Source organism: Bos grunniens, chromosome 29 (genome assembly GCF_055505025.1).
Source record: "Bos grunniens cultivar Pamir isolate PY7600 chromosome 29, Bosgru_T2T1.0, whole genome shotgun sequence".
Lineage (NCBI taxonomy): Eukaryota > Metazoa > Chordata > Mammalia > Artiodactyla > Bovidae > Bos > Bos grunniens.
In genome coordinates this window covers 13,065,405-13,137,493 of record NC_141193.1, presented here as the reverse complement: position 1 = coordinate 13,137,493, position 72,089 = coordinate 13,065,405, and the positions used below count along the sequence as shown (strand labels likewise).

The 72,089-nt window shown below is 42.6% G+C and overlaps 3 pseudogenes; all 3 read right to left on the bottom strand.

Moving 5' to 3' along the window:
- Positions 1-2,556: 2,556 nt before the first annotated feature.
- Positions 2,557-9,347, bottom strand: LOC147342134 (pregnancy-associated glycoprotein 1-like; annotated as a pseudogene).
- Positions 9,348-38,396: 29,049 nt separating this feature from the next.
- Positions 38,397-48,546, bottom strand: LOC147342133 (pregnancy-associated glycoprotein 1-like; annotated as a pseudogene).
- An 11,087-nt stretch (positions 48,547-59,633) lies between these two features.
- Positions 59,634-68,485, bottom strand: LOC147342132 (pregnancy-associated glycoprotein 1-like; annotated as a pseudogene).
- Between the last annotated feature and the right edge of the window lie 3,604 nt (positions 68,486-72,089).

Genomic DNA, 72,089 nt, shown 5'->3' with positions numbered 1-72,089 from the left:
GCTGAGCTGTTTAAAATTCCTAACGAATGAGGCTGTAAATATGCTGTATTCAATATGTCAGCAAATTTGGAAAGCTCATCAGTGGCCACAGTGCTGGAAAAGGTCAGTTTTCATTCCAATGCAAAAGAAAGGCAAAGCCAAATAATGTTCAACCTATCATGCCATTGTGCTCATCTCACTTGCTAGCAAGGTAATGCTCAATATTCTTCAAGCTAAGTTTCAACAGTACATGAACTGAGAACTTCTAGGTATACAAGCTGGTTTGAGAAATCAGAGATCAAATTGCCAACAAACACTGGATCATAGAGAAAGCAAGGGAATCCCAGAAAGAACATTTACATCTGCTTCACTGACTATGCTAAAGCCTTTCACTGTGTGGACCACAACAAACTGTGGAAAATTCTTAAAGAAATGGGAGTACCAGATCACCTTATCTTTCTCCGAACAGGTCTGTATGTAGCTCAAAAAGCAGCAGTTAGAACAGACACGGAACAACGGAAAGATTTAAAATTGGGAAAGGAGCATGACAAGGTATACATTGTCACTCTGATTATTTAACTTATATGTAGGATACTTCATTCAATATGCTGGTCTGGATAAATCCCAAGCTGGAATCAAGATCACTGGGAGAAGTATCAATATCCACATATATGAAAATGACACTACCCTAATAGCAGAAAGCAAAGAAAAACTAATGAGCCTCTCGATGAGGAGAGAAGATGAAAAAACTAGCTTAAACTCAACATTCAAAAAACTATTCACAAAAAGATACTCAATATTCATGGCATCCAGTCCCACCACTTCATGGCATACAGATGATGTAAAAGTGGAAACAGTGACAGATTTTATTTTCTTGGGCTCCAAAATCACTATGGACCTTGACTGCAGCCACAAAATTAAAAGACACTTGCTCCTTGGAAGGAAGAAAGGCTATGAAAAGCCTGCACAGTGTATTAAAAAGCAGAGACTCACTTTGCTGCAGAGCTCTGTAGAGTCAAAGCTATGCTTTTTCCAGTAATCAGGTACGGATGTGCGATCTGGACCATAAGAAATGGTGAATACCAAAGAATTGAGCTTTTAAACTGTGGTGCTTGAGAAGATTCTTGAGAGTCCCTTATACAACAAGGAGATCAAACCAGTCAATCTGAAAGGAAATCAACCTCTGATCCCTGTTGTCTCAGCTGAGGCATGTACTGAGGGCTTCCTGGTGGAAAGAATGGATCCTTCCACTGCAAAAGTGCCTAACCATGGCAGCTCCAAGCAAACAGTTTGTAGCCCCAGCCATGGAGAAACTCAGAAAGGCTGAAAGCTCTGTGTACCCTGGGTCTACCGATACATGCGTTGCATTCTCCCCAGCAGCATTGGAGGCCAAGGAAGGGGCATTGTAGGCCCTGAAGGAGGGGGATGGCTCAGTGATCCACTGGGGCCACCACTTACCAAGTAGGACTGGAAAGGACAGAGCAGGCATATGTGGCAGAGAGCCTGTGACTGGGTGTGAGAACAAAAGGGAACCAGCTCTCCATGAAGTACCTCACCCAAACTCTCCTGGAGGAGAAGCCCAGTGATAAGTTCATCTGAGATGGGATGAAGAGAGTTTATTTCATTACCCCTTATGGCATCACTGACTTGATGGACGTGAGTCTCAGTGAACTCTGGGAGTTGGTGTTGGACAGGGAGGCCTGGAGTGCTGCGATTCATGGGGTCGCAAAGAGTCGGACATGACTGAGCAACTGATCTGATCTGATCTGATCTATAGTTCCTCTGAATGAGGAGGTGGTGGAGTTGGTGGGTCATCACAAACTCTTCCACGGCTTAGACTATCTCTCAGTCGCTCTTTTTGGGGCTGCCTCTCCCCAGCTTCAGTCATGTAATTCTGGAGGAAATTGACAATCATGTGTGCTGCTGGGTCAGGGCCAGAAGACCATGTAAATTCAATCATAGGACCCCATGGCCCTGCCAGAATGGCTGAGTTAGGACTGCACATGAGATCTGAGGTGGGTCATTCAGGGAACACCCTTGAACTTTGATGTCTTCAATCTTTTCTTTCCTTATTGGAAATGCCTTCAGGATATAAAACCCTAGGGCAGGTAGCTTGGACTCCCTCACTAGGTGTAGTGGCCTTAAGGAATAAAGTTGTCATGGTAAGACCATCAAAGAAGAGGAATGAAAGAGTGAGGGTGTAAAATAGAGAACTGATGAATTCTGATTTCTTGGGTCCAGTCACTGAGATGTTTGTATTTGCTCTGAGTCTTGTGTCCTGGATTCCCAGAATCATTTCAGTGAATCTCCCCTTTCCTTGAAGCCAGGTGGAGGTGGGGTCCTCTCAACTGTGATTCAGACTTTGTTCTAGATCCTTTCTGATCATTGTACATCTCCCAGACACAAACAGAGGCACCTGTTTATTTAAGTACCATTATGAGTGAAACACTTTATTCTTTACTTAGAATTGTGTGCAGACCACCAAATACAGTTCACCAGCATCCTGGCAGGAGTACCCAAGTGTGATTTAGTGTTTGCTTGGAGCAGCCTTACTGATTCCTAAACCACTCCAAGCATTTATACTGCCTGTGCCAGGCCAATCCTGTCATTTCCTTTATCAAAGACTGAGAAATACAGCCTCAGGAAGACATTACCCAGGATCCAGGTCTCTCTAGATGTCCTCACTGTGTTCTCCATAAAGGTTGTATAGCAGTGGCCTCTAGAATCCTGGGGGAGTCAGAGACACACACCAGTCAGCCTGAGCCCTTACATGTGACTCCCACAAATATCTAGACCCAGCATAATTCTTGGTTTTATTTCCCTCTTTTGGTAAGTATCAAGGGATTTTCTCATTAGCAGGGGATATGAGAGTTCATCCATAACCAAAAATGGCCAAGATATTAGTTTGCCATGAGGAAGCATGTGGGGGAGCGGAGGACTGGGAGTTGGGGATACAGAGGAATGATAAACATCAAAGTCCTACTGTAGAGCATAAGGAAGTATATTAACTATCCAGTCATAAACCACATGAAAAAGAATAAGAAAAAGAATATATATTTCTGTATGTGTATAACTGAGTCACATTGCTGTGCAGCAGAACTAAACACAATACTGAAGATTAGCCACACTTCAATAAAATTTTTAGAAAAGAAAAAGAGTGTCCATAGTTCTCCTATCTCCGTGTTTCTTTCCTGCTGACTCCTGCTCCTTGTTTTCTCTTCAGAGAATGCTGGTTCTCCTCCTTCGTCCCCACAAATCATATTTTATTAAAAAAAAAACCTTTATTTTGTATTGGAGTATAGCTGATTAACAATATTCTGAGTTTAAGGTGGACAGTAAATGGACTCAACCATATGTATCCATGTATCCTGGTCCCAAAAATATCCCTCCCATCCAGATTGTCATATAATTAAGCCGAGTACCCCTTAAGCTACACAGTAACTAGTTGTTGGTTATCCATCTTAAATAGAGCAGTGCCCACAACACATTCTTGAAGACTTAACTTAGCAATTCTGGGAAGCCTTTTTCGGCTCGTACTACCCTCTTTGGACACTCAAGGCTTGGGTGAGTAACGTACTCTGGTTCCTTATCCCCATAAGTCAGTCTGCAGCCCTCATCAACCCGAGTAAGTCCCCAGGGCCCCAATGCAGAGCACCTCAGGATGCCATTTGCATGGAATCCAGTGCAGTTTTGCCTAGAACCAAGCAACCCTCCATATGGTTCCATGAGTTTACAGTTTTAGAATTCCTGAAATTCCCTCCCTTCCTCAAAGGCTTCTTTGAGCCCATCAGCCAGCTCTGAACTGCCCTAGGGAGCTGACATGAAGCCTCCACCCTGTGCCAGGGCTGAGCAGTCACTGTGCACACTTTATTCACATTAGCATCCAGCCTCCCCACAGAGGGGTCAGGTAGTCTGACTCACAAAGGGGGCACCCGGCCAGAGCAAGGGGAAGATGCATCCGAGAACTAGGCTGACCATGTAATTTATCATCCAAACCAGGAAAACTGTGAGAAGGGAAGGGAGACTATTAATCCCTATGGTGGGACAGCACACTGTGACTGTCCCCAGCCATTCTCTTGTCACATGACTTATTTCAAGGACTGCTAGAGCTGACTTTCTGTGTGCATCCATCTGAGGGTTCAGATTGAACTGAAGCTCTTTGAACACTGAGGACCTGAGTGATCCCCTCTCCTTGTGACTCCCTCATGCCAGCATGGCGTGGTGTCTCCACATATATTTCAGGATGATCAGTGTCCCAGACGGCCCTGTACTCTCAAGTGGTTCATGTTGTGGGAGGCTCTGGCCCAGCCACAGAGCTCAGCAGCATCTGCAATAGTGCAAGATGGCCTGCAGAGGGCGGGATTCTCCCAGCAGCAGGTCAAGGGTTATTTCAAGTTCCTATTTAAGAACCACCCCTCAGGCTTCTCCCCTCACCTTGAGGATGTAGGCTTGAGCTGGGACTGGGTAGTTGATACCATTGATGGTGAAGATGATAGAGGGCAGGGTATTGACGGCAAAACATGAAATTTAGTGCTGTTAGAGACAGAGGGAGAGAGGTTGGCCCTAGAGATCCTTCTTGTGTGTGGAGATTGGGAGTGACCCTGGGGCATGACCCTTCACCTTGGAATCCCATGGCGTGGCGCCGATGAGCTTCTGGATGTTATTGACCAGTCTTCTTGGGCCAAGGATCAGTGATGTCCTAGTGTCCACGAGGGCCTCGCATCCACCAGAACAAGCAATAACCTTTCTTCTCATGGAGAGGCTGAGAGACAGTGTGACAAAGTAGGCATCAAGGTCACTCTGAGTCTCCCCAGAGCTGCCCTCTTCACGACTGTCTCCTAAACAGCGCTTTGTCTCTTGCACTCTTTTCCTTTGCTCCCGACATTGTACCTTCCTTGACATTCTTGAATGCAGTACTTGAATACACCAGGCTCTTTTGAACCTTGACACAAGCTGGTCTTCCTTCTTAGAGGAGCCCCCTCCCCTTTTATTAGCAAATGTCTTCTCATCTTCCAGATTCCAGCTTAATTGTCGTGGTTTCAGGGAAGTCTTTCTCCTGGTGTTTATCAGTCTCCTTCCTTGATAGTCTCTGTAGACACTTCCTCATGTCTAGCATGTACCAAAGTCACAATTCACTATGTGTGTGTCTCGTTTCCTGTGCATCTGCCTTCTTATATGGGAGGGCAAGTTTTACCTCATTGCCTCCTTAAAGTGCCTGGCACACAGTGGATGACCAAGGCTTGTCTGTTTAGTGAGGGAATGAAGACTGTGAGAATAATGAAGGAGAAACACCCAGATAGCTATATCTGGTGGGGAACAAATAAAGGGTCAAATGCAGAATGAAGATGGAGATTCGTGAGGGCAGCAGATTCTCATAGTGGTGGGAGAGAGGGGCTCCTCTGGGAGAGGGTGTCTGCCAGCACTGCTCCTACAACCAGCTCAGACCCTGAAACCCTAGCCAGGAATTACATGACTAGCCCACAGAAACTCCAAAGGACAGGTCAGCTTTTGTCTGAGGGTATCACACAGAATCCTATCAATTATGCCTTTTGTCTTCAGGTCACTCCTGGATCCCACATTCCTGATTCTCTGTTATAGCCCCTGCCCCACTGTGTGCCTATGAACGTGGGATGTCTTTTTTATTATTTGCTTTTATGTCTTAAGACTTCAGCAAATCTCTCTACACTGGTCAGTAGTTGCTCCCTTAGGAAACCAGTATCCCCATTTTCTCAGGACTTCCCCTGCTTTAATAGTGATATTTGTCTGTATTGAGAACTTCCTTGGTCACAGGTAGCCCCGGAGAGTTGGTCATCTTATACCTCTGTTCAGGCTGGAGAAATTCTCCCTAATCCTCTGTTCACCACACTGTAGAGTCCTCTAACCATGCTCCATGCCTCACAGGGCAGTGGGTGCATTCCTCTCCTAGCTGCACAGACCTCTCCGGACCCTTTTAGGACCCTGGTCAGAGCACTGGTCAGAAGGCTTGGGGATTATGAACCCATGGATTGTTTGTGTATCTATGTTCTTATGTGTTTGTTTGTATGTGTGTTTGTATGTGTCTCTGTGAGTGCTTGTGTGTGTCTGACTAGCTATGCATGTTTATATGTGTCTCTGTGTATGTTTATATGTATCTGCTTGTGTGTTTCCATGTGTCTGTGTGTCTTTCTTTGTCATTGTGGGTGGTGTATATGTCTGTGTGACTGGGTGTCTGAGAATGCATTTGTGTGTGTCTGCCTGTATCCATGTACAGTAGCAGGAGCATCACTTGGGCTGACCCTCTGAGGGAGAGGCTTTCCGGTCTATGTGTACATTCCAGTCACACACGTGGATCAATGGTACCCAGAGAACTCCCTGGTAGTAAGATTTATCCACCCCACCAAACATCACCACACTGCCTTTAGCCCTGCATGTGTAGAAAGAAGAGAGGGGGGTTCCTTGGAGGACAGTAACAACAGCACTGTCTGAGAGCTGTGCTTGTCCACCCATCAAGGCGCTATTAAGTTCCCCACCTACAGATGAAGAAATTGAGGCTATGAGCAATTGAGATCTAGACCGAAGTTGGTTACTGGCTTAAGACTGGCACAGAGGAGGTTAGAAGCTGAGTCACCTGACTGGGATCCACCCACTGTATCTTCTGAAGATGCCCTACCTCCTGGGACATGAGTGCTCAGACACACTCAGAGGACAAGATGCTGAAGCATATTGGCTTTCTCCTTGTCTACCTTGTCATTTTTCAGGAAAATAAAGCCTGGGAGTTCTAAGGGTGTGGGTTCAGGTCACCCAGAGTTGGCTCTGCTGGCCTGTGACCTCTACTGTCCAAAGGGCCCCACACTCAGAAGGGACCAATCTCTGTCTTCCCTGTCTTGAAATGCCTAATATTTCTTGAACAAGGAGTCCCACACTTTTGTGTCCCACACTTTCATTTTTCACTGGCTCCTACAAATTGGGTAGCTGGTCCTGGGCTTCCAGTGAAATGCTAATGAGGAAGGAAAGATATCCACCATCCTTCTCCTTCCTTCCTTATCAAATTCATAAGCAAATCCTAATGCCTTTCCCTTCAACTTGTCTCCTGTTGCCTTCCACTAGCCTTCCTCCTCACTCACCCCTCTAGACCAAGCTACTGGTCTTGAGAACAGGATCAAGGTTGTGTTCCAATAAAATTTTATTTATAAAAGCCAGGGGGTGATGTCAGGTAGGGCCCTGGGGTCATAGTTATGGTGGGTTAGATTATCTCTCAGGATACTTCTTTGTCAAGTTTTCTATAATTTTCTTGCAACTAAAAGCATCTTACAGCTAATTTGGAGAAAGAGATTGTCCATCTCAGACTTACTTGCTCAAGTAGAAGGCAAAAACAGGCTCAGAAACGGCACCTTGATTCTTCAGCTTGTCCAAGATGGGGATGGCTCCAGTGAAGGATATGTTAGGGTAGTTCAAGACCAAGATGCCATCAAAAGGCATCTCAAACCAGGATTACATGAAGGTTAGACCGAATGGCTGGTCAGTACTTACAAGGTCCCCAATCTGTGGGAGAGAAGAGTTTCCCACATATAGATATGTGAAGTGGGGCTAGGACTGGGTTGGGGTGCACTGCCTTAAGATCCTCTGAGAAGAATAGAGGCTGGCTCTGACTTCGGTGGCCCACAGACGGTTAGACCAAGCTGGGAGGGGAATTTGGGTTCCATTTGAGAGAGGTTGTGAATTTTAAAACATCTGCCCCTCTGAAAAATTTTCCTTATATTTGCTGTGAAGGATGGGGCTGGATATCATGATATTAGTTTTTTAATATTTAATTTTAAGCTGGTTGAATGTGTCCAAATGTTAGTAGGCAACACCTAATTTGTCACTGTGATAGACTGCTAGGGCACCAACTCACCATTCTGAGCACTGAGAAAGGAAAATAATCATCAACACTTATGCTATTTTTCTTTCTATTATGCATAGGTTATGTAACTACAAACAGTTTTCAGGAAAACAGGCTAGACTGTCCCTTCTGGGGATGATGAAAAAGTGTTGGGGAGAAGCTATAATACAGATGAAACCTCACTCACTGGCCTGCAACTCACCTGCTTCCTCCCAGTTTCTGAAAAAATAAATGGCATTAAAATTGGAAGAGGAACAGTTATTTAGTCTTAAAGGAGAACAACCAAGTGAAACATATGACTACATTCTCTCAATAAACTGTGAGAAGACATCTCCTTTTTGAGAATCAGGGAAATTTGTATGTGGACTGGATATTAGATGTTAATTTTATTGGGAACAAAAGAGCATTTTTTTTACATCCTATCATTTTACCCCAAACACTCATTATGCATATTTTGTGAAATGTTCATCTCATCCCTCAAACACTTAAGGAAAAATGAATAAGGAGTAAAAGAGAGAATGAAATGAGTGTCTGCCTTGATTTAAAAACAGATCTGCATAGCTCCTATGTATTGAATTGTGTCCACCCTTGACTCCCAATGTGATGGTATTAGGAAGTAGTGCTTTTGGGAGGTACGCAAGTTGACATGGGGTTTTGATGGTGGTCCCTCATGATGGGATTATCCTCTTCCTCTTTTTCTATCTTATTCTCCCTCTTTCTCTTTCCTTCCCCCACCACAAATGAGAACATAGTAAGAAGGAAAAGGCCTGATTCAAGTCAAGAATGTCTTCACTGGGAACTCAATTGTCCACCACCTTGATGTTGCATAGTCTCCGGTCTATTACTACCTGTGGGACTAAGAGGTTAGCTTTGTAGTTATTGATGCCAAATGATGAAATATAGGGTTCATGACCCTCTTCTTTCTTATATTGTTATGTTTGAAATCATTTTATAGTAATAAGTTCATAGAATGAAGTTTCTATCTTAGTGATACCCTGAGGGGCCCAAGATAGCAGATTCAGGCAGGTCCCCAATGAGTGAGTGGTTGGAGGACCACATGCTCCTTACTCCAACTCTTCTTTTGTCATCTGAAAACCATCCCCCCCCACCCCCATGCCTGACAACTTTACCTCAAACACTATCTGCATCTCCACTCCCCTGCTAAGCTACTGAATCATGTAGTTGGAGATCTAGATGATTCAGAACAGGGTCTGGAAGGAGAAGGAATGCAGACATTTTTAGAAAGAATGATCTGGGCAGACCCCTCTTTGGTTTTCCCTTCTTTATTGCCATCTGCAGGTGAGGGATAGGGCCTGGATAGAGAGGAAGCCACAAGAGAGACTGCATGGATATTTGAAAGAGAAGGGAAGAGGAATTCAAAACCCAATATCCAGGAGGTGGGCAGCTTGCACAGGACCCAAGAGGGAAGGAAGAAGCACTGGGAAAAAAATAGTGCCTACCTGAGGGCCAGACCTACCTGAGTCTTCCTGTTAAACTTGGAGGTCATGTTCTTCCTGCTTTAATTTCTGCTCCAGATGTGGAGGGGATAGAGCTGTAGTCACTGCTAATGAGTCACAGGGAGAGGGACAGCCTCCCCAAGGAGACCTTGGATTTCACTCTAACTGTGGGTATCATCTCAAGCCAGAGAGCAAACGGCAGGTCATCCAAAAGATGACCTACTTTAAATAGTATTCAAAATACTACAAAATTTGTCTAAGAGTCCTGGCATATCTTGTTCCCAGAGTTTTTTAGAAGAGATGATTTGTTAGCCTAATTGGGTTCTGCTGAGGATTCTACAAGCTTCCCCATTGGTATCTTTTGACTTATAACTACCAGATCTCATCCCACAGAACCAAAATGATGATAAGTTCCAGGGGCAAGGCCTCTAAGGTCACAGGTGTCTCAGCAGCTGTGTGCCAAGTGGTCTACCACTCTCAGTCCTGAGCCAGGACCCATGAACATCACCAGACAGTTACAGCCCCCTGCCCACCAGAGGCAGCCTCAGCTTCCTCAGCAACACCCACCTCTGAGCCACTTGTCCACTGATTGGCAGTGAGCTTCAGTCTGTAGCAAGTGCTCTGGAGCAAGTCCAGTGTCCCTCATCCAAGAGATGGGAAACTGAACCCTGGGGTGTATGACTCACCTTAAGGCTGCAGGTAAGTTAGTGAAGATTTGGGACCCAGGAACTCTGGTTCCCAGTCTAGGAGACTTCCAGGAAGGGAAAGATGAGAGAAAGCTCAATTGCATCCACTGCTGGGTAGCTCTCAGATGTCTGCAAGCACCAGAGTGGAAGTTCCTTTCCCTTTGTCCCTCAAGTCTGGTTCCCATTTTATCAGCAGACCTGCCTCCATGTAGCAGCAGGAAAGCAATATTCAGGGCTGTTTCTTCTGGGTTCCAGGTACAGTGGGGGTGCCCAGGCTGTAGTGACCCCAGGAGGCAGTTGTGCAGGTGGTGACTGACTCACTCCCAACTCAGAATCTCCAGAGCTCCCGCTCCTCATTCACACAACACCGACCTTGGGTGACTGAATAACATACACCTGCATTCAAGTGAGAAGCATTCCTTTCTCAGCCTTCTGGTAATTTAGATAAGTGTCTTATGTTTCCTCAGAGAACCCCTGGTGAGCGAGGCTGGGGTCTGAGACTAGCCTGCATAAAATGTATGTGTTCCCTCTTTGATGCTCAAAATAGACCTTGGAGCTTCAAAGGCCTTGAGAGGGTTACAATCACACTTATTTTTCTTCAGGACTTTGCTTTATGAAACTGGTTGGAGAAAAAGGACAGAAACACAGGACAAGGCTGGACATCTCTGGGTCCCAGCTGATTGTGAGTTGAGTTCCATCCACCAGGCTTCACAGTCAGGTGCTGATGTTAATCACAAGCCACCTTTGAAGAAGGAATAGAGGAAAGAGTTTTTGGACAGAGAGCAGTGTGGTCAAAGGGCCATGGGAATCACATGGGGCAAGATGAAACAAGAGTCATTACTTGTTTCTTTGCTCTATCAGTTCCTTGGAGTTTCTACTCCTGAGAACAAGTACATTGAGATAGTCAGAGGCATTGGTGGTGCCCCTTGCACCTGATGCTCCTGGAGATAACTAGTTTGTGGACACGTCCCTGAGTCCAGAGCATATCCAGCACTGTGATAGCCCCAGGTTCTCCCTTCTTGGGAAGGCTGACATTGCTCATTGCTGCTAACTCACAGCTGAAGCATGGGATGAGGTCATGGTGGTTGACCTGTAGGCCATGTTCCAAGCATGGAAGGAAGGTTAGCAGTGTAAGGGTAGCCATTTATTAAACTTGGTTACCTTGGTCTTTAGCAGGCACTACTTCCCACATCTAGAATGTTTTTCTCCCAGCTTTATGCATGGCCAGGTCCTTCTCAACATTTAGCATCATCTCATACGTGTCTCTCTCAGGCTTGCTTTCCCAGGCCACTCCACTCCCACAAGCACAGACCATGATCCAAAAAGTGCCTATAGACACTTCCCTCCATCAAAACAATAATTATAGTTACCAAAGTGGAAAGGTGGAAGAGGGATAAATTGAGAGTTTGAGATTAATATCTGTATATTATTTTATTTAATAGATAATCAACAAAGACCTACTGTACAGTTCAGGAATTCTGCTCAATAGTCTGTAATAACCTGTATGGGAAAAGAACCTAAGAAAGAGTGGATACATGTGTATGTATAAGGGAATTAATTTTACATACAATTAATATTAATACAATACTGTAAATTAAGTATACTCCTATGTAAATTAAAAGCTGAATTTTGAAAAATGCTTATGTTTATAGACTCATGGAGTTCTTTAGACTCGCAGGATTCCAGATATGATGCTGGAGATGGCAGAGTGGGTGCACAAGTTGAGACATTATCAGAGGTTGCATTTTCCTGAGCTTTGGTTTCTTTTTGGTTCTAGTGTCACCTTTGATTAGTCTTTGGAGAATCTAATACAAAGGCTCCGAGAAACCTGTGCGGTGTTAGTTGAAGAATGAGAGGGAGGTGCTAGTCAGAGAGTGAAATCCCAGCTCCCTAGTCTTGGGTTGGGGCACGTTTGAGGCACAACTTATGTCCCAAGTTCCCTATGAAAATAGGATGTAGCTTCTCTCTCCACGACTTGCATGATATCAGACCCAGACTGTTTCATCCTTTTTCATGCCCTGCTTCCCTTGAGACCTCCCTGATATTTCTATGAGAATATTTTTAATGTAAATTGATTTACTTTAATTGGAGGCTAGTTACTTTATAATATGGTAGTGGTTTTGCCATAAATTTACAGAATCTACTACAGGTGTACATGTGTTTCCCATCCTTAACCACCCCCCTCCCCATCACATCCCTCTGGGTCATCCCAGTACATCATCCCCAAGCACCCTGTCTCATTCATCAAACCTGGACTGGTAATCCATTTCACATATGATAATATACATGTTTCAATGCAATTCTCCAAAATCCTCCCACCCTTGCCCTCTCCCAAAGAGTCCAAAAGACTGTTCTATACATCTGTGTCTCTTTTGCTGTCTTGCATATAGGGTTATCGTTACCATCTGTCCAAATTTCACATACATGTGTTAGTATACTTGCACAGAGTTGGACACGACTGAAGCAACATAGCAGCAGCAGCAGGAGCATACTGCATTGGTGTTTTTCTTTCTGGCTTACTTCACTCTGTATAATAGGCTGCCAGTTTACCCACCTCATTAGAACTGATTCAAATGCATTCTTTTTAATGGCTGAGTAATACTCCATTGTGTATATGTACCAAAGCTTTCTTATCCATTCATCTCCTGAGGAACATCTAGGTTGCTTCCATGTCCTGGCTATTATAAACAGTGCTGCAATGAACATTGGGATACACGTGTCTCTTTCAATTCTGGTTTCCTCAGTGTGTATGCCCAGCGGTGGGATTGCTGGGTCCTATGGCAGTTCTAGTTCCAGTTTTTTAAGGAATCCCCACACTGTTCTCCAGAGTGGCTGTACTAGTGTGAATTCCCACCAACAGTGTAAAAGGGTTCCCTTTTCTCCACACCCTCTCCAGAATGTATTATTTGTAGACTTTTGGATAGCAGCCATTCTGACTGGTGTGAAATGGTACCTCATTGTGGTTTTGATTTGCATTTCTCTAATAATGAGTGATGTTGACCAACTTTTCATGTGTTTGTTAGCCATCTGTATGTCTTCTTTGGAGAAAAGTCTGTTTAGTTCTTTGGCTCATTTTTTGATTGGGTCATTTATTTTTCTGGAATTGAGCTTCAGGAATTGCTTGTATATTTTTGAGATTAATTCTTTGTCAGTTGCTTCATTTGCTATTATTTTCTCCCAATCTGAAGGCTGTCTTTTCACCTTGCTTATAGTTTCCTTCATTGTGCAAAAGCTTTTAAGTTTAATTAGGTCCCATTTGTTTCTTTTTGCTTTTATTTCCAATACTCTGGGAGGTGCGTCATAGATGATCCTGCTGTGATTTATGTTGGAGAGTGTTTTGCCTATGTTTTCCTCTAGGAGTTTTATAGTTTCTGGTCTTACTTTTAGACATTTAACCCATTTTGAGTTTATTTTTGTGTATAGTGTTAGAAAGAGTTCTAGTTTCAATCTTTTACAAGTGGTTGACCAGTTTTCCGAGCTACACTTGTTAAAGAGTTTGTCTTTTCTCCATTGTATATTCTTGTTTCTTTTGCCAAAGATAAGGTGTCCATAGGTGTATGGATTTACCTCTGGGCTTTCTACTTTGTTTTACTGATCTATATTTCTGTCTTTGTGCCAGTACTATACTGTCTTGATGACTGTAGCTTTGTAGTAGAGCTTGAAGTCAGGCATGTTGATTCCTCCAGTTACATTCTTCTTTCTCAAGATTGCTTTGGCTATTCGAGATTTTTTGTATTTCCATACAAATTGTGAAATTATTTGTTCTAGTTTTGTGAAAATTACCATTGGTAGCTTGATAGGGACTGCATTGAATCTATAGATTGCTTTGGATACTATACTCATTTCCACTATATTAATTCTTCTGATCCATGAACATGGTATATTTCTCCATATATTAGTGTCCTCTTTGATTTCTTTCACCAGTGTTTTATAGTTTTCTATATATATAAGTCTTTTGTTTCTCTGGGTAGATATATTCCTATGTATTTTATTCTTTTCATTGCAATGGTGAATGGAATTATTTTCTTAATTTCTTTATATTTTCTCATTATTAGTGTATAGGAATGCAAGGGATTTCTGTGTGTTGATTTTATATCCTGCAACTTTACTATAGTCATTGATTAGCTCTAGTAATTTTCTGGTGGAGTCCTTAGGGTTTTCTATGTAGAGGATCATGTCATCTGCAAACAGTGAGAGTTTTACTTTTTCTTTTCCAAAATGGATTCCTTTTATTTCTTTCTGCTCTGATTGCTGTGGCCAAAACTTCCAAAACTATGTTGAATAGTAATGATGATAGTGGGAACCCTTGTCTTATTCCTGACTTTAGGGGAAATGCTTTCAATGTTTTACCATTGAGGATAATGTTTGCCGTGGTTTTGTCATATATAGCTTTTATTATGTTGAGGTATGTTCCTTCTATTCCTGCTTTCTGGAGGGTTTTATCATAAATAGATGTTGAATTTTTTTAAAAGGCTTTCTCTGTGTCTATTGAGATAATCATATGATTTTTATTTTTCAATCTGTTAATGTAGTGTATTATGTTGATTGATCTGTGGATATTGAAGACTCCTTGCATCCCTGGGATAAAGGCCACTTGGTCATGGTGTATGATCTTTTAAATAAGTTGTTGGATTCTGTTTGCTAGAATTTTGTTAAGGTTTTTCCATCTATGCTTATCAGTGATATTGGCCTATATATGGCATCTTTGTCTGGTTTTGGTATTAGGGCGATGTTGGCCTCGTAGAAAGAGTTTGGCAGTTTGTCTTCACCTGCAATTTTCTGGAAGAGTTTGAGTAGGATAGGTGTTAGCTCTTTTCTAAATTTTTGGTAGAATTCAGCTGTGAAGCAGTCTGGTCCTGGGCTTTTGTTTGCTGGAAGATTTCTGATTACAGTTTCAATTTCTGTGCTTGTGATGGGTCTGTTCAGATTTTCTATTTCTTCCTTCCTGGTTAAGTCTTGGAAAGTTTATTTTTCTAAGAATTTGTCCATTTCTTCCAAGTTGTCCATTTTATTGGCATATAGTTGCTGATAGTAGTCTTTTATGATCCTCTGTATTTCTGTGTTTTTTTTTTGTTGTTGTTGTTGTTGTGATCTCTCCATTTTCATTTCTAATTTTGTTGATTTGATTTTTCTCCCTTTGTTTCTTGATGAGTCTGGCTAATGGTTTGTCAATTTTATTTATCCTCTCAAAGAACCAGTTTTTGGCTTTGTTGATTTTTCTTATGGTCTTCGTTATTTGTTTTGCATTTATTTATGCCCTAATTTTTAAGTTTTCTTTCCTTCTACTAACCCTGGGTTTCTTCATTTCTTCCTTTTCTAGTTGTGTTAGGTGTAAAGTTAGGTTATTTATTTGACTTTTTTCTTATTTCTTGAGGTAAGCCTGTATTGCTTTGAACCTTCCCCTTAACATTGTTTTTACAGTGTCCCATAGTTTTGGGGTTGTTGTGTTTTTATTTTTATTCGTTTCTGGTTTTCTTTGGAAGAGATGATGCTAAAGCTGAAACTCCAGTACTTTGGTCACCTCATGCGAATAGTTGAGTCATTGGAAAAGACTCTGATGATGGGAGGGATTGGGGGCAGGAGGAAAAGGGGATGACAGAGCATGAGATGGCTGGATAGCATCAATAAGGGAAATGTAAAATATAAATATATTCACTAAATCCAACAAAATAATAAGGCTAGATAACATAAAACACATAGTAGTATCAGGAGTAGTTTGGATGCACATTGCAAAAACCTAAAAAAACCATAACTTTAGCAAGATGAAATTCTCCCACTGAAACAAAGCTGATGTGGGCCAGAGACAGCATGGGTGGCATCCATCTCCAATGTTACATGATTGTCCAATACAACTTCAAGATTTCCAGCTATCACAACTAAAATCCAGGGAGCAGTTAGGAAGTAGGTAGGGAAGGAGACTCATCTCTCAGCTAAATCAGCTCCTTGAAAGCAGTCTTCCAAAAAATCCCTCTTACAGGTCTGCTTGCATGTCAGTCACCAGTCATGACCAAGAGCCCGATTGGGTAGGAAATGCAGTCTTTAGTTACTTGGCTCATGGCTATATAACAAACTATTTTCAGTTTTGAAAGAGAAGCAGAGAATAGATCATTTTGTAGGCAGCCAGCAGTATCTGACTTAAAGAACAAACCTTTTCTGAATATATTAGGCTGAACAGCTGGGCACAGTGTGGGAGCCAGGAGGAAGGAGCAGCCATGAGAGACAGCTGGATGGATCTGAACTGTGGTCCAGAGAAAAAAAAGACAGACTGGTCAGTAGAGATATTCTAAGGACTGAAGTGATGATCATACATACCACATGACCCAATTTGTTTTGAAAACTGCTTTTCCAACTCGGATCCCAAATGTCTATCAATTCTTCAGCTTCTAAATACCTTGTCTTTGTTACCTCACATTCTGACCTACCTGTCTCACCTTTCTTACTTCTCTTCACATCACTTCACCATCCAGTCACCAGCATTACAAGATCCAGTACTGAGGAGTTAGCAACACTTTCTAGAAGTGTGTAGAAAAACAATGACTATTTCTACTTTAATATTAGTTTCTCCTGATCTAGGTCTTTTGAAGGACTGATATGGATAGAATTATGGAGATCTCACGTTTCCTCTAAAATCCCAACCAAGAATGTGATTTCCTTGGGCCTGGAGGGGATGCACTCACTTTTGGATTCACAGGTCTTAGCAGGACGGTAAGTCCCCTGTGTATGAACAAGTTACATTTCAAAAGGGTGTTCAAAAATCCCAATTTCTTCATAAGTCCATCAAAGTTACTTAGACAGCCAACTAAGACAAATGGCTATAAGTTACTGCAGTTAATAGCTTTATGATAGTTTTCACACAAATAATACATAAAAAACAAACACAAACAATAAAATAAACATTTTTAATCTTGCAGTACCTGGATAGGGCATGGCAACCCACTCCAGTATTCTTGTCTGCCAAGAGGAGTCTGGCTGACTACAGTCCATGTGTTGCCAAAGTTGAACACAGCTAAGCAACTAAGCACACTCTTAAAAATAGAATAGTAGTACCATCTATATTAACACTGCATTTATGCTTCCTTTCAGAAATCATAGGCTTGAAATAAAAATACTGCACTATTGTACTCCATCAGCTACCCTTGTAGCTCAGTTGGTAAAGAATCTGCCTGCAGTGCAGGAGAACCGGGTTCAATCTTTTGGTTGGAAAGATCCCCTGGAGAAGGAAATGGCAACACACTCCAGTATCCTTTTGGAAAAACCTCATGGACAGTGGAGCCTGGTGGGCTGCAGTCCATGGGGTCGCAAAGAGTCAAGCCCGACTGAGCGACTAACACGTATTGTACTCCATACAGTTCTGTACAGTAAAGTACACAAAAGCACACCCACTTGTCTGGGACGTGCCCAAGACAATGTGTGTCAGATCTGTGAACTACCTGATGTGATTGCACATTAAAATGCACTTTTACATATTTGAAAGTTTTCAACTTGAAGGTTTGTTTGTAACAGACTTGCTACACAGGTGTTCAGTGATTGTATGTAGAGAATGAACAAGAGAGGAGAGTAAGGAGTTGCCCGTTCTTTCCATTCTTGCATGTATTATGGCCGCTCTGAATAGGAATTCCATTGAGCATAATTGCGGCCCTGTGTATGGGAACATCACTGCAAGGGACAGAGGACCAGAATTCCAGGACATGGCACAAGAGCCATGGTTGGTTGAAAAGAGCCAGGAGTGCAAATTAGGAGGAAACAAATTGTCACTGGTTTATGTGAAAGACTCTGCAAATATCATCTGATTTGTTTGTAGTGATTGAGCTGTGGTTTAGAGGAGCAGTCTCTGTTGCTCAGTATGAGCAAAGAGAGGAGAATGAACCATGAAAATCGAACATGTGTCCCAGGTCAAATATATCTAGTATTGAAGAGATGTAAGTCCTGTCAATTTATCTGCTCCTTCCTGGAAAGTTTTAGAGTAGTAAAGGAGGGAAGGTCTGCACTATGCTAGCACCTTCTTCTTCTTCTGTCCAATGAACATTGATTTCTAATGCCATTTCTATATAAACAGAGGATGTACTTCATATGATTGAAGGCTTCTAATTTACTGTTCCATATAAACTTTTGGTGCTGTTCTGTGCCCAGGCACATGGGGCCCTGGAGCCTGGCAGGCTCTGTTTTGGCTGCAGAGTGCGGTGTATGGGGATTTGCTGTCATCTGGGGCCTGGGGTATATCTTCTGTCTGGATTCACATCTGAGGGGTTAACTCTAGTTGGGTTTAATTCTATCATCTTGCCCTTTATCTTCAGTTTGTCCCATGTTCTTTCTTCCCATGTCTCTTTTTATCCCTGATTTCTTTGTGACTGAGTAGATTTTATGATTCCTTTTTATAGACTTTGTCTATTTTTTAACTGTCACTTTTTTAAAGTAGTTTTAATATCCATGGTAAGCATCTTTAACTTTCCAGTCTATCATTATTATGATAATTATTAAATTATATATTTATTTATCATTTCTTTGGCTTTGTTGGGTCTTAGTGTGGCATGCAGGATATTCCTTGTGGTAGGGACTCTCTATTTGAGGAGGGCAAGCTCAGTACTTGCAGTGTGTAAACTCTATTTGAAACATGAAGGCCTAGTTGCTCAGTGGCATGAGGGATTTTAGTTCTCTGGCAAAGAAATAAACCAGAATCCCCTGCATTGCAAAACAGATCCTTAACCACTGGACCACTGGGAAAGTCATTATAATTACCTGTTAATATATACTACATGTTGATCATTTGGGCTACTGTTCATTCCCATTGTAGATCCAGATTTCTCCTTCCTTTTAAATTCCTTCTGACTTGAGACCTTTTATAAAACACTTATTACATTAGTCTATTGGTGGTGATGCAGTCTTGTAGTTGTTGTACATCTGAAAGTATTTTATCTTGTTTTTGATATGTATTTTTCTTGGGTATAGAATTCTGAGCCAATTCTATTTCTCTCAGCACTCTAAGATGTAATGCCAGTGTCCTCTGGTTAACATTGTTTCATATGCCTAATCTGCTGTCATTCCCATTTTTTGTTCTGCTGTGTCTGTTTTTCCTCTGGTTATATTTCTTTGGTTGATTGTTTTAAGCAATGAATTATGATATGCCTTTGTATAGTTGTCATACTTCTTGTCCTTGAGTTAATTGAGCTTCTGTGTGGGTTTAAAGCTTTCATCATATGTGGAAAAATTTCAGCCAGTAATTATGAATTTCTTTTCCTTATTCTCCTGTCTTTAACTTCCTGTTGGATTCCATATACATATATTTTAGTATTCTTAAAGTTGTTTTAAAATTCTGTGATAGACAATTAATTTTTTCCCACATTCTTTCCATTACTATTTTCCATGTCTCTATTTAACATACTCAATACTCTTCAGCTTCATGAATATAAGGATTATTGTTGTAGTAAGCATTTTAATCTCCTTCCCTGCTAATTATGTAATGCATATTTTTAACTGTGTTTTTACTAATTGGTTTTTCCATCATTATGGATATTGTCTTGCTTCTTTGCACATCTGGACATTTTTTAAAAAATTCATATATCTTAATTAGAGGATAATTACTTTACAATATTGTGAAGGAACTAGGACAAAGAATTTCACAATTTATATGGAAATTTTAAATTGGATGTTGAATGTGGTCATTTTTACCCTTTGGATGCTGGATGTTTTTTAATTATTATAAATTATTCCTGGCACTGTTTGCAAACACTGTTAATTTCTTGGAAACAGTTGTTCTTTTTGAAGGCTTGCTGTTCAGTTTTTTAAGCTGAGATGAGACCAGCCTTTAGACCAGACTTTTTATTCCCCACTAACAAGGCAATATTATCTTAAAGGCCCTACTGATGTCATGGGAATTATGATTAATTTCCATTCTGGTGGGTGAGGACACAATTATACTAGGCTCAATTTGAGGCTCAAACGTTGTGCCCTATAATTCTGACCAGTACTATCAACTATCCACTGAAAACTGGAGGGGTATCATCTGTACCTTTCCACAGTTCTATCTGTGTAGCTTTCTCCTGTGAACTCTTAACTATCTAGAGTCACAAATCTCTATTCTTGGGGAGACTGTCTCTGCCTAGATACCCCCTCCATGTATGTACTGGAAACTATTTCTAGAGTTGGGGCAATTGTAGAATTCACCTTGCTTGCTCCCCCTACCCCCAGGAATCCATTCTCTGCTGCCAGATGTTTGATGTGAAAAACTACTCTTTCATTTATCTCGTCTATTTTGGAGTTGTTTGAGACAGGAGGATAAATGTGTCCTTTGCTCCTCTATGTCTACCAAAATGGAAGTCCCCTGCATTCAAAACTCACTGAATGCCTTGTGAATGCTAGGCACTGACTCTGTGCATGGGTGCAGACTTGATTGGGGGTATGTTTGGGGCCTTAGTGAGGCCCAGTCTTGCTGGAAAAACATACCAATTACAAATAATATTTGCTATGGCGTATGTTCAATTCAGTTCAGTCACTCATTCACGTCTGACTCTTTGCAACCCCATGGACTGCTGCACGCCAGGCCTCCCTGTCCTTCAGCAACACCAGAAACTTGCTCAAACTCAGGTCCATCAAGTCAGTGATTGCATCCAACCACCTCATCCTCTGTCATCCTCTTCTCTTCCTGCCTTCAATCTTTCCCAGCAACAGGGTCTTTCCTAATGAGTCTGTTCTTTACATCATTTGACCAAAGTATTGGAGCTTCAGGTTCAGATTCAGTCCTTCCAATGAATATTCAAAATTGATTTCCTTTAGCATTGACTGGTTGGATTTCCTTGCAATCCAAGGGACTCTCAAGCGTCTTGTCCAACACCACAGTTCAAAAGCATCAATTCTGAGAAGAGGAGCCAAGATGGCGGAGGAGTAGGATGGGGAGAACACTTTCTCCCCCACAAATTCATCAAAAGAGCATTTAAACGTCGAGTAAATTCCACAAAACAACTTCTGAATGCCGGCAGAGGACATCAGGCACCCAGAAAAGCAACCCAACTCTTCGAAAGGAGGTAGGAAAAAATATAAAAGACAAAAAAAGAGGCAAAAGAGGGAGGGACGGAGTTCCGTCCTGGGAAGGGAGTCTTAAAAAGAGAGAAGTTACCAAACACCAGGAAACCTTCTCACTGCCGAATCTGTGCCGAGCTTTGGAAGCACAGAGGGCAACATAACAGGGAGAAAAAATAAACAAGTAAAACTCGCGGATTGCAAGCCCTATGGTAACTCCCCCAGCGGAGAAGCAGCGCAGACGCCTGCACACGCCATTAGCAAGTGGGGGCTGGGCAGGGAGGCGCGGCGCCGGCTGCATCGCTTAGAGTAAGAATCTGGCCTGAATACCCTGAGGACTATCTGAGCGAAATAATTTGGGCTAGCAAACCAGACTGTGGGATATCTACCACACAAAAAGCCAGCCCCAACCTAAGACACTGCCAGGCCCGCGCACGGAACAAAGGACTGAACAGAGATAGCCGGCTGCAGACCTTCCCCCTCCGGTGACAGGCAGCGAGAGCAGGAAGAGGGCAATCGCAGCCCCAGAGAGACATTATCTATAAAACTGTAAGCAGGCTTCTTTGCTAACTAAAACTGCTTGCGGGTCTGGATGGTCAACATCTGCCTGAGAAGGTGCGCCGGTTTTACACCCAGATAACCGAGTGGCGGGGAGGCGATAAGTCGCAGCATTGGCGTTCGCCAAACACCTCATCACCTGAGCTGCTCGGACCTGGGAAGAGCACAAAATGCAGGCCCAACTGAGTCTGCGCCTCTGAGGACTACCCGAGTGCCTGAACCTGAGCGGCTTGGACCTGGGAGGTACATGCAGCCCAGGGCTGGCCTCGGATTGTTCTCCGCGGAACAACCTAGAGCCCGAGCAGTGTGGGCAGGGAGGCTACACGCGCCGTGAGTGGGGGCAGACCCAGTGTGGCTGAGGCACTGCGAGCGCACACCAGTGTTATTTGTTTGCAGCATCCCTCCCTCCCTCCCCACAGCGCGACTGAACAAGTGAGCCTAAAAAAAAAAAAAGTTTCCCCCACCGTCCCCTTTGTGTCAGGGCGGAAGCCAGACACTGAAGAGACCAGCAAACAGAAGAAGTTATAACAGAGGGAAACGCCTTGGAAGCTATGGGCAATAGATTAAAACCCCGTGGTTACTACGGACTACATAGGAAGGGGCCTATCGATCTTGAGAAATATAAGTTGGACCAAGGAACTAGCCAAAAATGAACTGAACCCACAATACAACAAAACCAGAGAAAGTCCTAGATATATTTTTACTATTTTTATGATCATTCTTTCTTTCTTTTTTTTAATTAAAAAATTTTTTTAAGTCCTCTATTGTTCCTTTAATTTTCACTTTTATAACCTATTACTTTGCAAAAAAAAAAGACCCTATTTTTTTCTTCTTCAGCAAACTTCATATATATATTTTATAATTTTTTGACCTTTTTTTTTTTTTTTCCTTTTCTTCTTTTCTTTAACATTGTATTTTTGAAATTCCAAACTCTACTCTAGTTTTTTAATTTTAGCTTTTTGGTATATGTTATCAATTTTGTACCTACAGTTTTTTTTTTTATAATTTCTGTGACTTTTTTTTTCTGTTTCATTCTCTTCTTCTTTTATATAACATTGTATATCTGAAATTCCAAACTCTACTCTAGATTTTTAATTTATGCTTTTTTGTATTTGATATCAAATTTGTACCTGTATTTTCTTTATAATTTTTGCGACATTGTTTTTGTTTGTTTGTTTTCTCTTTTTATGTTTCTTCTTCCTTTTTTTAACATTGTATTTTTGAAATTCCAAACTCTACTCTAGATTTTTAATTTTTGCTTTTTGGTATTAGTTATCAATTTTGTACCTGTATTTTCTTTATAATTTTCGTGACCTTGTTTGTTTTTCTTTGTTCGTTTTTTCTCTCTTTCTTTTCCTTCTTCTTTTCTTTAACATCGTATTTTTGAAATTCCAAACTCTACTCTAGATTTTTAATTTTTGCTTTTATGTATTTGTTACCAATTTTGTACCTTTAAGAACCCAATCTTCAGGACCCATTTTTCACTAGGGAGTGAGATTACTGGCTTGACTGCTCTCTCTCCCTTTGGACTCTCCTTTTTCTCCACCAGGTCGCCTGTGTCTCCTCCCTAACCCCTCTCTACTCTACCCAACTCTGTGAGTTTATGTGTGTTCCAGATGGTGGAGAACACTTAGGGAACTGATTACTGGCTGGATCTGTCTCCCTCCTTTTCATTCCCCCCTTTTATCCTTCTGGCCACCTCTGTCTCCTTCCTCCTTCTTCTCTTCTCTGTATAACTCCATGAACATCTCTGAGTGGTCCAGTTGTGGAGTGCACATAAGGAAGTGACTACTGGCTACCCCACTCTCTCCACTATTGATTCCACCTCATCTCATTTGGGTCACCTCTAACTCCCTCATCCCTCTTCTCTTCTCCATGTAACGCTGTGAACCTCTCTGAGTGACCCTCACAGTACAGAAACTTTTCATCTTTAACGTAGATGTTTTATCAATGGTGCTGTATAGAAGGAGAAGTTTTGAAACTACTGTAAAAATAAGACCGATAACTGGAAGCAGGAGGCTTAAGTCAAAACCCTGACTCCAGGGAACTCCTGACTCCAAGGAACATTAATTGAGAGGAGCTCATCAAACGCCTCCATACCGACACTGAAACCAAGCACCACACAAGGGCCAACAAGTTCCAGGGCAAGACATACCAAGCAAATTCTCCAGCAACAAAGGAGCACAGCCCTGAGCTTCAAGATACAAGCTGCCCAAAGTCACCCCCAAACCATAGACATCTCATAACTCATTACTGGACATTTCATTGCACTCCAGAGAGAAGAAATACAGCTCCACCCACCAGAACACCGACACAAGCTTCCCTAACCAGGAAACCTTGACAAGCCACCTGTACAAACCCACACACAGCGAGGAAAAGCCACAATAAAGAGAACTCCACAAACTGCCAGAATATAGAAAGGACACCCCAAAATCAGCAATTTAAACAAGATGAAGAGACAGAGGAATACCCAGCAGATAAAGGAACAGGATAAATGCCCACCAAACCAAACAAAAGAGGAAGAGATAGGGAATCTACCTGATAAAGAATTCCGAATAATGATAGTGAAATTGATCCAAAATCTTGAAATTAAAATGGAATCACAGATAAACAGCCTGGAGACAAGGATTGAGAAGATGCAAGAAAGGTTTAACAAGGACCTAGAAGAAATAAAAAAGAGTCAATATATAATGAATAATGCAATAAATGAAATTAAAAACACTATGGAGGCAACAAATAGTAGAATAACAGAGGCAGAAGATAGGATTAGTGAATTAGAAGATAGAATGGTAGAAATAAATGAATCAGAGAGGATAAAAGAAAAACGAATTAAAAGAAATGAGGACAATCTCAGAGACCTCCAGGACAATATTAAATGCTACAACATTCGAATCATAGGGGTTCCAGAAGAAGAAGACAAAAAGAAAGACCATGAGAAAATACTTGAGGAGATAATAGTTGACAACTTCCCTAAAATGGGGAAGGAAATAATCACCCAAGTCCAAGAAACCCAGAGAGTCCCAAACAGGATAAACCCAAGGCGAAACACCACAAGACACATATTAATCAAATTAACAAAGATCAAACACAAAGAACAAATATTAAAAGCAGCAAGGGAAAAACAACAAATAACACACAAGGGAATTCCCATAAGGATAACAGCTGATCTTTCAATAGAAACTCTTCAAGCCAGGAGGGAATGGCAAGACATACTTAAAATGATGAAAGAAAATAACCTACAGCCCAGATTATTGTACCCAGCAAGGATTTCATTCAAGTATGAAGGAGAAATCAAAAGCTTTTCAGACAAGCAAAAGCTGAGAGAATTCTGCACCACCAAACCAGCTCTCCAACAAATACTAAAGGATATTCTCTGGACAGGAAACACAAAAACGGTGTATAAGTTCGAACCCAAAACAATAAAGTAAATGGCAACGGGATCATACTTATCAGTAATTACCTTAAACGTAAATGGGTTGAATGCCCCAACCAAAAGACAAAGACTGGCTGAATGGATACAAAAACAAGACCCTTACATATGTTGTCTACAAGAGACCCACCTCAAAACAGGGGACACATACAGACTGAAAGTGAAGGGCTGGAAAAAGATTTTCCATGCAAATAGGGACCAAAAGAAAGCAGGAGTAGCAATACTCCTATCAGATAAAACAGACTTTAAAACAAAGGCTGTGAAAAGAGACAAAGAAGATCACTACATAATGATCAAAGGATCGATCCAAGAAGAAGATATAACAATTATAAATATATATGCACCCAACACGGGAGCACCGCAGTATGTAAGACAAATGCTAACAAGTATGAAAGGAGAAATTAACAATAACACAATAATAGTGGGAGACTTTAATACCCCACTCACACCTATGGATAGATCAACTAAACAGAAAATTAACAAGGAAACACAAACTTTAAATGATACAATAGACCAGTTAGACCTAATTGATATCTATAGGGCATTTCATCCCAAAACAATGAATTTCACCTTTTTCTCAAGCACACATGGAACCTTCTCCAGGATAGATCACATCCTGGGCCATAAAGCTAGCCTTGGTAAATTCAGAAAAATAGAAACCATTCCAAGCATCTTTTCTGACCATAATGCAGTAAAATTAGATCTCAATTACAGGAGAAAAACGATTAAAAATTCCAACATATGGAGGCTGAACAACACGCTCCTGAATAACCAACAAATCACAGAAGAAATCAAAAAAGAAATCAAAATTTGCATAGAAACGAATGAAAATGAAAACACAACAACCCAAAAACCTGTGGGACACGGTAAAAGCAGTCCTAAGGGGAAAGTTTACAGCAATACAGGCACACCTCAAGAAACAAGAAAAAAGTCAAATAAATAACCTAACTCTACACCTAAAGCAACTAGAAAAGGAAGAAATGAAGAACCCCAGGGTTAGTAGAAGGAAAGAAATCTTAAAAATTAGAGCAGAAATAAATGCAAAAGAAACAAAAGAGACCATAGCAAAAATCAACAAAACCAAAAGCTGGTTCTTTGAAAGGATAAATAAAATTGACAAACCATTAGCCAGACTCATCAAGAAACAAAGGGAAAAAAATAAAATCAACAAAATTAGAAATGAAACTGGAGAGATCACAACAGACAACACAGAAATACAAAGGATCATAAGAGACTACTATCAACAATTATATGCCAATAAAATGGACAACGTGGAAGAAATGGACAAATTCTTAGAAAAGTACAACTTTCCAAAACTCGACCAGGAAGAAATAGAAAATCTTAACAGATCCATCACAAGCATGGAAATTGAAACTGTAATCAAAAATCTTCCGGCAAACAAAAGCCCAGGTCCAGACGGCTTCACAGCTGAATTCTACCAAAAATTTAGAGAAGAGCTAACACCTATCCTGCTCAAACTCTTCCAGAAAATTGCAGAGGAAGGTAAACTTCTAAACTCATTCTATGAGGCCACCATCACCCTAATACCAAAACCTGAAAAAGATCCCACAAAAAAAGAAAACTACAGGTAAATATCACTGATGAACATAGATGCAAAAATCCTTAACAAAATTCTAGCAATCAGAATCCAACTACACATTAAAAAGATCATACACCATGACCAAGTGGGCTTTATCCCAGGGATGCAAGGATTCTTCAATATCCACATATCAATCAATGTAATACACCACATTAACAAATTGAAAAATAAAAACCATATGATTATCTCAATAGATGCAGAGAAAGCCTTTGACAAAATTCAATACCTATTTATGATAAAAACTCTCCAGAAAGCAGGAATAGAAGGAACATACCTCAACATAATAAAAGCTATATATGACAAACCCACAGCAAACATTATCCTCAATGGTGAAAAATTGAAAGCATTTCCTCTAAAGTCAGGAACAAGACAAGGGTGCCCACTTTCACCATTACTATTCAACATAGTGTTGGAAGTTTTGGCCACAGCAATCATAGCAGAAAAAGAAATAAAAGGAATCCAAATTGGAAAAGAAGAAGTAAAACTCTCACTATTTGCAGATGACATGATCCTCTACATAGAAAACTCTAAAGACTCCACCAGAAAATTACTAGAACTAATCAATGACTATAGTAAAGTTGCAGGATATAAAATCAACACACAGAAATCCCTTGCATTCCTATACACTAATAATGAGAAAACAGAAAGAGAAATTAAGGAAACAATTCCATTCACCATTGCAATGGAAAGAATAAAATACTTAGGAATATATCTACCTAAAGAAACTAAAGACCTATATATAGAAAACTATAAAACACTGGTGAAAGAAATCAAAGAGGACACTAGTCGATGGAGAAATATACCATGTTCATGGATTGGAAGAATCAATATAGTGAAAATGAGTATACTACCCAAAGCAATTTATAGATTCAATGCAATCCCTATCAAGCTACCAACAGTATTCTTCACAGAGCTAGAACAAATAATTTCACAATTTGTATGGAAATACAAAAAACCTCGAATAGCCAAAGCGATCTTGAGAAAGAAGAATGGAACTGGAAGAATCAACCTGCCTGACTTCAGGCTCTACTACAAAGCCACAGTTATCAAGACAGTATGGTACTGGCACAAAGACAGAAATATAGATCCATGGCACAAAATAGAAAGCCCAGAGATAAATCCACGCACATATAGACACCTTATCTTTGACAAAGGAGGCAAGAATATACAATGGATTAAAGACAATCTCTTTAACAAGTGGTGCTGGGAAAACTGGTCAACCACTTGTAAAAGAATGAAACTAGAACACTTTCTAACACCATACACAAAAATAAACTCAAAATGGATTAAAGATCTAAACATAAGACCAGAAACTATAAAACTCCTAGAGGAGAACATAGGCAAAACACTCTCTGACACACATCACAGCAGTATCCTCTATGACCCACCTCCCAGAATATCGGAAATAAAAGCAAAAATAAACAAATGGGACCTAATTAACCTTAAAAGCTTCTGCACATCAAAGGAAACTATCAGCAAGGTGAAAAGACAGCCTTCAGAATGGGAGAAAATAATAGCAAATGAAGCAACTGACAAACAACTAATCTCAAAAATATACAAGCAGCTCCTACAGCTCAACTCCAGAAAAATAAATGACCCAATCAAAAAATGGGCCAAAGAACTAAATAGACATTTCTCCAAAGAAGACATACAGATGGCTAACAAACACATGAAAAGATGCTCAACATCACTCATTATCAGAGAAATGCAAATCAAAACCACTATGAGGTACCATTTCACACCAATCAGAACGGCTGCTATCCAAAAGTCTACAAATAATACATTCTGGAGAGGGTGTGGAGAAAAGGGAACCCTCTTACACTGTTGGTGGGAATGCAAACTAGTACAGCCACTATGGAGAACAGTGTGGAGATTCCTTAAAAAACTGGAAATAGAACTGCCTTATGATGCACCAATCCCAGTGCTGGGCATACACACTGAGGAGACCAGAAGGGAAAGAGACACGTGTACCCCAATGTTCATCGCAGCACTGTTTATAATAGCCAGGACATGGAAGCAACCTAGATGTCCATCAGCAGATGAATGGATAAGAAAGCTGTGGTACATATACACAATGGAGTATTACTCAGCCATTAAAAAGAATACATTTGAATCAGTTCTAATGAGGTGGATGAAACTGGAGCCTATTATACAGAGTGAAGTAAGCCAGAAGGAAAAACACCAATACAGTATACTAACGCATATATATGGAATTTAGAAAGATGATAACAATAACCCTGTGTACAAGACAGCAAAAGAGACACTGATGTATGGAACAGTCTTATGGACTCTGTGGGAGAGGGAGAGGGTGGGAAGATTTGGGAGAATGACATTGAAACATGTAAAATATCATGTATGAAACGAGATGCCAGTCCAGGTTCGATGCACGATACTGGATGCTTGGGGCTAGTGCACTGGGACGACCCAGAGGGATGGTATGGGGAGGGAGGAGGGAGGAGGGTTCAGGATGGGGAGCACATGTATACCTGTGATGGATTCATTTTGATATTTGGCAAAACTAATACAATTATGTAAAGTTTAAAAATAAAATAAAATTTAAAAAAATAAATAAAAAATTAAGATCATGGCATCTGGTCCCATTTAAAAAAAAAAAAAAAGCATCAATTCTTCATCGCTCACCACTCTTTATGGTGCAACTGTCACATCCATACATGACAAATGGAAAAATCATAGCTTTGATTATACTGAACTTCTTTTTTTTTTTTAGCAAAGTAATGTCTCTGCTTTTAAAAATGTTAGGTTTGTCATAGCTTTTCTTCAAACAAGCAGGCATCTTTTAATTTCATGGCTGTAGTCATCATCTGCAGTGATTGTGGAGCCCCTAAAAATAAAGTCTCTCACTGTTTCCATTGTTTCCCCATCTATTTGCCATGAAGTGATGGGACCAAATGCCATGATCTTCATTTTCTGAATGGGGAGGTTAAGCCAGATGTTTCATTCTCCTCTTTCACTTTCATCAAGAGGCTCTTTAGTTCCTCTTCATTTTTTGCCAAGAGGGTGGTATCATCTGCATATCTGAGGTTATTGATATTTCTCCTGGAAATCTTGATCCCAGTTTGTGCTTCATCCAGTTGGGCATCTCTCATGATGTACTCTGCATATAAGTTAAGTAATCAGGGTGATAATATACAGGCTTGACATACTCCTTTCCTGATTTGGAATCAGTCTGTTGTTCCATGTTGAGTTGTTGCTGTTGCTTCTCGACCTGCATACAGATTTCTCAGAAGGCAGATAAGATGGCCTGGTATTCCAGTATCTGTAAGTTTTACACAGTTTGTTGCAATCCACACAGTCAAAGGGTTTTGTAAAGTCAGTGAAGCGGACGTAGGTGTTTTTCTGCAATTTTCTTGCTTTTTCTATCATCCAGCGGATGTTGGCAATTTGATCTCTGGTTCTGCCTTTTCTCAATCCAGCTTGAACATATGAAATTTCACAGTACATGTACTGTTGAAGACTTGTTTGGAGAAATTAATTTGGTAGCATGTGAGATGAGTGCAACTGTGTGAGAGATAAACATTCTTTGAAATCGCCTTTCTTTTGGATTGGAATGAATACGACCTTTCCAGTCCTATGGCCACTCCTGTTTTCCAAATTTGCTAGCATAGTGAGTGAAGCAGTTTAACAGCATCATCTTTTAGGATTTTAAATAGCCCAGCTGCAATTCCATGACCTCCACTAGCTTTTCTCCTAGTGATACTTCTGAAGGCCCACTCGATGTGCATCTCAGGATGTCTAACTGTAGGTGATTGATCAGACCATCATGGTTATCTGGGTCATTAATATCTTTTTTTGTACAGTTCTATGTATTCATTCAACCCCTTCTGAATATCTTCTGATTCTGTTAGGTCCATTTCATTTCTGTCATTTATTGTGCCCACCTTTGCATTAAAATTTCCCTCCCTATTTCTAATTTTCTTGAAGAGATCTTTGGTCTTCCTGTTCTATTGTTGTCATCAATTTCTTTGCACTGATAACTTAGGAAGGATTTTTTAAAATCTCTTCTTGTTTTCTTTGAAACTCTGCATTCAGATGGGTATGTCTTTCTTTTCTCCTTTGCCTCCTGCTTCTCTACTTTTCTAAGTTATTTGTAAGCCCTTCTCAGACAAGCTTTTTTCATTTCCTTTTCTTAGGGATGGTCTTTATATGGTATGTACAGATCAAAAGATGAAGATCATGACATCGCATTCCATTACTTCATGGCAAATACATAGAGAAACAATGAAAACAGGGATAGGCTTTATCTTCCTGGGCTCCAAAGTCATTGGAGATATTGACTGCAGTTGTGAAAAAAGAGACGCTGATCCTTGGAAGATAAAGCCATGAAAAGCCTAGACAGCATACTAAAAAGCAGAGACATTGCTTTACCAGCAAAGGTCTGTATAGTCAAAGCTATGGTTTTGCCAGAAGTTGTGATGGATGTGAGAGTTGGACCATAAAGAAAGCTTAACACCAAAGAATTGATGCTTTTAAACTCTGGTGTTGGACAAGACTGTTGAGAGTCCCTTGGACTGCAAGGAGATCCAACCAGTCCACCCTAAAGGAAATAAGTCCTGAATATTCATTGGAGGACCGATGCTGAAGCTGAACCTCCATTACTTTGGCCACCTGATGGAAAGTATTGACTTATCAGAAAAGTCCCTGATGCTTGGAAAGTTAAAGGCATGAGGCAAAGGGGAAGACAGAAGATGAAATTGTTGGGTGGGATCACCATCTTGATGAACATGAGTTTGAGCAAGCTCCAGAAATAGGTGATGGACAGGGAAGCCTGGTGTGCTGCACCCCATGATATAGCAAGAAGTTAGCATGATATAGCAAGTCCTCTGAACTGATGTACAGAGGACAATCAGGGAGCAGGCAGAAGTCTTTGGGGAATGAAGAAGGAACACTTCCTGGATAGCTGACAATGATACGTTGGTAGGCCTTTTCAAGCAAGAGAAGCTGTAGGGAAGCAATTCTATGCCAGGTTTAGAGAATGGTAAGAGAAAGGCAGGACGGCAGTGCTGGGATTTCCCAGGGGACAACATCCCTGTTCTATTAAACTTTATCAATGCTCAATATTGTTAGGTGATTGGAAACATGAGTTTTGTTTTGGAAGTGGTAGAGCAATATTTGATGCAAAGACTGATGCTGAAGATGAAGCTCCAACATTTAGGTTACCTGATGTGAAGAGCCCGCTCACTGGAAGAGACCCTGATGCTGGGAAAGATTGTTGGCAGAAGGAGAGGTGTAAAAAGGATGAGATGATGAGATGGCATCACCGACTCAATCGACATGAGTTTGAGAAAACTCCTCAAAATACTGAAAGACAAGGCAACCTATTTTGCTGCCGTACATATAACCACAAAGTGCCAGACATGAATTAGCAACTGAACAATACCCGTGAGGATGCAGAGTCCAGTGAAGCCTCTGGTCCTGATGGGAGTAGAGAAAGATTTAGGTGGAAGGGGAAGCTTCCCATCCTCTGGTACAAGTCCTTGAATCCAAGACAAGGAGCACAAGATTTTGAGTGTGTTACCAAACATTGTTTTCTAAAAAAACCAAAAGCTGTTTTCTGCAGAAGTGAGAGCTTTGACTGATTTTGTTCTCTAGATTTTACTGACGGATGTGGAAGGGATCTGGAGTGGGCTAAGTCTGCAAAAACCAGGTGACCAGATGCTGGAGCACCAGCCTCCTGGGAGACATTCTGCACTAGGTGGAAAACGAATCCAGAGGAAAAGAGTCCCATCTAGAGTGTACATGCCAATGTATCAGACTGTTGTGGCAGATTACTTCAATATTGTTTTGGGGTAAGTGAGAAATGCATGATGGTTGGCTTGCTTTTGTCAATTCCTGTGGGTAGGTAGATGACTAAATGTCTGGTTTCTTCAATGCATGGTTGGAATCATGTTTGAGAAAGCAAACTAGATCAGGTCCACACATATTTCCTCATTAAACAGCAGGCATAGGCAGGTTTCTAAGGCCACTGTAGGTATTTTAACCATGAGGGGCCATATGGGGACAGCTTATATTAACAGGCTGAGATTGGACTGTGCAGGTTGCCATAGTTGTTGCTATGAGAAGTAGCCAGAACAGCTACTTGTTGCTATGCTGGAGACGTGGGAAATGGAAAAGAGACCAAAAGCCTTACAACTCTCCTTGCAGTGTGATTTCAGGCTAGAAGTAGTTGGCAAGGAAAGGCTGACTGGTAATGCTGAGGAAGGGAGTAATCTGAGACAGTAATGATTAGCTCTTGTGGGACCCCAGAAAACAGAAGCATTGGCTCAGTCAGAGTTCTGTGTCATGGTTCAGAAATAGATGTCATTTGGCTTGAATCAATATTTAACCTCGGGAATGGCAGCCATAACTTCTAAACAGATTTCCTTCTCCCCAAGTGGCAGAATAATTCATATTTGTTCCAGACTCAGGAACCCAGAAAGCCCTCTCATGGACACCTGCTCTTTGCAGGCACATATGCAATCTAAAAGGTTGAAGTATCATCATAGTTCCCATTTTCTAGATGAGAAAACAGGTTAAGGGACTTGATCAAGGTCACACAGCTAAGTATGTGAAATGCCAGAACAAACCTAGGGTCAGTTCAGTTCAGTCACTCAGTCGTGTCCGACTCTTTGCGACCCCATGAATCACAGCATGCCAGGCCTCCATGTCCATCACCAGCTCACGAAGTTCACTCAAACTCATGTCCATCGAGTAGGTGATGCCATCCAGCCATCTCATCCTCTGTCATCCTCCTCTCCTCTTGCCCCCATCCTTCCCAGCATCAGGGTCTATTCCAATGAGTCAACTCTTCACATGAGGTGGCCAAAGTATTGGAGTTTCAGCTTCAACATCAGTCCTTCCAATGAACACTCAGGACTGATCTCCTTTAGGATGGACTGGTTGGATCTCCTTGCAGTCCAAGGGACTCTCAAGAGTCTTCTCCAACACCACAGTTCAAAAGCGTCAACTCTTTGGCTCTCAACTTTCTTCACAGTCCAATTCTCACATCCATACATGACCACTGGAAAAACCATAACCTTGACTCGACGGCTTTGTTGCCTACTTTGTTGGCAAAGTAATATAATATCTCTGCTTTTCAATATGCTATCTAGGTTGGTCATAACTTTCCCTCCAAGGAGTAAGCGTCTTTTAATTTAATGGCTGCAATCACCATCAGCAGTGATTTTGAGCCCCCCAAAAATAAAGTCTGACACTGTTTCCACTGTTTCCCAATCTATTTCTCATGAAGTGATGGTACAAGATGCCATGATATTAGTTTTCTGAATGTTGATCTTTAAGCCAACTTTTTCACTCTTCTCTTTCACTTTCATCAAGAGGCTTTTTAGTTCCTCTTCACTTTCTGCCATAAGGTTGGTGTCATCTGCATATCTGAGGTTATTGATATTTCTCCCGAAAAACTTGATTCCAGCTTCTGCTTCTTCCAGCCCAGCGTTTCTCATGATGTACTCTGCATATAAGATAAATAAACAGGGTGACAATATACAGCCTTGACGTACTCCTTTTCCTATTTGGAACCAGTTGTTATTTTTTGTCCAGTTCTAACTGTTGCTTCCTGACCTGCATACAGGTTTCTCAGGAGACAGGTCAGGTGGTCTGGTATTCCCATCTGTTTCAGAATTTTCCACAGTTTATTGTGATCCATGCAGTCAAAGGCTTTGGCATAGTCAGTAAAGAAGAAATAGATGTTTTTCTGGAACTCTCTTGCTTTTTTGATGACACAGCGGATGTTGGCAATTTGATCTCTGGTTCCTCTGCCTTTTCTAAAACCAGCTTGAACATCTGGAAGTTCATGGTTCACGTACTGCTGAAGCCTGGCTTGGGAAATTTTGAGCATTATTTCACTAGGGTGTGAGATGAGTGCAATTGTGCCAAAATTTGAACATTCTTTGGCATTACCTTCCTTTGGGATTGGAATGAAAACTGACCTTTTCCAGCCCTGTGGCCACTGATGAGCTTTCCAAATTTGCTTGCATATTGAGTGCAGCACTTTCAAAGCATCATCTTTCAGGATTTGAAATAGCTCAACTGGAATTCCATCACCTCCATTAGCTTTGTTCATAGTGATACTTTCTAAGGCACACTTGACTTCACATTCCAGGATGTCTGGCTCTAGGTGAGGGACCCCACCATCCTTTTTATCTAGGTCGTGAAGCTCTTTCTGTACAGTTTTCTGTGTATTCTTGCCACCTCTCCTTAATCTTCTGCTTCTGTTAGGTACATACCATTTCTGTCCTTTATCGAGCTTATCTTTGCATGAAATGTTCCCTTGGTATCTCTAATTTTCTTGATGTGATCTCTAGTCTTTCCCATTCTGTTGTTTTCCTCTATTATTTGCATTGATTGCTGAGGAAGGCTTTCTTATCTCTCCTTGCTGTTCTTTGGAACTCTGCATTCAGATGCTTATATCTTTCCTTTTCTCCTTTGCTTTTAGCTTCTCTTCTTTTCACAGGTATTTGTAAGGTCTCCTCAGACAGCCATTTTGCTTATTTGCATTTCTTTTCCATGGGGATGGTCTTGATCCCTGTCTTCTGTACAATGTCATGAACCTACGTCCATAGTTCATCAGGCACTCTGTCTATCATATCTAGTCCTTTAAATCTATTTCTCACTTCCACTGTATAGTTCTCAAATTGTGTTTTTTGCTCCATACCCACTGGGAGTGGTGGGTGGTAATCTGATACTATTGCTTAGGCAGAAGTAGGCAATATTCAGGCTTCAATTGAAGAAAGTAAGGAAAATCAGTAGACCATTAAGCTATGACCTAAGTCAAATCCCTTATGATTATACAGTGGAGATGAAAAATAGATTCAAGGGATTAGGTCTGGTAGCCTGAAAAACTATGGATGGAGTTTTGTGACATTGTATGGTAAGTAGTGACCAAAACCATCCCCAAGAAAAAGATATGTGAGAAGTCAAAGTGGTTGTCTGAGGAGGCCTTCAAAACAGCTTAGAAAATCAGAGAAGTGAACAGCAAACAAGAAAGGGAAAGATGTATCCAATGATATTCAGACTTCCAGAGAACAGCAAGGAGAGATAAGAAAGTCTTTGTAAGTGAAAAGTAGAAGAATTAGAGGAAAATAATAAATTGTAAAGAGTATGGATCTCTTCAGGAAAATTGGAGATACCATAGGAATACTTTATGCAAAGATGGCACAATAAAGGACAGAAAAGTCAAAGGCTTAACAGAAGCAGATGAGATTAAGAAGAGGTAGCAAGAATGCACAGAAGAACTATACAAAAATGGTCATAATGACCCAGATAGAGATTATATTGGGGTCACTTATGTAAAGCCAGATATACTAGAGCATGAAGTCAAATGGGCCTTAGGAAGCACCACTACAAGCAAAGCTAGTTGAGGTGATGGAATTCCAGCTGAACTGTTTAGAACATCCTAAACAATGAGGATGTAAAAGTGCTGCATTCAATATGTCAGCAAATTTGGAAAACTCTGCAGTGGCCACAGTGCTGGAAAAGGTCAGTTTTTATTCCAATGCAAAAGAAAGGCAATTTGAAAGAATGATCAACCTATCATGCAATTGTGCTCTTCTCACTTGCTAGCAACGTAATGCTCAAAATCCTTCAAGCTAAGCTTCATAGTACATGAACTGAGAATTTCCAGATGTACAAACTTGTTTGAGAAACCAGAGATCAAATTGCCAACATCCATTGCACCATACAGAAAGCATGGGAATTCCAGAAAAACATCTACATCTGCTTCACTGACTATGCTAAAGCCTTTCACTGTGTGGAACACAACATACTGTGGACAATTATTATGGAAATGGGAGTCCCAGATCACCTTACCTGTCTCCTGAAAGTCTGTATGTAGGTCAAAAGGTTAGAATCAGACACGGAACAACTAAAATATTTAAAATTGGGAAAGCAGCATGACAAGGTATACATTGTTACTCTGGATATTGAACTTGTATGTAGGAAAGATAATTCGATATGCTGGACTGCATAAATCCCAAGATGGAATCAAGATTGGTGGGAGAAATATCAACATCCACAGATTTGAAGTTGACACCACCCTAATAGCAGAAAGCAAAGAACTAAAGACCAATTGATAAGGAGAGGAGATGAAAAAAGCTGGCTTAAAACTCACCATTCAAAAAAAAAAATATTCACACACACAAAAATACTCAATATTCATGGCATTCAGTCCCACCACTTCATGGCATATAGATGAGGGAGAAGTGGAAACAGTGGCATATTTTGTTTTCTTGGGTTCCAAAATCACTATGGACCTTGACTGCAGCCACAAAATTAAAAGACGCTTGCTCCTTGGAAGGAAGAAAGGCTATGAAAAACCTGGACATTGTATTAAAAACCAGAGACTCACTTTGCTGCAGAGGTCTGTAGTGTCAAAGCTATGATTTTTCCAGTAATCATGTACAGATATGAGATCTGAACCATATGAAAGGGTAAATGCCAAAGAATTGAGCTTTTAAACTGTGGTGCTCGAGAAGATTCTTGACAGCCCTTTATACAACACGGAGATCAAACTAGTCAATCTGAAAGGAAATAAACCTCTGACCCCTGCTCTCTTAGCTGAGGCATCTACTGAGGGACTCCAGGTGGAAAGAATGGATGCTTCCACTGCAGAAGTGCCTAACCATGGCAGCTCCAAGCAAAGTTTGTCGCTCCACCCCTGGAGGAAACTCAGAAAAGCCGAAGGCTCTGCATACCCTGGGTACCCTGATACATGCGTTGCATTCTCCCCAGCAGCATTGGAGGCCAAGGAAGGGGCATTCTGGGCCCTGGAGGAGGGAGGTGGCTCAGGGATCCACTGGGGCCATCAAGTAAGTCCACAAGTAAGACTGAAAAGGACAGAGCAGGCATATGTGGCAGAGAGCTGGTGACTGGGGTGTGGGAACAAAAGGGAATCATTTCTGCATATAGTACCTCACCCAAAATCCCCTGGAAGAGAAGCCCAGAGATAGGATCATCTGAGATGGGATGAAGAGAGTCTATATCATTATCCCTTATAATTCCTCTCAATGAGGAGGTGGTGGAGTTGTTGGGTCATCACAGAGTCTTCCATGGTGTAGACGATCCCCCAGTCGCTATCCTTGGGGCTGCCTCTCCCCAGCTTCACTCATGCAATTCTGGAGGAAATTGACAATCATGTGTGCTGCTGGGTCAGGGCCAATGACCATGTAAAGCCAATTATAGGACCCATGGCCCTGCCAGGATGGCTGATCTATGGCTGTACATCTGAACTGCGGTGCGTAATTCAGAGAACACTCTTGAACTCTAATGCCTCCAAACTTCTTTCCTTACTAGGAGATGCCTTCAGGATATAAAACCCTAGGGCAGGTAGCTTGGACTCCCTCACTAGGTATAGAAGCCTTAAGGAAGAAAGTTGTCAAGCTAAGACCATCAAAGAAGAGGAAAGGGAAAGAGTGAGGGTGAGAAATAGAGAACTGATAACTTCTGATTTCTTGGGTCCAGTCACTGAGATCTTTGTATTTGCTCTAATTCTTGTGTCCTGGATTCCCAGAATCATTTCAATGAGTCTCCCCTTTCCTTGAAGCCAGTTGGAGTTGGGCTCCTCTCAACTGTGATTCAGACTTTGCTCTAGATCCTTCCCGATCATTGTACAACTCCCAGACTCAAACAGAGACACCCATTTGTTTCAGCACCATTACGAGTGAAACCCTTTATTCTTTCATGAGAATAGGGTTTGCAGCCCACCAAACACAGTTCACCAGCATCCTGGGCAAGACTGCCTTAAGTGTGAGTGAGTGTTTGCTTGGAGCGGCCTTACTGATTCTTGAGCCACACCAAGCATTTACACTGCTTGTGCCAGGCCAATCCTGTCATTTCCTTGATCATAAACTGAGAAGTACTGCCTCAGGAAGACGTCACCCAGCATCCAGGTCTCTCTAGATGTCCTCACTGTGTTCTCTTTAAAGGTGGTATAGCAGTGGCCTCTAGAATCCTGGGGGAGTCAGAGACACACACCAGTCAGCATGAGCTCTTACTTGCAATTCCTGCCAATATTCAGACTCAGTACAATTCTTGGTTTTATTTTCCTCTTTTGGTAAGTATCAAGGGGTTTTATGAGCAGCAGGGGATGTGAGAGTTCATCCAAAACCAAAACGTGACAAGACATGTGGTTGCCATGAGGAACGGTGTTGGGTAGGGGAAGACTGGAAGTTGGGGATATGGCAAAATGATTAAAAAAAAAAAAGTCCTACTGTAGGGTGTAAGGAACTATATTCAATATTTAGTGATAAACCACATGAAAAAGAATATACTTTCTTAAATGAATGTATATTTTTTATGTGTGTAACTGAGCCACATTGCTGTGCAGAAGAACTTAAAGCAACACTGAAGATTAGCAATACTTCAATAAAATTTTTAGAATAGAACAAGACTATCCATAGTACTCCTCACTCCCTGTTTCTTTGCTTCTGACTCCTGCTCCTTGTTTTCTCTGCAGAGAATGCCGGTTCTCCTCCTGCGTTCCCACAATCTGTACTTTATTAAAAAAACTTTATTTTGTATTGGAGTATAGCTGATCAAAAATATTCTGAGTTTCAGGTGGACAGTAAAGGGACTTAACCGTATGTATCCGTGTATCCTGGTCCCAAAGATTCCCCTCCCATCCAGGCTGTCATATAACTGAGTGGAGTTCCCTGGGCTACACAGCAACTCGTTGTTGGTTATCCATCTTAAATAGAGCAGTGCCCACAGCACATTCTTGAAGAGTGAATGTTCAGGAACTCTGGGAAACTTCCTTCGGCCTGCACTCACCCTCTTTGGCCACTCCAGGCTTGGTTGGGTAACGTACTCTGGTTCCCCATCCCCACTGGTCAGTCTGCAGCCCTCATCACCCCGAGTAAGTCCCCAGTGCCCCAGTGCAGAGCACCTTGGGATTCCATTTGCATGGAATCCAGTGCAGTTTTGCCTAGAACCAAGCAACCCTCCACGTGGCTCCATGAGTTTACAGTTTTAGAATTCCTGATATTCCCTCCCTTTCTCAAAGCCTTCTTTGAGCCCATCAGCCAGCTCTGAACTCCCCTAGGGAGCTGACGTGAAGCCTCCACCCTGTGCCAGGGCTGAGCAGTCACTGTGCACTCTTTATTCACATTAGCATCCAGCCTCTCAACAGAGGGGTCGGGTAGCCTGACTCACAAACGGGGCACCCGGCCAGAGCAAGGGGAAGATGCATCTGAGAACTAGGCTGACCATGTAATTTATCATCCAATCCATAAAAACTGTGAGAAGGGAAGGGAGACTGTTAATCTCTATGGTGGGAGAGCACACTGGAATGTCCCCAGTCATCCTCCTGAGAAGGTAACAGGCAGGAAGGCCAGGGGTCTCCAAAAGGAGGAAATAGCCTGCAAGTGTCAGACATTTTTATCTCTCTTAAGCGGCATGAGGAAACAAACTAGGGATATTTTTTCGTTCTCTATACAAATTTAAAAGGAGGTTTCTCTTCAAATACTGTGTTGCCATAACGACGCATGGTTTCACCTGAAGTTAAATATTCTCAAACCTAGAGATAACAAATGCATTTCTCTTATGGAAATGTTTATCTTAATCTATGCTAATGTACTATGCATTTACCCCAAACTCTATCTTCAAGTCGGTTCTGCCTCTTGGCTCAGAACCTACTTGACAAACCAGTATGGTATATTCAGATATTGTTCCCTTAATCTATGTAAACAAAACTATTTGTATGATGATCTGCCCTTCTTCAAGATTCAAGTTAACCATTTTATGGCCCAGGATGAACCATTTGGTGCCAAGATTATCCCAAAATGCATCTTATGGGTGAGGGGCCTGGTGCCATTCTGAGTTTTAAGACATTCCTTTCTTTCATTAACAGACTGCTAGTGACTATATAATATCCAGCTGAAGACTAGCATGGGGGTACTCTTTCTCCCCCCTTCTGATACCTATGTCAGAAGCTTTCTCTATCTCCTTTATACTTTAATAAAACTTTATTACACAAAAGCTCTGAGCAATCAAGCCTCGTCTCTGGCCCCGGATTGAATTCTTCTCCTCCGGGGGCCAAGAATCCCAGTGTCTTTGCGTGATTCAACAACAACCTTTCACTCGTTTTCACATGGCCTATTTCAGCGACCGCTAAAACTGACTTTTGTGTTCATGCATCTGAGGTTTCAGATTGAACTGAAGCTCTTTGAGGACTGAGGACCATAGTGTTCCTCTCTCCTTGTGAGTCCCACCATGCCAGCATGGTGTGGCGTCTCCACATTTATTTCAGGATGATCAGTGTCCCAGACGGTACTTTACTCTCAAGAGGTTGGTTTTGTGGCAGGCTCTGGCCCAGCAACAGGGCTCAGCAGCATCTGCAATAGTGCGAGATGGCCTACAGAGGGTGCCCTTCTCCCAGCAGCAGCCCAAGGGTTCCTGAAAGTTCCTATTTGAGAACCACCCCTCAGGGTTCTCCCCTCACCTTGAGGATGTAGGCTCGAGCTAGCACTGGGTATTTGATGCCGTTGATAGTGAAGATAGTAGAGGGCAGGGTATTGACCGCAAAACATGAAATGTAGTGCTACTAGAGAGAGGGAGAGAGGTTGGCCCTGGAGATCCTTCTTGTGTGTGGAGACTGGAAGTGACCCTGGGGCATAACCCTTCACCTCGGAACCCCGTGGTGTGGCGCTGATGAGCTTCTGGATGTTATTGACCAGTCTTCTTGGGCCAAGGATCAGTGATGTCCTAGTGTCTACAAGAGGCTTGCAGCCACCAGAACAAGCAATAACCTTTCTTTTCATGGAGATGCTGAGAGAAGTGTGACAAAGCGGGCATCAAGGCCACTCTGAGTCTCCCCAGAGCTGCCCCCTTCTCGACTGTCTCCTAAACAGCTCTCCATCTTTTGCGCTGACTCTTTTCCTTTGCTCTTGACATGGCACCTTCCTTGACGTACTTGAATACAGTACTTGAATACACCAGGATCTTTTATATCTTGAGACAAGCTGGTCTTCCTTCCTAGAAGAGTCCCCTCCCCTTTGACTAGCAAATTTCTTCTCATCTTCCAGATTCCAGCTTAATTGTCATTGATTCAGGGAGTCTTTCCCTTGGTGTTTATCCGTCTCTTGTCTTGGTCACTTTCTGTAGACCCTTTCTCTTGTCTGCTGCTGCTGCAGCTTCTAAGTCGCTTCAGTCATGTCTGACTCTGTGTAACCCCATAGGCGGCAGCACACCAGGCTCCCCCGTCCCTGGGATTCTCCAGGCAAGAACACTGGAGTGGGTTGCCATTTCCTTCTCCAGTGCATGAAAATAAAAAGCAAAACTGAAGTCGTTCAGTTGTGTCCAACTCTTCATGACCCCATGGACTGCAGCCTACCAGGCTCCTCCATCCATGGGATTTTTCCAAGCAAGAGTACTGGAGTGGAGTGCTATTGCTTTCTCCATTTCTCATGTTTAGCATGTACCAAAGTCACAATTTACTATGTCGCCCTCACATCTAAGAAGGCAGATGCACAAGAAATGACACGCATACATAGTGAATTGTGGCACAATGGGCGTGTCATTTCTTGTGCATCTGCCTTCTTAGATGTGAGGGCGAGTTTTATTCTCATTACCTCGCTAAAGTACCTGGCACACAGTGGATGCCCAATGCTTGTCTGTTTAGTGAGTGAATGAAGACTGTGAAAATAATGAATGAGAAACATTCACAGAGCTGTATCTGGTTGGGAACAAATAATTGGTCAGCCACAGAGTGAAGATGGAGATTCTCAGGGGCAGCAGATTCTCAAAATGGTGGGAGAGAGGGGCTCCTCTGGGAGAGGGTGTCTCCCAGCACTGCTCCTACAACCAGCTCAGACCCTGAGACCCTGGCCAGGAAATACATGAGTAGCCCACAGAAACTCCAAAGGACAGATCAGCTTTTGTCTGAGGGTATCACACAGAATCCTATCAATTACACCTCTTGTCCTCAGGTCACTCCTGGTTTCCACCTTCCTGATTCTCTGTTATAGCCCCTGCCCCACTGTGTGCCCAGGTACATGGGGTGTCTTTTTTATTGGTTGCTTTCAAGTCTTAAGACTGCAGCCAACCTCTCTCCACTGCTGGGTAGCTGCTCCCTAAGGAGACCAGTTTTCCCCATTTGCTCAGGACTTTCCCTGTTTTTAAACTGACATTTATCTTTACTGAGAACTTCCTTGGTCTCAGGTAGCCCTGGACAGTTGGTCATCTTATAACTCTGTTCAGGCTGGTGTAATTCTCCCTGATCCTCTGTTCACCACAATGTAGAGTCCTCTAACCATGCTCCACGCCTCACAGGGCAGTGGGTGCAGCCCTCTCTCAGCTGCAGAGTCCTCTCTGGACCCTTTTAGGAACCTGGTCAGAGCCCTGGTCAGAAGGCCTGGGGATTATGAACCCATGGGTTGTTTGCGTATCTATGGGTTATGCGTTTGTTTGTATATATGTTTGTATGTGTCTCTAATTGTGCTTTTGTGTCTCTGACTAGCTATGCATGTTTATATGTGTCTCTGTTAATATGTGTCTGATTGTGTGTTTCCATGTGTCTGTGTGTCTGTATGTGTCGTTGTGGGTGGTGTATACGTCTATGTCACTACGTGTCTGAGAATCTATTTGTGTGTGTCTTCCTGTGTCTGTTTTCAGATATGGAGCATCACTTGGGCTGACCTTCAGAGGGAGAGGCTTACTGGTCCATGTGTGCACGCCAGTCTCCCACTTGGATCAATGGTACCCAGTTGAGCATTTCCTGGTAGTAGGCTTTGTCCACCCTACCAAACATCACCACACTGCCCTCCCCCTGCATCTGTAGAGAGAAAAGAGGGGGAGATCTTTGGAGGACAGTAACAACAACACTGTTTGAGAGCTTCTGTCTGTGCTTGTCTACCCATCAAGGCCGTAATAAGGTCTCCATTTACAGATGCAGAAATCGAGGCTAGGAGCGATTGAGAACCAAACTGAGGTCAGTTACTGGCTAATGAGTGGCACAGAGGAGGTTAGAAGCTGAGTCACATGGCTGGGCTCCACCTACTATGTCTTCTGAAGAGGCCCAGGACCTCCTGCTACCTATGTGCTCAGAAACCCTCAGATGACAGGGGGCCAAAGAGTTTTTGCTTTCCCCTTGTCCAGTTTGTCATTTTTCAGGAAAATAAAAGCCTGGGAGTGCTAAGGATGTGGGTTCAGGTCACCCAGAGTTGGCTCCGCTGGCCTGTGACCTCTACTGTCCAAAGGGCCCCACATTCAGAAGGGACCCCACCTCTTCTCTCCCTGTCTTAAAATAACTAATATTTCTTGAACAAGTGGTCCCACATGTTTGTTCTGTGTCCCACACTTTCATTTTTCACTGGCTCCTGCAAATTGGGTAGCTGGTCCTGAGCTCCCAGTGGAATGCTAATGAGGAAGGAAAGACATCCACCATCCTTCTCCTTCCTTCCTTATCAAATTCATAAGCAAATTGTATTGCTTTTTCCACCAACTCTGTTCCTGTTGCCTTCCATTATTCTTCCTCCTAACTCACCCCCCTAGAACAAGTTACTGGTCTTGAGCCCAGGAGCAGGAATGTGTTCCAATAAAACATTATTTATAAAAACCAGCGGTGATGACAGGTAGGGCCCTGGGGCCATAGTAATCCTGGATTAGATTGTCTCTTAGAATACTTCTTTATCAAGTGTTCTATAATTTTAATGCAACTAGAAGCATCTTACAACTAATTTGGAGAAGGGGATTGTCCATCTCAGACTTACTTGCTCAAGTAGAAGGCAAAAACAGGTTCAGAAATGGCACCTTGATTCTTCAGTTTGTCAAATATGGGGATGGCTCCAATGAAGGATATGTTGGGGTAGTTCAAGCCCAAGACACCTGCAAAAGGTATACCCTGAAAGCCATTTTCCGCCATGCTTAGACGGAACGGCTGTTCAGTACTTACAAGGTCCCCAATCTGTGGAAGAGAAGAGTGTTCCCACTTACAGATACGTGAAGTAGGGCTAAGACTGGGCTGGGGTGCATTGCCGTTAGATCCTCAAAGAAGAATTGAGCCTGGGCTCTGTCTTTGGTGGGCCTCAGACGGTTAGACCAAGCTGGGAGGGGAATTTGGATTCCATTTGTGAGAGGCTGTGAATTTTAAAACATCTGCCTTTCTGAAAAACACCACCCGAGTGAGTCAAATTGGCCTTGTGGCTTCTGTCCAGGTGGGGCAACCAAGAGTCAGGCCAGGACCCATTGGTGCCACCTTGTGGACAAAATGATTGAGAGCAATATAGCCTTCTCTTTGGCATGACCCAATGACAGGAATGGACTGCATTCTCTGTAAGGTACTGTGCATACTGCACCTGTCCAGGAAGACAGAAGCTGAAAACACAATCTTGCTTGCAAGGTTCTATGAAATTACTTCCTGGGAAATCACTTTTGGGCATATGTGTGTATTTCTGTGAGTGTGTATGAAAGAGAAAGAGAGGGGAACTACTCAAGTACTTTGGGGAGGCAGGCCATAGGTTTTATTAGACTCTCAAAGGTCCCCTAGAGTGAGAACTCATTTATCAGGCCCCCTGACATCTCTGGCTTCCAGTTTCCCACTCTGAATACTTGAAGCCCTTGACTGCCCCCAGGGTCCCCAGAACAGTTTTATCCTGTCCCAAACACCCCACAGCAACTGCAGTTCTGAAAAGTCAGCCCAGCTACACCACTTACCACATGTGTGACTTCAGCAAGGGCCTTTTTGTCTGTACCTCAGTTTCTTCATAAGTCTCCTGAGCTAATCAGACCACCTGCTTGTGGGGTTGTTGCAGGATTAAACCAATTATTACCTGAAAGTGCCTGGAACAGTCTGTAAATATATGTGGGTTCTTTTATCCCCTCTTCTCCCTACCAGTAAAGTGAACCTTGAACTGTTCATGGGCAGAGGAGCTGCAAGTCCATACCTCAAGTCACTCTCTGGGTTAGCTAATCTGTTTGCTCATGTGTCACCACGGGCACTGCCTCCCCAGAGACATGATCCTGTGGGTAAGATGGCCAATGTCTATGGGATGTAGGGTAGGAAGGGTCCTGCCAGATGGTCCTGAATCTGTTTTGCAAGCAGTGGTCACTACATAGCCAGTCCTGACTCAGCTTCTGTTTACACGTTACCCGAACAGTGTCCTAAGCAAGAAATCCCTTCATGTTCCCAGATCCATAGGCGATGCTGAAGGTCTTTTGGGTAGGCCAGAAGGTGGAAGACTTGTAATGTCTAAACCTAACTTGTGTAGCTGCAGACACAAGAGATGAGTGTCATCAGGTGCCAAGGTTTGAAGCAGGGCAGCAGCCAAGTGAATGATGGTCCGGGTAGGGGGTGTCTGTACTCACAACTGGCTGGACTGGGGCAAAAGTGGGAGGGCACCCACAAATCAGATAAGCCTGTGTCAAAGATAACCTGGAATTCCTGAGGGGGTGTTCCAATGGTGATGTTATCCATGTAGAGCATCTAATGGGAGAAGAAGGGAGTGGGTTAGTGCAGAACTGGCTACCCTCTATTCCCACACTGCTGCCTCCCATTGGGTGTCACATATCTCTTGAGATCACTTTCTAACCACTGTGTAGCTCACAGACTTTGGTCACAGAGGTGTCTGCATTTGATATATTTTTCCTGTGCTACATTGTATGCAGAATATTGATTCTAAGACCAGCCGTTGAAGTGGTACCTCCTGCATGGCAAGCCCAGAGGCATAATCACTGGGCCTCGAGGACCACTGGACACCCACGGAAGTCCTGGTGCCTTCATTTGAGAAGCTCTGTAGTCTCTTCAAATCCAGCCTTAGCACCCCCTTCTGTAGGAGGTCCTTCTTGATCAACCCCAGCCACTCCCTCTATACTCAGAGCACATCCAATCAACACCACACAGGTGACTTTCATTTGACATGTTTTTATTCTTTGCCTATCTCTCAGGCTGGCATGGGCATTCTTGAAGACAAAATAAGCCCTTTTCTAATCTAATAACAGTAAGCACTGTGTTAGATTCTTATGGCCTTATATGGAATACGGGTTCAGTAACTTTACTGCTGTGGTTCTTGCATCTGTGGAAACTGAATTCCTCTGCCTGGGGATTCACAATTGCTTTGCAGTTGGTTCTACCTTTTAATCAGTGATGGTTCACTCTTCATCTGTAACTGAGTGACTCCCTTAGTTCAGAAGGATCTGCTGCTTCTGCTGCTAAGTCTCTTCAGTCATGTCCGATTCTGTGCAACCCCATAACAGGAGCCCACCAGGCTCCTGAGTCCCTGGGATTCTCCAGGCAAGAACACTGGAGTGGCTTGCCATTTCCTTCTCCAATTCAGGAAAGTGAAATGTGAAAGTGAAGTCGCTCAGTTGTGTCCGACTCTTAGTGACCCCATGGACTGCAGCCTACCAGGCCTCTGTTCTTGGGTTTTTCCAGGCAAGAGGACTGAAGTGGGTCCCCATTGCCTTCTCCTCAGAAGGAACAATCTCCATCAAACTAATGATGCTTCTATGGCACAGAAATGGATGTTTACCTGCCACCTGGTAATTTCTGGGCCCAGTCAGCAAGACAAAGACTTGAGGATGATAGTGCCTTCTCCTGGGTGGGGCCTCTGTTGCCCAGGGATTCTGCCTCCTGCAGGAGCCCCAGCCCCAGCATCCCACCAGGCATCTCCAGATGAGCCCCAGTGCTAAGCTAGAGCACCAGGAGGCGCTGTGGTGCAGCATCCCCTCAAAACACTCACATCCATGATGTTCCTCAGGGGATGAATAGTTATATTTAAGCCACGAGAACAAATCTGAGACAGTCTGTAAGCATGTTCCTTCAATAAATTGTTCAGCATGTTTTTTTCACTGAGGGTTTTTCTCATGGTCTTCACTTTTGTTAGAGGTATTCTTTCATCAAGGATTTGACAAAGAAGAGGCTACAATTAGCTGTCAGTGTTAAGGTATAACTGTCATTGCAATGGCACTGTGTATTTTCTCATCATTTTTATGAGTCACCTTATTATATGAATTTTTTGCATATGCCATGGTAAAGACATAGGTTTGAATAAAGATTCTGTTTTGTAATGTTAGGTAAGCCATATGACCATGTGGGGTTCCAGTCTCCCCTTCGGTAAAATGGTGGAATGTAATGATTCAAACCCTCCAAATAGAATATCTTGGGGATAAGTGAAGTGATAGATATAAGGTGCTTGATAAATATGAAGTCTCAACAATGACAGCCATTAGCACTGCTGTTGCCATCCCACTGTATCCTTCTCATAGAAGCTCAGAGAAGGAGGTAGAAGGGGGATTCCTATCCTCTTTTACAAGGGAGGAATTTGAAATGCAAGAGGTTTGTGAATTGGCTGTGGTCACACTGCTTGTCAGATATAAAACAGTGTATAAGTAGCTCTCCAAATCTTTTTCTAAGTTGAAAGAGAAGAGATAGTTGAAAAAAGAATCCAGGAGATAGGGAACACGTTAAGGAAATGTAGAGGCCCAAGAAGGAAGGATGAGTCAAATGTAAAATTAAAAGAAAGGAACACAGAGAGAAATACACTCAGAGCCTTCCAAAAAGATGGAGAGATAGATGATAGTGATACAGAGATGCAGACATAGACATATACACACTGAAGTAGAGAGGGAACAAAGAGGGCATGCTAAATAACATGTAGAAGAGTGCTATTCCACAGGACCACACCTACATCTGCATTGACTGTGCACTGAACAATTGCAAGGAGTTCTAATTTCAATAGGTCATGACATGACTGGACCCCAAGAGTTGTGTAGCTATGCAAATCTACACCAAGACCCTTGGGACCCACAGTTCCTATAGTAATGTACTTATCAATAAATAAGGGTTGAACTTTAAGATTGTCAGGGAAATATTTCATTCCCTTCTAAACCTGATGAATAGAATAATCAGATGTAAAGAAAAATCACAGAAATGAATATGATGTGGCTTACAGTCTCCATACTTACATGACTCTGTAATCAGAGAAGGCCACCAGCTCGAGGAGCACAAGCCACTTCATGCTCTTTCCTGGCTCCAAGTACTCAGGGAAGTTCAGGTTCTTAGCATGTAGTGGTGACCGGGAGCCCCTAATTATATATGCTCTGACATGCCCTAGTTTAGCCCTTTAGGTCACTAATAGGTCTGAAAAAAACACAAAGGTCTTAATAAAATCTTAAGCTTCATCAGTGTCCTTGGCGAGTGGACTTTGAAGCTTCTCAGAATACAGAGAATTGAACTGTAATCTCTTCTTTGAAGCTTGATTGGAAAATCAAACTGATCTGCATGGATATCTAAGAAGATGGAGAACCTTGCATACTTCTAGAAAAAACTGCTAAGAACATCATGAAAATGGATACTAAGAGCCATGCTCGACATTCTTGGTTTCATGTCATCTTCCTAGCTACTTCATGAGATATGCATTGCTGTCTTCATTGGAAAGGAGTTTGCTAGGAGGATAAGTTGTCAAATGGCAAAGTGAAGACTTCAGGGACAGCCCAGGGACATACAACTGGCTTTAGGTAGTGGGTCTAATGGCAGACATCAGAGGCACCTATGATGCCAGTCTGCATCAAAGATTTAGGGCAGAGTAGTACTTTAATTGCATGGTTTCAGTATTGGAAGAAATGTCATATGCATCCACAAGATATTTTATATCATCCAACAACTATACAAGGAAGAAGTGTGTTCTAGGTTCTGGGTTAAAGGCTTCAAAGTCAAAGTTGATCAAGGCAAAAGTAGTCTTTTCTTAAGAGAGCTTGCAGCCTTGTTCTCACAAACTCATGGCCCCAGGAGGCAAGAGAAATGATATTAGGACTAGGTTGCTATGTTGGACACTGGGCAGCCCAGGCCTTACCACTGGGAGAAGCCTTTCCTACACTTCAACCATTCTGGAAAGCAGGCCAATTGGACATGTTTTCAAGAGAAATCATTGCTGGAGTCCAGCTCCATCAGCCAGGGATTCAACCTGAAGAGATGAACGGTGTCGGCGAGTAATGAGACAGCATCTCAGTTTTCTTGGGCTGCCTATTTATTTCAAGTGTAAGATTTTCGTTTATACTTTTACAAAAGCATTAGGTCAGAGGTTTGACATTTTAAGTTCCCCCTCACCCAGATTTATTATGTCCATAAATCATTGTTGCTCTTCAGAGTTCCTGCTTCAGTGATTCTCTCAGAATCAGCCTTACCCTCTATTATCTACTTACTTTAATGTGTCCTATAGTTAACTTGTGATTACATTGTAACTCATGCTACATTCCTCAGTTTACTACTTATCTTCCTAAATTCTGTTTGCCTCTAACATCCTGAGCTTACTGTCTCTTAAAAAGGCTTCTAGCTATAGTGTCTCTAAAAATTCCTAACTTCTATAAGCTATAGTAAAATATGCTGACTTTACAATATTCCTTAAATCTTTAACTTCTAACTATTTTAATTATTTCTAAGCCCTAAATTCAGTAAACTCCTTTGCCATAAACATTTTCCTCACAAATAGGCTTCAGATAGGAAGCCCTCGCATGGCCTCAAGCTACAGCCTATGTGCTCATCCTCGAACACTCTTTTGTAAAAGTCCTTGAACAAATGTCAGTGATTAACTTTATGAATTATTCTTTGAGCATAGCTGCATAAGGCTTTATGCCTTCTCATGCTCCTCTCAAGAACAATAAGCACCTTAATATTCCTTTTCAGTCAACTCAGCCGAGGAGAGGAAAAAACAAGTCAGAATTACAAGGCCTAACTCCTTCATCCTGGGTCCGTCCCTGTGGAATGAGGGGAGGGGGCTGGGGCCATGCCTCCATTTTGTCAGTAATGCCTAACGTGGCTTCTGACAAATTAGAAGTTTGGATATTTATGTACAATCTACTGATTTTAATGTTAGAAACTAATTTTTTTTCCCCAAAAAAGCAGTGGGAATGAAATCTCCACAGTGATGTGCTGGAATCAGCCTTTGGTCTCTGCAGGTTTTCATTTCTCTCCTAGAGTTGAGAGTGCAGTGGGGACAGAGAGGAATTTAATTCATGTTGGTTGATTTACAAAGAGACTGAATGCATACTGAACATGTTAGTTTCCTTTCTATTTATAAAGAAATATCACCGGGGACATACAAACCAACAAATTTAACTGCTGAAGATAAATGGATATATTTCTGATATAATTGCCTCCTAGGGTCTATGCTGTGAAAAATTTTGTCTGCCCAACCAAACATACAAAAAAAAAAAAAAAGAAAGAAAAGAAATAATAATTGTGAAATGTCTTCCCAATCAAAGAAGACAAAACAACTGTGGCAGCCAAGTAAAGACAATTGGGTTTAATGACTCATCCAGGACTCCCAGGGCCTATTCCTTCCTGAGATCTATCAATGACTGTCCCTTGAATACAACAGGAGCCTCTCCTAGTCACCAGATGTGTGTAGATGGGACACTGTGTCTTAACACTCATTTTTGCGCATTGTTTACATTCATTTCTGGTGGTTAAATCCCAACAGGGGGAATATGACGTCACTGACAAATGAAACACATATATGCCCTTTGAACTATGGTGTTGGAGAAGACTCTTGAGGAGTCCCTTGGACTGCAAGGAGATCAAACCAATCCATCCTAAAAAAAAAAAAAAAAATCAGTCCTGAATATTCACTGGAAAACCTGATGCTGAAGTTGAAGCTCCAATTATTTGCCCACCTGATGGGAAGAACTGACTCATTGGAAAAGACCCTGATATTAGGAAAGATTGAAGGGAGGAAGAGAAGGGGAAGACAGGATGAGATGTTTAGATGGCATCATCAAGTCGATGGACATGAGCTTGAGTAAGCTCAAGGAGTTGGTGATGGATAGGGAAGCCTGGCATGCTGCAGTCCATGGCATTGCAAAAAGACTGACACAACTAAAGGACTGAATTGAACTGAACAAATTGAGAACAAAGGCTGATAAATCTAATTGCATCAAGTTGGTGACTAGCTGCCCATAACAACATATTACATAAGTGGCTTTAAAATTCAGAATTATGACTACGTTCAGAGTGGAATATCTTCTAAGGAAAAATAAAAATACTGCCCATCCAAAACAAAACCAAAGAAAATCAAAAGAAAAACAGAAAAGAAATCTGAAACTATATTCAACAACTTATTGTTCCTCATACTGCTTCTGATATTGTGACAGAATCATACATACATTAACAGGTAAAAGCAAGACAATAATTAAAACTAATGTTCTGAAGTAAGCCTTTCAGTGGATAGAAAAAAAAGTTCACTCATAACATAAAGAACTTTAATTAAAACCCTGCTGTCTTAAATCTTGAACTGAAATCATAGGTTTGTACCAACTAATTATATTCCTTTTTATTTTATCTTTTTAAGGAAAATGTGTACTTTCTACTCTGACCAATGTAAAGCCTACAAGCATTGACAACTTGATAACAGTGACTATTCTGAGGTCTACCATGTAGCTTCTAAATACATTTCCCATCAGACGATGCATGGATTCTTAAAGAGATGATGGTTGATTTCAGGACTGGGTAAAGAAATGCACAAAATAATCTTGGGAATCATGAAGGACCAGAAAGCTAAGGCACTTTGAAGCCCAATGGAGACTGGACAGAAAGTTTAAGAATCCAAATGAAAATGCCAAACATCTACCAGTTTGTTGGGCAGAATGATGTTTCTGCTTCTCAACACACTGTTTGTGTTTCTCATAGCTTTCCTGCCAAGAAGCAAATGTGTTCTGATTTCATGCTGCAGTCACCATCCACAGTGGTTTTAGAGGCTAAGATGAAGAAATCTGTCACTGCTTCCATCTTTTCTCCTTCTATTTGCATGAAGGATGGGGCTGGATCCCATGATCTTAGTTTTTTAATATTTAAATTTAAGCTGGCTGAATGTGTCCAAATGTTAAGAGGCAACATCTTATTTGTCACTGTGATAGATTACTAGGGCACCAACTCACAATTCTGAGCACTGAGAAAGGAAAATAATCATCAATATTTAAGCTGTTTTTGTTTCTACTAACCATATGTTATGTAACTACAAACAGTTCCAGGAAAACAAGGTAGACTGTCTCTTCTGGGGGTGATGAGAGAGTGTAGGGGAGCAGGTATAATACAGATGAAGCCTCAGTCACTGGCCTGCAGCTCAGCTACTGCTGTGGAGGTCTGGTTCTAATAGACGAAGGACTGGTACTGGTCCTGACCCACTGTGCTGGTATTGTGGACTCCTGCTCTAAACCCAATGGTGGGACATTCTCTAAGACAAACCACCCTGCTTCCTCCCAGTTTTTGAACAAATGAATGGCATTAAAATTGTTAGAGTAACAGATATTTCATCTTAAAGGAGAACAACCAAGTGCAACATATGACTACATTCTTTCAATAAACTGTGAAAATACATATGCTTTTTGAGAATCAGGGAAATTTGCACATGGACTGGATATTAAATGTTAATTTTACTGGGAACAAAGAGCATTTTTTTTTAACATCCCATTATTTTACCCCAAATACTCATTATGTACATTTTGTGAATTATTAATCTTGTCCCTAAAATACTTCAGGAAAAGTGAATAAGAAGTAAAAGAGAGAATGAAATGAGTGTCTCTCTTTATTTAAAAACAGATCTGCATAGCTGCTATGGATTGAACTGTGTCCATCCTTGACTCCCAGTGTGATGGTATTAGGAAGTAGGGCCTTTGGGAGGTACCCAGGTTGAGGGGTTTTGATGGTTGTCCCTCATGATGGGATTAGCCTCTCCCTATTTTTCTCTTATTCTCCCTCTTCCTCCTTCCCTTCAGCCACCACATATGAGAAGATAGCAAGAAGAGGAAGATGGATGCAAGTCAAGAATGTCTTCACTCGTAACTCACCTGGCCACAACCTTGATGTTGCATAGTCTCCAGTCTATGACAACCTGTGGGACTAAGAGGTTAGTTTTGTAGTTATTGATGTCAAATGATATAACATAGGATTTATGAGACTCTTTTTATTATATTTGTTATGTTTGAAATCGTTTTGTACTAAGAAGTTTATAGAAAGTCCATTTTGGAGTTTCTGTCTTAGAGATACACTAGGGGCCTAAGATAGCAGATTCAGGCAGGTCCCCACTGAATGAGTGGTTGGAGGACCACATGCTCCTTACTCCAACTCATCTCTTGTCATCTGAAAACCATCTCCCACACGTGACAACCTTAATGCTCCCCCACCCCGTCACCACACCATCTGCATCTCCATTATCCTACTAAGCTGAGTCATCTAGCTGGAGATGTTAGTGATTCAGGACAGGGTCTGGAAGCAGAAGGAATGTGGACATTTTTAGAAAGAATGAACTGGGCAGACTCGTTCTTGGTTTTCCCTTCTTTAGTGCCATCTGCATGTGAGGGATTGGGCCTGGGCAGAGAGGAAGCCACAAGTAGGACTGCATGGATATTTTCAAGAGAAGGGACGAGGAATTCAGAACCCAGGAACCAGGAGGTGGTCAGCTTGCACAGGACCCAGGAGAGAAGGAAGAAGCACTGGGAAATGAATAGTGCCTGCCTGAGTCTTCCACTTAAACTTGGAGGTCACATCCATCCTGCTGGAATTCCTGCTAGAGATGTGGAGGGGAGAGAGCTGTACTCACTCCTACTGAGTCATAGGGAGAGGGACAGCCTCCCCCAGAGTCCTTTGATTCCACTCTAACGGTATCATCCCAAGCCATAGAGCAAATGGCAGGTGATCCAAAAGATGACCTACTTTAAATAGTATTTAAAATACTACAAAATTTGTCTAAGAGTCCTGGCATATCAAGTTTCCTGAGTTTTTTTTTTTTTTTTTTTTAGCAGAGATGATTCATCAGCCTAATTTGGGTTTCTGCTGAGGAATCTATAAACGTCCCATGGGTAAATTCTGACTTTTAAGTACCTGGTCTCATCCCACAGAAACCAAATGATGGTAGGCTCCAGTGGGCAAGGCCTCTAAGGTCCTCGGTGTTATAGCAGCTGTGTGCCAAGTGGTCTACCACTCCCAGTTCTGATTCCAGGACCCATGAACATCACCAGACAGTCACAGCCCCCTGCCCACCAGAGGCGGCCTCAGCATCCTCAGCAACACCCACCTCTGAGCCTCTTGTCCACTGACTGGCACTGAGCTTCAGTCTGGAACAAGTGTTCCGGAGTAAGTCCAGTCTCCATCATCCAAGAGGTGGGAAACTGAACCCTGGGTTGTATGACTCACTCTAAAGCTGCAGGTAAGTTAGTGAAGACTTGGGACCCAGGAACTCTGATTCTCAGACCAGGAGACTTCCAGGAAGGGAAAGATGAGAGAAAACTCCATTGCATCCACTGCTGGGCAGCTCTCAGATATCTGCAGGCACCAGAGTGGAAATTCCTTTCCCGTTGCCCCTCAAGTCTGATTCTGATTTTATCAGCAGACCTGCCTTCTTGTAGCAGCAGGAAAGCCATACTGCAGGCTGTTTCTTCTGAGTTCCAGGAACAGTGGGGGAGCCCCAGCTGGAGTGACCCCAGGAGGCAGTCGTGCAGGTGGTGACTGACTCACTCCCAACTCAGAATCCCCAGAGCTCCCACTCCTCATTCAGACAACACAGACCTTTGGGTGACTGGATAACATGAAACTGCATTCACAGTGAGAAGTATTCTCTTCTCAGCCTTCTGGCAACTTAGATAAGGGTCTTGTTTCCTCATGGAACCCCTGGCTGAGGGAGGCTGAGGTCTGAGACTATCCTGGATGCAGGGGAATGTGTTCCCTCTTTGATGCTCCAAATAGTCCTTGGAGATTCAAAGGCCTTTAGAGAATTACAATCACCTATTTTTTTTTTAAGGGACTTTGTTTTATGAATCTGGTTGGAGAAAAAGGACAGAAACTCAGGACAAGGCTGAACATCTCTGGGTCCCAGCTGATTGTGAGTTGAGTTCCAGCCACCAGGCTTCAGAGTTAGGTGCTGATGTTATTTACAAGCCACTTTTGAGGAAGCAAAAGAGGAAAGAGTTTTCAGGCAAAGAGTAATGTGGTAGAGGCCGTGGGAATCACACAGGGGAAGATGAAACAGGAGTCGTTACTTGTTTCTTTGCTCTATCAGTTCCTTGGTGTTTCTACTCCTCAGAACAAGTACATAGAGATAGTCAGAGGCATTGGTGGTGCCCCTGGCACATGATGCTCCTGGTGATAACCAGTTTATGGGCACGTCCCTAAGTCCAGAGCATATTCAGCCTCATGATAGACCCAGGTTCTCCCTTCTTGGGAAGGCTGACATGCCTCATTGCTGCTAACTCACAGCTGAAGCATGGGATGAGGTCATGGTGGTTGACCTATAGGCTAAGTTCCAAGCATGGAATTAAGATTGGCAGTGGAAGAATAGCTATTCATTAAACTTAGTTACCTCGGTCCTTAGCAGGGGCTACTTCCCACATCTAGAATGTTTTTCTCCCAGCTTTTTGCATGGCCAGGTCCTTCTCAACATTTAGCATCATCTGAAATGAGTCTCTCTCAGGCTTGCTTTCCCTGGCCACTGCACTCTCACAAGCACAGACCCTCATCCAAAAAGTGCCCAGACACTTCCCTCCATCAAAACAATAATTATAGTTACCAATGTGAAAAGGTGAGAATGGGATAAATTGAGAGTTTGAGATCAATATATGTATACTACTTTATTTAATAGATAATCAACAAAGATCTACTGTACAGCACAGGAATTCTGCTCAATAGTCTGTAATATCCTGTATGGCAAAATAATCTAGGAAAGAATGGATACATATCTATGTATAAGGGAATTAATTTCTCATACAACTCAGGAACAAACAGAACTGAACATGCAACAACAGACTGGTTCCAAATAGGAAAAGGAGTACGTCAAGGCTGTATATTGTCACCCTGCTTATTTAACTTCTATGCAGAGTACATCATGAGAAATGCTGGGCTGGAAGAAGCACAAGCTGGAATCAAGATTGCCGGGAGAAATATCAATAACCTCAGACATGCAGATGACAACACCCTTATGGCAGAAAGTGAAGAGGAACTAAAAAGCCTCTTGATGAAAGTGAAAGAGGAGAGTGAAAAAGTTGGCTTAAAGCTCAACATTCAGAAAACAAAGATCTTGGCAGCTGGTCCCATCACTTCATGGGAAATAGATGGGGAAACAGTGGAAACAGTGTCAGACTTTATCTTTTTGCACTCCAAAATCACTGCAGATGGTGACTGCAGCCATGAAATTAAAAGAGGCTTACTCCTTGGAAGGAAAGTTATGACCAACCTAGATAGCATATTCAAAAGCAGAGACATTACTTTGCCAACAAAGGTCCGTCTAGTCAAGGCTATAGTTTTTCCTGTGGTCATGTATGGATGCAGGAGTTGGACTGTGAAGAAAGCTGAGTGCCGAAGAATTGATGTTTTTGAACTGTGGTGTTGGAGAAGACTCTTGAGAGTCCCTTGGACTGCAAGGGGATCCAACCAGCCCATTCTGAAGGAGATCAGCCCTGGCTGTTCTTTGGAAGAATGATGCCAAAGCTGAAATTCCATTTCTTTGGCCACCTCATGTGAAAAGTTGACTCATTGGAAAACATTCTGATGCTGGGAGGGATTTGGGTCAGGAGGAGAAGGGGACGACAGAGGATGAGATGGCTGGATGGCATCCCTGACTCGATGGACGTGGCTTGAGTCAACTCCGGGAGATGGTGATGGACAGGGAGGCCTGGCGTGCTGCGATTCATGGGGTCGCAGAGTCGGACACGACTGAGCGACTGATCTGAGCTGAACAACTAATATTAATATTAATACAATGCTATAAATCAACTATGCTTCTATATAAATTAAAAGCTGAATTTTTTTTTTTTTTAATGCTTACATGTAGAGACCCATGAAGTTCTTTCAACTTGCAGGATTTCAGATATGATGCTGGATATGGCAGAACAGGTGCAGAAATCTAGACATTTTCTGAGGTTATATTTTCCTGAGCTTTGGTGTCTTTTGCTTCTAGTGGCACCTTTGTTTTGTCTTTGGAGGATCTAATACAAGGGCTTGTAGACACCAGCTTGGTGTTAGCTGAAGGATGAGAGGGAGGCACTAGTGGGAGAGTGAAATCACAGCTCCCTAGCCTTGGGTTGGGACACGGTTGAGGAACAACTTACATCCCAAGTTCTCTGTGAAAACAGGCTGTAGCTTCCCTCTCCATGACTTGCATGAAATCAGACCCAGACTGGTTTCATCCTTTTTCATGTCCTGCTTCCTCTGAGACCTCACTGCTTTCTCTGGGAGAACTTAAAAAAAAAAAAAAAAATTTGGCTGCACTAGGTCTTCATTGCTGCTCAGGACTTCTCTATTTGCAGCGAGCAGGGGCTACTCTGTAATTGCAGTGCACTGGCTTTTCAATCCCGTGCTTCTATTGATGTAGATCACAGGCTCTAGGGCACTCAGGCTCAGTTGTTGTGGCCCACCAGCTTAGTTGCCCTGGGGCATTTGCAATCTTACCAAACCAGGACTCAAACGCATATCTTAAGCCCTGCATCAAAAGGGACAACACTCTGGAAGGAATTTGAAATAAATCACTCTTATATGAAACTTGTCACCATGGCCTATTTATCAGGAGACTGATAGAGGATCATCCCTGCTTCAAGCAACCTCCTGAGATCAGGACTGATTGAGGTTCCCCTCCCAAGGGTTCCTGCAAGATCTTGAAGCTGTCCTGCCATGTGGCTTTGTTCTTGCTTCAGTTTCTGAATCCCACACTAGAGCACAGCTTCCAGAGGGCAGGGCTGTCACCTGACTCACTTGTAAGTATACATCAGTAGATATTGTCTCATTCAGACCCTAATGTCAAGACAAGGCTAACACAAAGATCAGTTATTCTATTATGAGTGTTAGGTTACAGGTTCAATGACTGTAATCAAACCCTAAATAACATTGTTTTAAATACAACACAATCTCAATTCTCTGTCATATAGTGCAGATCTCTCCACAGAGATGAGGGCCCACTTCTTTCTTGTTACATCTTCCATCTATGCTACTTACCTCTGGTCTAACATGGCTGCTCCAGCTCCTGTCATTATATCTGCATTCCAGCTAGTGGGACAGAAAATAATACTTCCATTTGGAAGTGACATATTACATCTACTCAAATTCTACTGGCCGAAGTATCTTCCATGGTCATGGCAAACCTGGGGGTGGTGGGCACACAGAAGGGCAGGGGAATGTGATCCTACTGAAGACCATTCATGATGAGTAATAAAGGCCACCACCCTTCATTCATGTCTCTGTAATTCATTCTTCTTTGGTTCTCCCCACACAGCTCTCAGTCTTATCACATCCTAGTAATAAGATCATCTGAGATGGGATGAAGAGAGTCTATTTCATTACCCCTTATAATTCCTGAATGAGGAGGTGGTGGAGTTGGTGGGTCCCCACAAACTCTTCCATGGCCTAGACCATCTCCCAGTCACTTTCCTTGGGGCAGCCTCTCCCCAGCTTCAGTCATGTAGTTCTGGAGGAAATTGATAATTATGTGTGCTGTTGGATCAGGGCCAAAGACCATGTAAAGCCAGTCATAAGACCCCATGTCCCTGCCAGGATGGCTGATCTAGGACTGTACATGTGATCTGAGAGGGGTCATTCAGAGAACACCCTTGAACTCTGATATCTGTAATCTTTCTTTACTAGCTGATGCCTTCAGGATTTAAAACCCTAGGGCAGGTAGCCTGGACTCCCTCACTAGGTGTAGAAGCCTTAAGGAAGAAAGTTGCCAGGCTAAGACCATCAAAGAAGAGCAAAGAGAAAGATTGAGGGTGATAGAGAATTGATGACTTCTGATTTCTTGGGTCCAGTCACTGAGATCTTTGTATTTCTCTGATTCTTGTGTCCTGGCTTCCCAGAATCATTTCAATGAGTCTCCCTTTTTCTTGAAGCCAGTTGGAGTAGGCCTCCTCTCAATTTTAATTCAGACTTGGTTCTAAATCCTTCACACCCAGACACAAACAGAGGTAACCATTTGTTTCAGCACTATTAAGAGTGAAATCCTTTATTCTTTACTGAGAATAGGGTGTGCAGACCACCAAATACAGTTCACCAGTATCCTGGGCAGCAGTGCCCAAAGTGTGAGTGAGTGTGTGTTAGGAGTGTCCTTACTGATTCCTGAACCACTCCAAGCATTTACATTGCCTGTGCCAGGCCAATCCTGTCATTTCCTCAATCAAAGACTGAGAAATACAGCCTCAGGAAGATGTCACCCAGCATCCAGGTCTCTCTGGATGTCCTCACTGTGTTCTCTTCTAAGGTGGTATAGCAGTGGCCTGTAGAATCCTGGGGGAGTCAGAGACACACACCAGTCAGCATGAACCCTTACCAGTGACTCCCCCAATATCCAGACCCATCACAATTCTTTGTTTTATTTCCCTCTTTTGGTAAGTATCAGGGATTTTCTCATTAGCAGGGGATATGAGAGTTCATCCACAACCAAAAAGGGCCAAGAGATGAGGTTTCCATGAGGAAGGGTGTGGGCGAGGGGAGGACTGGGATTTGGAGAAACAGAGGAATGAAAAACAACAAAGTCCATATGTAGAGCATAAGGAAGTATATTAACTGTCCAGTCATAAACCACATGAAAAAGAATAAGAAAAAAAATATTTTTTTAATGTGTATAACTGAGTCACATTGTTGTGTGGCAGAACTGAACGCACCACTAAAGATTAGCCACAGTTCAATATAATTTTTTAGAAAAGAACAAGTTGTCCATAGTTCTCCTCTCTCCCTGTTTCTTTCCTTCTGGCTCCTGCTCCTTGTTTTCTCTGCAGAGAATGCTGGTTCTCGTCATGCATCTCCACAATCTGTACTTTATTAAAAAACTTTATTTTGTATTGGAGTATAGCTGATTAACAATATTCTGAGTTTCAGTTGGACAGTAAATGGACTTAACCGTATGTATCCGTGTACCCTGGATGTCCCGTGACATCCAAGCTGTTGTATAACTGAGTGGATTTCCCCGGGCTACACAGCAACTCATTGTTGGTTATCCATCTTAAGTAGAGCAGTGCCCACAACACGTCCCTGAAGACTTAACTCAGGAACTCTGAGAACCCTCCTTCAGCCCGCACTCACCCTCTTTGGCCACTCCAGGCTTGGTTGGGTAGTGTACTCTGGTTCGCCATTCCCACTGGTGAGTCCGTAGCCCTCATCACCCCGAGTAAGTCCCCAGTGCCCCAATGCAGAGCACCTTGGGATGTCATTTGCATGGAATCCAGTGCAGTTTCGCCTGGGATCAAGCAACCTTCCATATGGCTCAATGAGTTTCTGGTTTTAGAATTCCTGAAATTCCCTCTCTTCCTCAAAGCCTTCTTTGAGCCCATCAGCCTGCTCTGAACTCCCACAGGGAGCTGACATGAAGCCTCCACCCTGTGCTGGGGCTGAGCAGTCACTGTGCACCCTTTATTCACATTAGCATTCAACCTCCCCACAGAGGGATTGGGTACCCCAACTCACAAAGGAGGCACCTGGCCAGAGCAAGGGGAAGGTGCAGCCAAGACCTAGGCTAACCATGTAATTTATTATCCAAACCAGGAAAACTTTGAGAAGGGAAGGGAGACTGTTAACTTATGCTAGGATATCACACTGGGACTGTCCCCAGCCATTCTCATTGTAACATGGGCTGTTTCAGGGACTGCCATAGCTGAATTTCATGTTCATGCAACTAAGGGTTTGGATTGAATTGAAGCACTTTAAGACTGAGGATCTTAGTGTTCCCCTCTCCCTGATTCCCACCATGCCATATGGTGTGGCCTGTCCACATATTTCAGGAAGATCAGTGTTCCACACGGCCCTTTACTCTCAAGTAATTGGTTTTGTGGGAGGTACTGGCAAAGCTACAGGGCTCAGCAGCATCTGCAATTGTGTGACATGGCCTGAAGAGGGCGCCCTCCTCCCAGCAGCAGCCCAAGTGTTCCTGCAAGCTCCAGTTTGAGAACCAACCCTCAGTATTGTCCCCTCACCTTGAGAATGTAGGCTTGAGCTGGCACTCGGTAGTTGATACCGTTGATGGTGAATGTAATAGAGGGCAGGGTATTAACCACAGAACATGAAACGTAGTGCTGTTAGAGGGAGAGGGTGAGAGGTTGGCCCTGGTGATCCTTGTTGTGTGTAGAGACTGGGATTGACCCTGGGGCATGACCCTTCACCTTGAAACCCCGTGGCATGGCGTCGATGAGCTTCTGGATGTTATCAACCAGTGTTCTTGGGCCTTTGATCAGTGATACCCGGATGTCAACAACGGCCTCGCAGCCACCAGAACAAGCAATAACCTTTCTTTTCATGGAGATGCTGAGACAAAGGAAGAAAGTGGGCATCAAGGTCACTCTGAGTCTCCCCAGAGTTGTCCCCTTCCTGATTGTCTCCTAAACAGCCCTTCATCTCTCACCCTCTTTTCCTTTGCTCTAGACACAGCACATTTCTTGACATCCTCGAATGCACTACTTGAATAGACCAGGATCTTTTGTACCATGACACAAGCTGGTCTTCCTTCCTAGAAGACTCCACTCCTCTTTGACTAGCAAATTGCTTCTCATCTTCCAGATTCCTGCTTTATTGTATTGTTTTCGGGAAGTCTTTCCCTTGGTGGTTATCAGTTTCCTGTCTTAGTCACTCTCTGTAGACCCTTTCTCATGTCTGCTGCTGCTGCTAACTAACTTCATTTGTGTCCGACTCTGTGCGACCTCAGAGGGCAGCCCACCAGGCTCCACAGTCCCTGGGATTTTCCAGGCAAGAGTAGTGGGTTGCCATTGCCCTCTCCTCCTCATGTCTAGCATGTACAAAAGTCACAATTCACTATGTGGGCGAGTCACTTCATGTATATATGCCTTCTTAGATGTGAGGACGAGTTTTATTCTCCTTGCCTCCCTAAAGTGCCTGGAACACAGTGGATACCCAATGCTTGTCTGTTCAATGAGTGAATGAAAACTGAGAAACAGTAAGAAACCTCCAGAGAGCTGTATCTGGTGGGGAACACATATTGGGTCACACACAGAGTGAAGATGGATATTTGCAGGGGCAGCAGATTCTCATAGTAGGGGAAAGAGGGGTTCCTATGGGAGAGGGTGTCTGCCAGCACTGCTCCTACAACCAGCTCAGATCCTGAGACCCTGGCCAGGAAATACATGACTAGCCCACAGAAACTCCAAAGGACAGGTCACCTTTTGTCTGAGGGTATCACACAGAATCCTATCAATTGTGCCTCTTGTCCTCAGGTCGGTCCTGGATCCCACCTTCCTGATTCTCTGTTATAGCCCTGGTCCCACTCTATGCTCAAGAACGTGGGGTGTCTTTTTTATTATTTGCTTTCACGTCTTAAGACTGCAGCCAACCTCTCTCCACTGCTCGGTAGCTGCTCCCTAAGAAGACCAGTTTCCCCCATTTTCTCAGGACTGTCCCTGTTTTTAAAATGACATTATTCTGTATGGAGAACTTCCTATGTCCTAGGTAGCCCTGGACAGTTGGTCATCTTATTATAGCTCTTTTCAGCCTGGTGAAATTATCCCTGATCCTCTGTTCACCACACTGTAGAGTCCTATAACCATGCTCCCCACCTCAAAGGGCAGTTGGTGCAGCCCTCTCCTAGCTGCACAGACCTCTCTGGACCCTTTTAGGACCCTGGTCAGAGCCTTTCTCAGAAGGCCTGGGGATTATCAACCCATGGGTTGTTTTTGTATCTATGTGCTTGTGTGTTTGTTTATATGTGTGTTTCTATGTGTCTCTGTGTGTGCTTGTGTGTCTCTGACTAGTTATGCATTTTTTTATGTGTCTCTGTGCACGTTTATATGTGTCTGCTTGTGTGTTTCCATGTGTCTGTGTGTCTGTCTGTGACGTTGCAGGTGGTGTGTATGTCTGTGTGAGTGTATGTCTGAGAATGCATTTGTGTGTGTCTGCCTGTGTCCACGTATAGTAGTGGGAGCATCACTTGGGCTGACCCTCAGAGGGAGAGGCTTACTGGTCCATGTGTACAATCCAGTCGCCTGCTTGGATCAATGGTACCCAGTTGAGCTCTCCCTTCTAGTAGCAATTGTCCACCCCACCAAACATCACCCACTGCCCTCCCGCTTGTCTCTGTAGAGAGAAGTGATGGGGGGATCCTTGGAGGACAGTAACAACAGCACTGTCTGAGAGCTGTGCTTGTCCACCCATCAAGGCCTTAATAATGTCCCCATGTACAGATGCAGAAATTGAGTCTAGGAGAGATTGAGATCCAGACTGAGCCCTGTTACAGGCTAATGAGTGGCACAAAGGAGGTTAGAAGCTGAGTCACCTGGCTGGACTCCACCCACTATGTCTTCTGAAGACGCCCTGGACCACCTGTGACCTGAGTGCTCAGACAATCTCAGAGGAAAGGGTGCTGAAGCGTTTTGCTTTCCCCTTGACCATCTTGTCATTTTTCAGGAAAATCAAGGCCTGGGAGTTCTAAGGGTGTGGGTTCAGGTCACCCAGAGTTGGCTCCACTGGCCTAAGACCTCTACTATCCAAAGGGCCCCACACTCAGAAGGGACCCCACTGTGCTCTCCCTGTCTTGAAATGCCTAATATTTCTTGAACAAGGGGTCCCACACTTTTGTGTCCCACACTTTTGTTTCTCACTGGCTCCTACAAATTGGGTTGGGTTGCTGGAAATGGGCTCCCAGTGATATGCTAATTAGGAAGGGAAGATATCTACCATCCTTCTCCTTCCTTCCTTATCAAATTTATAAGCAAATTGTAATGCCTTTGACTTCAACTTGTTTCCTGTTGCCTTCCATTAGCCTTCCTCCTCACTCAGCTCCCTAGACCAAGTTACTGGTCTTAAGCCCAGGAGTTGGGTTGTGTTCCAATAAACTTTTATTTATAAAATCCAGCAGTGAAGCCAGGTAGTCTCTGGGTCCAAAATTATCCTTGGTTAGATTATATCTCAGGATACTTCTTTATCAAGTGTTCTATAATTTTCCTGCAACTGAAAGCATCTTATAGCTAATGTGGAGATAGGGAGTGTCCATCTCAGACTTACTTGCTCAAATAGAAGGCAAAAACCGCCTCAGAAATGGCACCTTGATTCTTCAGCTTGTCAAAGATGGGAATGGATCCAGTGAAGGATATGTTGGGGTAGTTCAAACCCAAGATGCCATCAAAAGGTATACCCTCAAACCCATATTCCTCCATGCTTAGACCAAACAGCTGGTCAGTACTTACAAGGTCCCCAATCTGTGGGAGAGAAGAGTGTTCCCACTTACAGATACGTGAAGTGGGGCTAGGACTGGGCTGGGGTGCATTGCTGCTAGATCCTCAAAGAAGAATTGAGGCTGGGCTCTGTCTTTGGTGGACCTAAGAAGGTTAGACCAAGCTGGGAGGGGAATTTGGGTTCCATTTGAGAGATGCTGTGAATTTTAAAACATCTGCCCTTGTGAAAAACACCACCCGAGTGAGTCAAATTGGCCTTGTGGCTTCTGTCCAGGTCGGGCAACCAAGAGTCAGGCCAGGACCCATTGGTGCCACCTTGTGGATAAAACTATCGAGAGCAAGAGAGCCTTCTCTATGGCATGACCTAATGACAGGAATCGACTGCATTCTCTGTAAGGTACTGTGGATTCTGCATCTGTCCAGGAAGACAGAAGCCAAAAACACAATCTTGCTTGCAGGATTCTATGAAATTACTGCCTGGGAAATTCACTTTTGGGGATATGTGTATATTTATGTAAGTGTGTATGAGAGAGAGAGAGAGGGGAACTACTCAAGTATAAGGGGGGGAGGGAGGCCATAGGTTTATTAGACTCTCAAGGGTCCTCTAGGGTGAGAACTCATTTATCAGGCCCCTTGACTTCTTAGGTCCCCAGTTTTCCACTCTGGATACCTGAAGCACTTGACTGCCTCCAGGGTCCCCAGATCAGTTTTATCCTGTCCCCAAATACCCCACAGCAACTTCAGTCCTGAAAAGCCAGCCTAACTCCACCTTTTACCATATGTGTGCCCTCAGCAAGGCCCTTGCTGTCTGCACCTCAGTTTCCTCATATGTCTCATAAGCTAACCAGAGTAACTGTGGTGTGGGGTTGTTGCAGGATTAAAACAGTTATCAACTGAAAGTTCCTGGAATAGTCCATGAATATAAAAGTGGGTGCTTTTATCCTTTCTTCTTGTTCCCAGAAAAATGAACCTTGAACTTCTCATAGGCAGAGGAGCTGCAAGTCCACACCTCAAGCCACTGTCTGGGTTAGCTAATTTGTTTGCTCATGTGCCACCATGGCCATTGCCTCCCCAGAGACATGACCCTGTGGATAAGATGGCCAATATCTACGGGAGTTAGGCTAGGAAGGGTCCTGCCAGATGGTCCTGCATCTGTTTTGCAACCACTGGTCACGCCATAGCCAGTCCTGCCTCAGCATTTTTTACAGTGTTACCCGAACTGTGTCATGAACAACAACTCCTTTCATTCTCCCAGATCCATAGGCTATGCTGAAGGTCTTATTGGTAGATCAGAAGGTGGAAGACTGAAGATGTCTGAACCTAATGTGTGTAGCTGCAGACACAAGAGATGAGTGTCATCAGGTGCCAAGTGTGGAAACAGGGTGGCAGGGCAAGTGAAGGATGGTCCGTGTACGGGGTGTCAGTACTCACAACAGGCTGGACTGGTGCAAAAGATGGAGGGCACCCACAAGTCAGATGAACCTGTGTCAAAGATAACCTGGAATTGTTGAGGGGGTGTTCCAATGGTGATGTTACCCACGTAGAGCATCTACAGGGAAAAAGAGGGAGTGGGTTAGTGCAGAACTGGCTACCCTCTATTCCCACACAGATGCCTCCCTCTGGGTGTCACGTATCTCTTGAGATCACTTTCTAACCACCGTGAAGCTCACAGACTTTGGTCACAGAGGTATCTGCATTTGATATATTTTTCCTGTGCTACATTGTATGCAAGATACTGACTCTATAACAAGGCGTTGAAGTGGTACCTCTGCATGGGAAGCCCAGAGGCAAAACCACTGGGCCTCCAGGACTACTGGACACCCAGGGAAATCCTGGTGCCTTCATTTGAGAAACTCTGTAGTCTCTTCAAACCCAGCCTAAGCACCGGCTTCTCCAGGAGGTCCTTTTGTTCAACCCCAGGCACTCCCTCTAAACTCAGGCCACATTTAATCAACACCACACAGGTGACCCTTTCATTTGACACGTATTTACTCTTTGCCTATCTCTCAGGCTGGCATGGGCATTCTTGAAGACATCTTGAAGACAAAATAAGCCCTTTTTCTAATCTTAAAACAGAAACCACAGTGATTCTTATGACCATACACGGAATACAGGTTCAGTAACTTTTTACTGCTGTGGTTCTTGCATCTGTGGAAACTGAATTCCTCTGCCTGGGGATTCAAAATTGCTTTGCAGTTGGCCCTACCTTTTGATCAGTGATGGTTCACTCTTCATCTGTAACTGAGTGGCTCACTTTGTTCAGAAGGAACAATCACCCTCAAACTAATGACACATCTTTGACACAGAAATGGATATTTACCTGCCACCTGGTAATTGCCAGGCCCAGTCACAAAGACCAACAGTTAAGGATGAGAGTGACTTCTCCTCTGGTGGGGGTCCCTGTTTTCCAATGTCTCTGCCTCCTGCAGGAACCCCAACCTCAACATCCCACCTGGCACCTCCAGAGGAGCCCCAGTGCTAGGCTAGAGCACCAGGGGGCGCTGTGGAGCACCATCCTCCCAAAATACTCACATCCCTGATGTTTCTCAGCAGGTGAATAGTTAGATTTGAGCCATGAAAAGAAATCTGGGACAGTCTGTAAATATGCTCCTTCAGGAAGTTGTCCAGCATGTTTTTTCCACTGAGGTTTTTCTCATGGTCTTCACTCTCCTTAGAGGTATTCTTTCACCAAGCTTTTGACAAAGAAAACAAAGAAGATGCTACAACAAACTGTCAGTGTTAAGGTATAACTGTCATTGTAATGGCCCTGTGTATTTTCTAATCATTTTTATGAGGCAAATTATCATCAAAATTTTATGCATATACCATAGCAAAGGCATAGATTTGAATACAGGTTCTGTTCTGCAATCTTGGGTAAGCCATATGATCATGTGGTGTCTCAGTCTCCCCTTCGGTGAAATGGTGGAATGTAACAATACAAACCCTCCAAATGAAATATCTTGGGGATAAGTTAAGTGATGGTTATAAGATACCTGATAAATAGGAAGTCTCAACAATGACAGCCATTAGCATTGCTGTTGCCATCCCACTCATTCCTTCTCATAGAATGTCAAGGAAGGAGGTGGAAGGGGGACTCTTATCCTCTTTTACAAGGGAGCAATTTGAAATGCAAGAGGTTTCTGAGTTGGCTGTGGTCACACTGCTTGTCAGATATAAAACAGTGTATATAAAACAGTGTATTTTTGTCCAAGTTGAAAGAGAAGAGAGAGTTAAAGGAAGAATCCAAGATATAGGCAACAAATAAGGGAAATTCAGAAGCTTGAGAAGGAAGGAAGAGTCAAATGAAAAATTAAAAGCAAACAACACAAAGAAAAATACACTCCCAGTGACTTCCAAAGAGATGGAGAGATAAATGACAGTGATACCGAGATGCAGACATAGGCATATACACACTGAAGTAGACAGGGGAAAAAGAGGATGTGTTGAATAAAATGTAGAAAGTGCTATTCCACAGGACCACACCAACATCTGCATAGACTGTGCATTGAACAGTTGCAAGGAGTTGCATTTTCAACAGGTCATGACATGACTGGACCCCAAGAGCTGTGCAATCCAAATTTACACCAAGACCTTGGGATCCACAGTTCCTCTAGCAAGTTACTTATCAATAAGAAACAGTTGAACTTTAAGACTCTTAGGGAAATATTCCATTCCCTTCTAAACCTGATGGCTGGAAGAATAATCAGATGAAAAGAAAAATCCGAGAAAGGAATATGATGAGACTTATAGTCCCCATACTTACTTGACTATGCACTCTGAGAAGGCCACCAGCCCAAGGACCAAAAGCCACTTCATGCTTCTTTCCTACATCCAAGTACTCAGGGAAGTTTGGGTTCTTAGCATGTAGTGGTGATCAGGAGCCCCTAGTTATATATGCTCTGACCTACCCGAGTTTTTGCCTTTAGGCCACTAAAAGATCTGAAAAAAACATAAAGATCTTGGTAAAATCTTTACCTTCATCAGTGTCCTTGGTGAGTGGCCTTTGAAGCTTCTCAGAATACAGAGAATTGAACTGTAATCTCTTCCTTGAGTTTTGGCTGGAAAATCAAACTGATCTGCATGGACATCTAAGAAGACACAGAACCTTGCCTACTTGGAGAAAAAAAACTGCTAAGAACATTATGAAAATGGATACTAGGGGCCATGCTCAACACGTGTGGTTTCATGTCATCTTCCTAGCCACTTGATGAGATAGGCATTGCTGTCTTCGTGGAAGAGGAGATTGCTAGGAGGATAAATTGTCAAATGGCAAAGTGAAGACTTCAGGGACCGCCCAGGGGAATACAACTGGCTTTAGGTAGTGGGTCTAATGGCAGACATCAGGGCACCTATGATGCCAGGCTGCATCAAAGATTTAGGGTAGACCAGTATTTCCATTACATGGTTTCAGTATTGGAAAAAATTTCATACCCATCCACAAGATATTTTATATCATCCAACAACTGTACAAGGAAGAACTGTGCTAGGTTCTGGGTTAAAGGCTTCAAAGTCAAAGTTGATCAAGACAAAAGTAGTCTATCTTAAGAGAGCTAGAAGTCTAGTTCTCTCTAACTCGTGGCCTCAGGATGCAGAAGATATGATACTAGGACTAGGTGGTCTTGTTGGAATCTGGGAAGCACAGGCCTTATCACTGGGAGCAGCCTTTCCTCTACTTCACCCATACTGTAAAGTACTCCAGTTGGCCATGTTTTTAAGAGAATCAGAAGTTTGGATATTTATGTACAATCTACTGATTTTAATGTTAGAAACTTTTTTTTTTCCAGTAAAAAAGAGGGAACGAAATCTCCACAGTGACGTGCTGGAATCAACCTTCAGTCTCTGCAGTTTTTTTGTTTCTGGCATAGAGTTGGGAGTGCAGTAGGGACAGAGAGGAATTTAATTCATGTTGGCTGATTTAAAAAGAATCTGACTGCATACTAAACATGCTGACTCATTGGAAAAGACCCTGATATTAGGAAAGATTGAATGCAAGAGGAGAAGCGGAAGACAGAGGATGAGATGGTTGGATAGCATTACCAAGTCGATGGACATGGACATGAGAAAGCTCCGGGAGTTGATAATGGATAGGGAAGCCTGGCATACTGCAGTCTATGGCGTTGCAAAGAGACAGACACAACTGAAGGACTGAAATGAACTGAACAAATTGAGAACAAAGACTAAGAAATCTAATTGCATCAAGTTGTTGACTAGCTACCTATAACAACACATTACTTAAGTGGCTTTAAAATTCAGACTTATGACTCTACATTCAGAGTGGAATAACTTCTAAAGGAAAAACAAAAATCTTGTCCATCAAAAAACAAAACCAAAAAAACCAAAAGAAAAAAGGAAAGAAATCTGACACTGTATTCAACAACTTCAGTTCAGTTGCTCAGTCGTGTTCAACTCTTTGTGAGCCCATTAATGGCAGCACGCAAAGCCTCCTTGTCCATCACCAACTCCTAGAGCCCACACATACTCATGTCCATTGAATTGGTGATGCCATCCAACCATCTCATCCTCTGTCATCCCCTTCTCCTCCTGCCCTCAATCTTTCCTAACATCAGGGTCTTTTCAAATGAGTCAGCTCTTTGCATCAGGTGACCAAAGTATTAGAGTTTCAGCTTCAACATCAGTCCTTCCAGTGAACATTCAGGACTGATTTCCTTTAGGATGGATGGGTGGATCTCCTTGCAGTTCAGAAGATGCTCAAGACTCTTCTCCAACACCACAGTTCAAAGGCATCAATTTTTCGGGGCTCAGCTTTCTTTATAGTCCAACTCTCACATCTATACATGACCACTGGAAAAACCATAGCCTTGACTACATGGACTTTTGTTGACATAGTAATTTCTCTGCTTTTCAATATGCTGTCTAGATTGGTCTCAACTTTCCTTCCAAGCTGTAAGCGTCTCTTATTTTCATGGCTGCAACCAACATCTGAAGTGATTTTGGAGCCCAGAAAAATGAAGTCAACCACTGTCTCCACTGTTTACCGATCTATTGGCCATAAAGTGATGGGACCAGATGCCATTATCTTAGTTTTCTAAATGTTGAGCTTTAAGCCAACCTTTAAATCTCCTCTTTCCCCTTCATCAAGAGGTTCTTTATTCTTCCCTTTCTGTAATAGGGTGGTGTCATCTGCATATCTGAGGCTATGGATATTTCTCCCAGCAATCTTGATTCCAGTCTGTGCTTCCTCCAGCCCAGCAATTTTATGATGTACTCTACATATAAGTTAAATAAGCAGGGTGATAATATACAGTCTTGACATACTCCTTTCCAATTTAGAACCAGTCTGTTGTTCCATGCCAACTTCTAACTGTTGCTTCCTGACCTGCATACAGGTTTCTCAAGAGGCAGGTCAGGTGGTCTGGTATTCCCATCTCCTTAAGAAAATTCCACGGTTTATTGTGATCCACACAGTCAAAGTCTGGCATAGTCAGTAGAGCAGAATTAGGTGTTTTTCTGGAATTTCTTGCTTATTTGATAATCTATCAGATGTTGGCAATACGATCTCTGGTTCCTCTGCTTTTTCTAAAACCAGCTTGATCATCTGGAAGTTCATGGTTCGTGTATTGCTGAAGCCTGGCTTGGAGAATTTTAAGCATTACTTTACTAGCATGTGAGATGAGTGCAATTGTGCTGTAGTTTGAGCATTCTTTGGCACTGCCTTTCTTTGGGATTGTGATGAAAACTGAGCTTTTCCAGTTCTGTGGCCACTGCTGAGTTTTCCAAATTTTCTGGCATATTGAGTGCAGCACTTTCACAGCATCATCTTTCAGGATTTGAAATAGCTCCACTGGAATTCCATCACCTCCACTAGCTTTGTTTGTAGTGATGCTTCCTAAGGCCCATTTGGCTTCACATTCCAGAATGTCTGGCTCTATATGAGTGATCACACCATCGTGATTATCTGGGTTGCGAAGATCTTTTTTGTACGGTTCCTCTGTGTATTCTTGCCACCTCTTCTTAAAATCTTCTGCTTCTGTTAGGTCCATACCGTTTCTGTCCTTTATTGAGCTCATTTTGCATGAAATATTCCCTTGGTAACTCTAATTTTCTTGAGGAGATCTCTAGTCTTTCCCATTCTGTTGTTTTCCTCTATTTCTTTGCATTGATCGCTGAGTATGGCTTTCTTATCTCTTCTTGCTATTCTTTGGAACTCTGCATTCAAATGGGTATATCTTTGCTTTTCTCCTTTCTTTTTGCTTCCCTTCTTTTCATAGTTATCTGTAAGCCCTCTTCAGACAGCCAGTTTGATTTTTTGCATTTATTTTTCTTTAGAATGGTCTTGATTCCTGCCTCCTGTACAATGTCATGAACCTCCATCCATAGTTCATCAGGCAGTCTGTCTTTTAGATCTAGTCCCTTAAATTTATTTCTCACTTCCACTGTATATTCATAAGGGATTTCATTT